A 68,921-nucleotide genomic window follows, 5' to 3' on the forward strand; every position below is an offset into this window, starting at 1 on the left:
ACAAAGTAATATTATAGTTGAGTCAGCAACGCAGCTGGTGTTCAATAGAATTGTAACCATGATTCTCTTTGGTCAAGTATTCACTGAAAGTATTTCCTACCGAGTATTCCACCAACGTCGAACAGTGTGGACATATCTCCTGCTGCTTTGGCATCAAAATGAGCTAAAAAGAAATCAATAAATTCGAATACATTATATTATACAGGCATTCATTGCTATACAGCTTAATCCATTTTTAACCATGTTCCATGAGTTGAAATATCTCTGGGAGAGGTGAGAAGGCATAATATAATTAATGGACAGATGTAATACAAATGTGTTGTATCAGTGTAATCAAGGTTGCATATTCAATTGCACAAATTTGTTTTTCATTACTCACCTACATTTGAGATGTAGAGTGGAAGCCAGTAAAGGAAAGTGTAGCTCACTAACTTTGCAAACAGCAGACAGAGAGAGAACTCCACTACACCCTTTATGGATCACAGTGAAACAAAAGAGATTCAACGTTTTGGAGAAGAGGGATTAGGACAGGTTTTGGATCAGGCTGGTCCTTGACTAAACAAGTAAGCCAGCCGCTGAACACTGGACTGAAGCACAACACACAACAGGACCCACCAGATCATGTTAACCAAAAGGGATAGAGGTAAGACATAGAGATTTCCAATTGCCTCGATTAATTAGGCTTATTAAATGTTTATGACTGATCCAATGGATTTTGGTTCTGATAAGTGAATCCCACCAATCTCACAAATGGTATTATGTATAGCATTTACAAGTCACTCATCAAAATCAGATCACATTACTACAGACGTTTGATTTATCCGAGCATAAATCAAATGCTTGGATAAGAAAAACACCTAATCTATCTGTTGGCTGTAGGCCTGTAACAAGCCTGTCCAAATCCTTTCATTCGGCCCAGAATCAAATGATTGGATGGCTTCCCTTTGTGGCTCCCTAGCTACCTGGCTGACGGGGTGCGCACTGCCCAGTCACTCATTGTGCAGGACCGGAGATATGCGCAATCGCTAGGCAGACCTATTGCTACAGCTAGGAAGCTAGTAAGCTAGGAAGCTAGGGAGCTAGGGAGCTAGGGAGCTAGGAAGCTTGGATGTGTTTTGGGGGAGTGGCTTCAGAGACCTGAGGGGAGGGGTGTTTTTCGGTTGGATACTTCCAAAACCCAGCTTCCTCTGGGTGGTTTCTCCAAACGGACTGTCTTCAAGTAAACCATGGAGCCTCACACAATGACGTCAAAGTCCTTTTCTGAAGGTTTCTTTAGATTCGACATAATTCATGTTCCAAGTGTAAATTCCACTCACAGGGATGCTGAGTGCTCCACAGAAGCTGATGGCCTGCGTGTGATCCTCCTCGGACCGCTCCGTGGCGTGGGAGGAGGTGCTGGAGGTCACCTCAGTTATAGTTGCGCTGTGCAGAAGAGGCTCCCGCTCGGTTCCCTCCTGCCGTCACAAAGCAAGATTACAAGAAGTTAGGGTACTCAGAAAATAGTGACTAAAACACAGGCGTTAACCCAAAGACAAACATTGGGAAAACGGAAATAAATAAGCAGAACATAGTGTCGGATGAGGCTATTCATACTGAGCATGTTCCCTTAATCACTATTAATATGATGGTCAGTCTAGGATCAAGGAGCAGTCATGTTTTCACCTGGAAGGTGGTTTTGTGGCTAAACGTTCACTTGGTGGGGGATCTGAATGCAAAATTCCCCATTCAGAGTAAAGGTGTTAACAAATTCTCTGAGTACAAACTAGTTGTTAATTGTTACACATATCTGTTTTTTAATATAATTTCATTATAATTCAGACATTTCTGTTCAAAAACTGAAAACTAGTTGTCAATGGTAAAAAAAGGTTGTGGATTTCCAAACACTTACGTGGTGCTGAGGAGGTACGCAGTTCACATCTTCAGGTTCTGTTGGACGGATAACGGTTACGCTTAATGGACTTGAACCGCAGTTTGGATTCAGAGGACAGCTTTTTGTCATCAAATTCAAGTGAATACATCAACATTTCTGAAACGTATCTTTTATAAGGTACACAAATTGTTTGTGTTCTACAGCCATTTTGTTTCATGAGTTAAATTGTTAGTCCACAAAAAGCTTTCTCAAAATATGGCATGCAACATGCTTCAATATAATGAGTCGGACTCTTTCTACTGGGTTGTGCTTTTCTGCAAAGTGAAAAAGAGCTTTGATCAAACTGACTCTCGACCAGAAAGAAGAAGCAGAGGACGCCGGTGAACGTGATGATGAGCCCAGGCACGATGAAGGAGAGGCCCCAGGCCGTTGAGACGAAGGCCCCGGCGATCAGCGACCCCAAGATGTTCCCCACCGACGTGTGCGAGTTCCACACCCCCATGATAAACCCTCGTCTGCTCACCAGAACACAAGACAAGAAGAAAACATTGTCTGTTTTTGTTGAACTTACGGCTGGGAGCTGTTTGGACATAGACAAATGGTCAGACGATTTTTCAATTCATGTTTTTTTTTTTTGTTGTTGTTTAAAAAATAACACTATAACAGTAATGTGCCACTCCAGGAATGTGTATATAGCAAATTCTTTGTTTGTGACAGTTTGTCTGTCAGCTGCAAATACTGCAGATAATGTTGAGTCAGCAGCATAGGCAAGCCTTAGACGCGTGAAGCTGTGTTACTCACTTCCCCTTTCCAAACCAGTTTCCAACACAGGTCACGACTGAAGGCCAACCTGTTGTCTGCACCAGTCCATTCATAGCCTAAAGAAACCAATACATGCTGAAATAAGATTCCTGGAAAAACATGCCAGCAGTCAGGTGACTGTAAGATATGTCATGTGATATGAACCAGTGATGCTGAAAGCTTGAATGCTTTTGCCCTTTACCACTTGCATCTATACAATATATACAATTAAATATTTACAACTTGTATGCATTCTTCAAACAATGAAAACAATTAGCCAAATATTTAATCATTCAATATATGGAAATGGAAACTTTGCCCTCAGTTGAATCTATTTCTGAATCCGTCTAGCAATTGTTAAATCACAAGAACATTACTGATCCACGGGTTAAAAACGCTCTGTTAAACATGAACACAAAATGAAAATGATGTGGTTGTCAATGGCTGATTTGTGTTACAGTTGTTACCTGGATGAATGCGTAGTACCATATGGAGTGTATGTTCCAGTAGTAGCCCAGCCCAAACAGGGAGGTGAACAGGCCACTGAGCAGCATGCCACACGACAGGTAATAGCGTAGTGGGAGACGCTCTCCAAAAATCCCACTGAAAACACCACATGATCCGCTGGTTAACGCAAACATACCACGATGTCAATGCCGTGCTGGGTTATTGTTTAATGCACACCCATACCTAAAGAACATGCCAATAGCATACGCCACGAGGAATGAGTTATCCAACATCCCATACAGTGTCTTGTAGTTGTCCTGATCTACAAAAAGAAAACACAAATCACAAAGTTGCACACAAAACTTCCCAACTGAAAGGTTGTAAAGTGTATAGGGGTAACTGATTTTGATATGGATGTCTGAGATTTTAAATTCAAATGGGTTGCGTTATGTGGACTCACCAAAGGGTGCCCAGTCGCACCACGTTTCATTGTCCGTTGTGTTGAGGTCCGCCGGGCGAATAACCATCGAACAATTTCTGTGAAGCTCATTCTAAACACCGGATGAAATAACAGACACCAACGGGATGATCACTCGTTTGTAAAACAACCCTCCACCGCTGCTCACAGAGGCCCACTCTGTAGAACACGTCCTAGTCATACTATAATATAGAATTACTATGCAGTATACAGGCCTAAACAACGGCCTAAACAACGGTTTAAATCACCTTCACGATGCTGATTGGCTTTCGTGACAGGTGGTATGCTGTGTAGGAGAGGAAGGTGAGGAAGAGGGTGAAGCTCCGATACCTGCAACACAGATCCTCCTTCAAGAACAATTCCTTCATACAGTTCTGGTGTCAATTACATACTAGGCCTTTGTGTATGGCTGTTAATCAGCAAATAGGCTTATAGCAACATATTAAATCTAAATAACACTATGGCATTGGCACACACAGGCACACAGGCACACAGGCACACAGGCACACACACACACACACACACACACACACACACACACACACACACACACACACACACACACACACACACACACACACACAGTACAAAGTACATCAACAGTGGACATCTCTGATCATGGGAACTTACCAGCTGTCTCGAGAAAAGGACGAACAGAACCGAACTCCAGGAGCCAGAGGCGACCTCATCTTAAAGGTTGATGTTCACAGAACTCAACTTCAGACACCACGGTTGTTATAACATGACCATAACGTGTTATAACATGGCTGTAACAGAGAACAGGGGCAGCCAGTCGCTCCACCGCGTCTTATTCTCCTCGCGTCTAACTGGCATTCATCAGAGAGTGACGTTAGTGCTGTAGAAGAATAGGGAAACAGGACTCGGACTTCTCAAAGTCGACCTAAAGCCGGCTCTCCTCCGGTAGTCCTAAGACTTCCTAGTTTAGGGAGCGGATCCACACTCACTCCACATTCCTCTTTCAGATCACTTCTTATAAATAGTCCCTCGGCTGTTCCATGAATAGGCCACCCGGACGGCTTTTTCGTCACATGAAAATGAGTTGTGCGGCAAATAAAACGCTACCCCTTGTTGTGTTTTTTCTAATTCGCTTCTCCATGAACGTCGAGGACACGTGACGCGCCACTCAGTGACGTCACGCGTCGGGATCTGACTGGGAGAGTCAAAACAGTCTGGATGAGGGGTTTGATACGAAACATTGAAACAGTTTTAAATTACTTTATTTAAAGTGTTGATGAATAGATTATTATATAATATAACAATATTATTATATAATATTATAATAATCTATTTATCAACACTTCAAATAATGTAATTAAATCCTGGTCTGCAGAGGAAAACCCTGTGCAGAATATATTAATATATCAGGCAAATTATTATAGGACCAAAATATTTTGGATTGCTAATGGAATTGTGCATTAATATTTAAGAGTTGGTTATTATTTAGTTTGCTCCATATAGTCTGGTGTACAAACTTTTTCATTTTTCCCCAAAGCATCGAGGGAGCTCCTTTGTGATTAAATTTGAATTTCAACCAAATTCCCTCCAAACGTGTGCACTGCAGCACCAAGATCAAGATCTCCGTAACATGAAGAAGGCTCCATTACATCCATGAATATTCACCTATGTACTCCCACCGACCTGAGGTAACCCCCCCTCGCCCTGGTACTGCCACCAGGTAACTACCCACCCCACCCCTCTCACACACACACACACACACACACACACACACACACACACACACACGCACACACACACACACGCACACACACACACTCACACACACACACACACACACACACACACACACACACACACACACACACACACACACACACACACACACACACACAAAGACACACACACACACACACACACACACACACACACACACACACACACACACACACACACACACACACACACACACCTACACACACACATTTTTATTTATTTCTCTGCACTTGTTATAACCGTCCTGTACCATCACTGGTGACACACAAATTCCTTCTCTATTTGATCTCGCCGGCTTCGTTCTTCATCAGTGATGAAGACCAGCGTCTGGATCTGTGCTTTGCTGCTTCTCCTTTAGTGACCCTAGGATTGGTTCCATGCCAGTCACAGTCACATGCCAAGACGCTTCTTCAATTTGAGCACGGAAAAATTTGTATGAATATGAGTATCAGCAAGATTAGCAGAAGTTACATTATGACCAGGACCAAACAATCTCCGCTTAATCTGGGAGATAAGTCACAGGGGAACATGGGGACAATAGACTGCTGTTGTCCTGTGCATTGCATACATTTTTTAATACACACTCGCGCAAACTTATTTACAAATTATAAATTAAAACGAAAAAAAAATCCCCTTGCAGATAAACACACTTGAAAAAAGATTGTGGTTGTTGACAAAATGACAAAATGATTGTCATCCTTTGGGAACAAGACATAGCGATTCACTACGTGATAGCCTGTAAAAGGTAAAAGTTATTATAGAGCTAAACTTAATTAAGGTTTATTTTAATATATATCCTAGTTTTAATTACACTTCCATGGGACACTTTTTAAAGAATGACTGCCACATTGTGGCCTGTATTCGTCGCTGTTCACAAATGCTCATCCCTCATAATAATAAACAGATTAAATGATTCCACATTTATAATATGTAGCCTTTGTTTAACTATAGTAATTAGTGTCAATGAACTAAAGATACAATAACGGCTGGTATTTGATTTTGTAATGTCTTTACTTTAATAATAGGGGTAGTGAAAAGTTGAGGAGGAGGAGGAGGAGGAGGAAGAAGAAGAAGAAGAAGAAGAAGAAGAAGAAGAAGAAGAAGAAGAAGAAGAAGAAGAAGAAGAAGAAGAAGAAGAAGAAGAAGAAGAAGAAGAAGAAGAAGAAGAAGAAGAAGAAGAAGAAGAAGAAGAAGAAGAAGAAGAAGAAGAAGAAGAAGAAGAAGAAGAAGAAGAAGAAGAAGAAGAAGACTAGCAGTACCCCTCCAGACCGGTCGTGGCAGTATCTACCCGGTTGTGTTACTTTGCACCAACAATCGAATAGAGGAAGACGAATAAGCAGGAAGTAGGAAGCAGAAGGCAGTATCTGTGCATCATATTATATATATTATTATATATATCAGCCGTAACAAACCAAAGTGGTAAAAGTGACGATGGCCACTTTCTTTGGAGAGGTTCTGTCGGTGAGCTCGCGGGCTGTGGATGAAGATGAGGAAGATGAAAACGACGAAGATGAAGAGATCCTCAAAGAGCTAGACGAAACGAGGTGAGCGTTATTTGACTTGAATCTTGATCAGGCTTTACTATGATAATGCCCAAAGTAATGGATATGAGGATGTTTTGCAACATGAGGCTGAAGCTCGGTTTAAAGTGGTTTCCGTTCTTTAGTCACACACTGGACAGCTATCTTACCCCCCTCGTGGACCCTCCAGTAATCTTTCTTCCAAATCCATCTCATGACATCACCTAGATTTGTGATGGATAGAAAGGAAACATTTGCTATAGTCGTGTGGTAAGGTTGATATACTCATCTATCCAGCATACATCTAGGTGGACATTTTTATTTTTCGTAGGACTCAAGACTAAAACCTTTAAATGCAGTGGCAGTGGCACCCCTTCTTTTGACAAATTGTCGCGGTATTGGCAGTCGTAGTAGCAGTAATAAATCCATTTGTCACGTGCCGTCTGTCATTTTAAAAGATGTGTGTAAACATTTTTTATTGCATTCACTTGCAACATTCACATAATTTCAACTTTTCTCGATTATTTCGATTTGAACTGATTGATGAATTTATAATATAATAGTTGCAGATTATTTTTTTCAAACAGGCAATTTCCCTACCCTGAATGTAACATTATTTTCCCAACTGCATGATACATTTATGCTTCATTCACACATTTTCATCAAAATACTAAACTATGTTTAACCCCCCTTTTCAACAGGGAGGTGCATTTGGAGTGGTATCAGTCAAATAGTAATTTGATGACGGATACAAACTTAATCATAGCAGTTGGCAGGAATGCTGCAAGTAAGTATTTTTGTATTAAGAAACCATTATTTATTTTAAACGGGTGGCAATTCTGAAATCGTAAAATCATTTGTTTGTGAAACAATGTATCCACTATAGTAATTGGAGCACTCAATTAATAATCTTCATTATATAACATGAACATAGGAAATGAAGCGAGCATAAATCACAGGTTATCCCTAATCCTCTGTCTACACTGCCCAGAATAGCCCATTTTGCTGCTACTGCATGTACATTTCATTTATTTTTGATTAAAGGTGTGTATGTGTTTCAATTGTATTTTTGGGTTTAGTTTACCGTCTGGCATCTTCATAGCATTCTGTGCCCATATACAACACTGTTTTATATCGTTTCTGTGACTAGGTTTTCTGTCTGTGTATGTGCTCACCTCGGCAACCTGGGAGGCAGTGGGGCATGCTTCAGTTTCCAATGCGGGGAGTCAAACTATCTGTGGACAAACGAGCACCGAACCAGCATGCGTCTTCTACAGAAAGAAAGACAACCGTGCAGTAAGTCCTGTGTCAGTATTGAATCAGTATAGACGTTGCATGCATTTTTGGATTGTATTATTACCATCCAAATTGTGTTCAATTCATCATGTATGTTATTGAATTGGGTGTCCAGAATTTTAAGAATTATTTGACTAAGCCCCAACCAGTATAATGATAGAATATTCACTCAGTGGTCAGGCGCCAACTACTCGATGCACGCAGACACGGTCGAAAGGTTATGGTTCAGCACAAACATCAGTATGGGACCAAGCGGTGACTGTTGGTGCCAGTGTCCCTGAACCTGCTGATCTCCTGGGACACCCATAAGTCTCCACAGATGACTGGAAACATCCAGTGAGTCTAATTTATGTTGGCTCATGATGCAGTTGGATAATAAGGAAGGGAGTGGCAAGGCGAGACACGCCCCACCTTGAAGTGGATCGTTCACAGCTCCAGAAGACCCCACCGGGTTCAACAGCTGAGATCAGAGACGAAAGAATTTAGATTCATCGGCTTGGTTTTAGTGTAATTTGGTCAATGCCAAAGACATTCATGTGCTGTGAAAAGCTCTCTGAGAGTATTTGTTCTGGCTGACTGCGGCCTCTGTATGAGATGATTTAGATTTAATGCCGCGTCTCATAAATCAGGGCATCTCTACCCTGATTGGTGAGTCGATCACTTCCCAGTGGCAGAGAATGGAGGGAGGGAGGGAGCAGAGACTTTTCAACTCTCAAACCATACCTACATCGCCTTTTTTAATTGTAGGCAATTTAATATAGGATCACACTGAATCTCCCGAAATTTGCAGACTTACTTCAACTGCTTGTGGTCTGTCTGAACTATATTTCTGCTGTGACAAAGTCGGCCAGAACTTTGCAGTCACTAGCTTACATCCTACCTTGTGTTAACAGCGCGGGCTGTTGGCGCCGTGAGGAACCCTTTCTCTGCACGCATTGCGTATCTGCAACCGGCGTCGTGTGCATGTCAGCCAGTACGGCCTCCATAGTCAGCCGATCTCCGTCCAAAAAAGGATCTTCGGTATGTAGTGGGTCGGGTGATTCGCGGCATTGTGCGCTGCAGATCACAAATCTGCAGCACCTTGCATCATGTTGTGTCTACATGGAACAGAATCTCGAAGGGAGCTTTGACTTTCAGAATTCGCTTTATTGCAAGGTTAGTCTAACGCGTATGGAAGTATTTTCTTGGTATTTGCTGCAAAACAATAAAGAAACAAAAAAATAAAAGTAGAAACATTCATTACATGTAAAAAATATACAGCATATATCAAGAATACAATTATATAGATGTTTTTTTTTAATTAAGCTGTCAAATGAAAATAGCCATGGAATGTGCAAATGGTCACAGTAAAAAGTTTAACAGGAGGACCCAGGCCTTGTTGATGAGGCCAAAAGCAGATGGGAAGAAAGTTTTTTTGGTGGCGTGAGGTTTCACTCTGGAGCAAACCAAGAATAATATAAATGTTGGTTGTATCATGCATAGTGGGGTCAAATGGCTAACTCACTGCCCAAGACCAGGGTAGGAGCAGACTGACCTCCCCCGTGTTGTCTCGGACCGTTTGTTTTGGTCTGCACCCAAGGCCAATGGCTGCCTCATCGTTGGCTGAAATGAGTCAAACTAGGGAGCGAAACCCTGCAGGGTCCAGAACAAATGGTTGCAAGTAACCAGGTATGAAAGTGCCTTAGGGAATGTTTCCCATGCCTTGTTGAGCTCATACCACAAACTATCCGGCTGTTTGGGTTGCATCAGTGGAAGTCGCATCATTGGAAGTAATTTACTTATTCTTTCACTGCATGCAACAATGCTGTAATTACGTTGCATTAAAATGTGATTTTACTTTCAAGGTGATCCTATGTCAGATCAGCGGCTACATAGAAGAAGACCAGCAGTTTCAGTGGACTGAAAAGGTAGGGAAATAATGTACAACAGTGGGCTACCCAGCACAAAGTGGTGGAAGTGAACCACCTTCCACCTCTACTCTACCACTACTGACCTGACTTCTTCCTCATAGGTGTTGGGCGGTTTCAAGCAGAAGGGACTGAGCGTGACCGTGCTGTCGGACAGCCCTGTGGCCGAGTACAAAAACATGGACCATGCTAGTAGCAGCTCCTCCCCCTTCCTGCTTTGTCTCCAGACCAAGTCCTCTACAACAAACCCTCAATGTCCTCTTCTTGAGCAGCCGAATATATTCACTGGAATCCAAGCGGCAGGTAAGCCGCTTAAATTTCATTTATTGCATCATATTGACAGTTACTATCCCTGTTTTTCATCTCAGGCCTTTGTAAAAGTTCCAATTAGTGGTGGAATTGTAATTTAACTTAAACAACTTATTTCCGCCAGTGTATGACTTTGCATCACAGCAATAGTATTGGCATTGAAACATTGTGCCTCAGGTAAATGCTCAGCTTTTTTTTATCATTATTATACAATCACCAGCTGCAGTGGTATTTTTGCACTGATATATTTTCATGAAAGCGTATCGTTTATGTTCAATATACCTTGGATCCGGTTAGTCAAAATTTGAATACCTAAAATGCAGATGTTCAAGTCAATCGTCTCAGTTGAGTGAGTTGGATGGGGAGCGGATCACTGTCTATGAACATTTTCAAGTCTCCATTTCTGTTCTCCAGGGGTTGGGTCTGGGCTTTAGCTGGGCCACTCAAGAACTTTCATAGACTTGTCCCAACGACACTCAAGCAGGGTGTCCGCATCCTTAAAAAGTCTTAAATTCATGTTTCTAAATTTAAGGCCTTGAAAAGTCTTAAATTCGTTACAAATGTCATATGCTGGTCTTAAATTTGTCGGGGCAGGACTTTTTATTTTTTTATTTTTCTCGTGGGACTTTCCAGGAAGGACATGTTGAGAGGCTTCTTTCTTGCTAGCTGCATATATAAACGATTATCTGCGTGCTTGCTAGCTAGTCTGCGACAATGGGTTGGTGAATGAGTGACACACATGCTATGCTTGGGTGGGGGGATCCCCCCCACCATCGCGTGTTTTAGGTCTTAAATTTCATTCAAGGTGGTATTAAAAAGGTCTTAAAAAGTCTTAAATTTGACTTGCTGAAACCTGCAGATACCCTGCACTCAAGCCCCTTTTAGACTTTGTCCTTTTTTTGGATCCCAATGCGTGAAAATATAAAGGGTACCACAATCAATTAATTAATTCAATGTTTTATTTGCGTCCTCACATTATTCAATTCAGTAGATTTTTTGCAATACCATACATCACTAGTGTTACCTTCATGCCTCTAATCCAAAATGTAATTGTGATCTTTAGACTCCGTTCGTGCTGGCAACAAGCACTTTATTGCTTCAAACACACGAATGAGAGACACTCAACATAAAGAAAAAGCGTTATTCCAGTTTCTTCATCGATGCAACAAAACTAACTTCTTATTATGTATATTATTATGATTATTATTTGTAAAACTAGGCTACTGAAATAATCTGACATAAGCTATGGTCCAATATTAATTTTCTGACCATAACGTAAGTTGTAACCACTACGAACAATTATTTTGCTACCAGTTCGGTATGAAACAATTGCCTGACATCCTCACATCTGTCAGATTTATTGTATATTCTATGTGAGCATAATTAGGCCCCACAGTGTCTGTGTTTTTATTGTTATAAACGTTATAATTTTGTTATTGATAATGCTCATTCCGTTCTATGTCCTCAGTGCTCAGCCATTGCCAGGTAAACCAAATACCTGCGGTTGCCTACCAGTGCTACAGCGATGCCATCAGCCCTGATTCAATCACCATGGATACCTACAAACTTGCCTTCACTAGTGTTGGGGATATCAAGGTAAGTTTCCCTTTCTTGCAGCATGCATACGGTGCATTCAAACTACTTGTTGGTATACATTTCATTCTATGCAAGATGTTTGTTTGTGCTGTGCGCAATTGAAACACCATGTCAAGTAGTTGGCTAGAAGTGAGAGAACATTTCTCTACAATGCAAAGAATATTAATTAGAAGAATTATAAGTGATTATCAACTATTGGTAAGATTTTTTTATGAAATGATTACAAAACTCAGCTACCAATACGATAGTCCATATTAGATGGTGAATAGTGCAATTTAGCTTAAATAATTTTAAAACGTTGACCATATATATATATATATATATATATATATATATATATATATATATATATATATATATATATATATTTTTTATAAAAAAAATTCTATGAATGTTTTTTTGACATTTAATTGGCTTACGTTTCCTGGCTAGTCAGATCCTCTTATAAATATGAATTTTAAAAGCATTTTATCCTGTCATTTATTCTCCAGGTTGGCCCGCTGCCCAGTGCTGACATATTCAACAAGTTTATCAAAACAAATCATATCCAGAGTAATCTTTACATCTGACTTGGTTTTTGTTTTAATGAAATGGACATGAAAGCAACTGTTGTAACTGACCAAACACAATTACTCAAAGTAAAAACTATTCTTGTTATTTTTACTGAACAGTTTTCTTTAGTTCCATATTCTTTTATTTTTTATGTCATGGCCTCAATTTATAAATAAACATTACAAATAAACTCGTTTTTAATCCTTCATTGAAATACTGTTAATGTGTTCTGGCTCATTAAGCATGGTCATTGGGATGTTTAGCTATTTGATGTAATGTGTAATTGAGATAATTTATGTGTAATTTAGATAAAATGCACTTTATTAATCCAAGACAGTCAATTGGGAGCCCTCAATGATATATTCTTGAGCGGATTAAAAAGCAAGTGGGGAAATACATTGGTGCATTAACCCGTGAAGATATAGTGCCCTCGCCTTGGTTTTGGCAGGAGTTTTATCTTCCATGTTTTTTGCTGTACAGGGGAAACCTGCGTGGAAAAAGGGGACATTCAAACTACATAGAAAGGCACAAATCAAAACCCGTCAACCCATTCATAACAATTTGTGAATAACTTTTCATGGTAATTCCATTAAATCAAACAATACTGGTCAATTAATCAATTCTCATGAGTTTAAAGCCTCATTATGTAGCAATTCAAACTGCTCGTAGCTTGTAATTACCTTGACATATCTGTAGTCAATGCTGAGGGATGGAGATTTTAATCAATATCATCAGGGGTCCGAGCAGCAAAGCTGCGTGGTCCACTATTGTTTCTGTGACGTTTTTTCCCCTGAAATTCTGTAAAAGTCATACTGCAGCCTATACCATAAGTTGAAAACTCTTGAAATGTCCAGGTATGGTTGCCAATAAACCCCACTATGCATAAACCCATTGTGGTACTGTACCCAAAGGCGGCGCTATTGTAAGAAATCATGAATTAGGCTTATTTCTCCTCACCAAATTAACCTGTCGCCACATAAAATCTTTAGACCAAGCCTAACAAAAATCATCTGAACTTGTTTTGAGTTCCATTTAAGAAATATTGGCCAATAAAGTTAGAGCAGTTAGCCCAGTTTTCTTATGTGACCATTTTGTTATTGTATAAAAAGCAAAAGACTATTATTAGGTCGATACTAATACCACCCACTAACCATAAACCCATATTGTGGTACTACACCCAATGGTGGCGCTATTTATAAAATTATGAACTAGCCTTATTTTCCTTACGAGATTGACCTGGACTCAAAATTCTTTCATCATATTAATCTCTAAAATCAGATGCATCTTTACACCCTGGTCTTATGCTCTAAATGTTTTTACTTTTCCTTTGCTCTGCAGCCCAGTCACCTGGAAGCCGAGGCACAGGATGGAATTAAGGGGACCATCAAAATCTTTCCTTCATAATTATATATCATATTTATATATCTTCCATTAGTGTGTTCTTGACGTTGCATTTTGCTCGGACCCCGTTAATCAACGCTTGCGGTTATATTTGTACTTCAAATTGATATGAATCTGTAAAAAGAAAAAGGCATCAATGCTTCCCGTGCTTGCATAGGAAGTGTGCAGGGTTGAATGGGCCTTCCCCATCCACCTTTATCATGAAGGACACGGAAAGAACTGAGGTCAGCACACGTCTGCGTCCAGTTAGTACCAAACGCAAATATTATGTTCAAATGTAAATTGAATGAAGAAGCCTTGAATTGAGAATTTACTTATTTCTGTTCCAGTGGTGAGATACCGGGGGTGAGTGAGTGCCACTTGCACCTGCCCCAATAGCCCGGCTCTCTGCAGTCTAAGAGTCGATCATGAATGACTGTCAGAGAAAGTTTAAAATGTTGTGAAATCAGATGTCTTAAACAAGCCCCAGCCAATGTTTTCCCACAATGGTAATGTGGTTGATTATGATAAAATTAACATGGTGTAGGAAGGCTGTCTCTGTGGTGTAGGGCCACACGCAGGAGCCTTGAACATCATCATGTTGTTGGACTCACTGGGGACTGTGTTGGAACGATGCACAAGGAGTAAGGTGCAGGTCCCTCGGCAACATAGGAGATCAATTGACGGTTCATCTCGCTGTGCTGCAGGACTTAATTGTTTAATGGACCATTGAGCATCAGGCTTTACAACATCTCAGCAAATGGTCTCTCTCTCTCTCTCTCTCTCTCTCTCTCTCTCTCTACTCTACTTGTTTTAACTTTTTTAGTTAAAACATTATTTTATTCTTTAAACATTACTTATGATTATTATAAGTATTGCCACTTATCTATATGTATATCATAAACCCATAGTTACACTGTACGTGTCATTTCTTTTACTTTCTAGGTTTGTTACAACATGTTACTCAAGGCCAGAGAATGATAGTTTTTCAGGGTTTATGGATAAGTGGTTGAAAGGGAATTGATACATTCTTTGTTTGAAAGGGAGCAAGGTATATAATACGCAATACATGTTTATACTTTGAAAGAGTTCAACATCAATAGAAGTATTCTTCTGCATGGTTGAAATATATGCAAAAAATTAAGGGCAGTGGGTTTATATAGATATTGTGAAGAGTGAGCTAGTTTCCCGGTTCCGGTAGACTCTCTTAATACATACATGGAAAAAACCTCACTTAGGCCGAAAGACCACAAGCTATACCTGTCTGGCTACATAAACTGACCGACTCACAGAACTGACCAAAAGTTTGCAACAGTGCAGTCTGAGAATGACACTTTAAAACTAAAGATCCAACAAATCGAGGATCATGGCAGGAGATTTAATATCTGCGTCTTTGGGATTTCTGATGGACTTGAGCAAGGAAACCCCACTTCATTTATGAACTCTCTGCTCAGTGAGGTGACTGCGGTCAAGCCAGCCGTCACTTCCAGAATGGCAGTCAAGCCAGCGGACTCAGTTTTTTCTGTACGTATATATACTAGCCATTTCGGTAATAGCGTCTCAGAACTGGTTTAAAATAAAGCATCAGTCGGGTACATACCAAAAGACAGTCATTAAAAGAAAATACTGTCAAATGAGTGTACAGACTTTGTTGAATGTATTTCCAAAATAAAAGCCCAACTAATTGACAAATATGAGACGTAGCCTATCAAACATGTGTTTGGATAAAATTTAAAAAGTAACTCCCTGTTGTCAGAGAATAATTCCACATCAGGGTATTAGTACACCAACCCATAGTGTGCCCCAGTAAGTTTTAAGACATTCTGTAAAGTTTGAAGTCAAAAGCCCTCTCAATGTAAATATTTCTGATGCACCTCATTTCTGTGAATAATTAAAATTTCTAGTTGTGACATGAAATTATAACTGCTTCTGTTATGTAGGACTTTAAAAGCAATTTTAAAATTCTATGACTGGGTTAAAATCATTACAATTAATTATTCCTGTTTGATTTTCCATATTTCCTTTTGCCCCTATGGGCCAAGCAAGTTGGCTTCATTGCTGTTCACATGATCCTCACATGGTTTAAATATTTTAACAATCAATATTTTGCTTTAAATTGAAAGTTATTATTTTTCTTTTGTAGTGTTATTATACTGATTTTGTAGTGGATCAGTATAATTTGATCTTGCAAGTATGTAAATTCTGATGAGTAACCCTGCGTTCACACCAAAAGATGCATTTGCTGCCCGAACGCGTTGTCGCCGAAGTTTTGCGGCGCACCAAATCAAGTTTTGCTGCGCCGCAAAAGTTTTGCGGCGCAGCAAAGGTTTTGACCCGCAGCAAAGGTTTTGACGCGCAGCAAAAGTTTTGCTGCGCCGCAGTTTTGCAGCGCGGGAAGTTTCGCGGCACGGCAAGTTTTGCCCGCGGTGCTTCTGAAGTCATTCACAACCATGGCCGACATTACGAGCATTGCATGTCTTTACCTGTTGTGGAAGAGGGAGAGACGTCGGAATGCCCGTCGTTTATGGGTTCATGAGACCATTCGCAATCGGAGCCTGGAAGGCTGGTGCTGCCTGGCACCCAACTGGGTTTTGTTTAGGGTTGTTATTCTAGCCCTTTAGCATACTCATAGTTTAGTTTAACTGTAAACACAACTAAACTACAAAATGCTGATTTGTGGGTTTTTTCGAGTTACTAAATAAATGTAACGGTAGTGAACTCGCGTTTGCTGCCGAAAAGTTGAAATATTTCAACTCGAGCAGCATTTGACACGCCGCAAAATACATCAACGCGCCCGCCGGCGTGCTGCGCTGCAAATCAGATTTTGCCGCGCCTCGAATCAAATTTTGCTGCCGGTTTTCTCGGCAGCAAGTGCTGCGGCAGCAAAGCAGAAACGCGTCTCTACATTCACTTTGAATGGGATCGTGCTGCGCGGCACCTTTTTGCATCTTTTGGTGTGAACGCAGGGTAAGACCAAGGTCGGGACTCGGGGTCGTCTGATTACTTTACATGCCAGCCCCATCTTTGCAGAAACCATTTCACCCCAACCGGAGTTCGACCATTGAACCTCTAGGCAGTGGTATAGGGTATAAATAAACAAGGGTGAACGTGTGAAATGCATTGTTTTAAACAAAATTTTATTTTTACTTTAGCGATTTAAATACAGACTTTAAAGATATCAAGTAAGACATTTTTTTGACTACTAGCAACTAAGTTGTACTTTTACGGTATACATTTTACGGAGTAAATCTATGTCAAAGTCTCTTACAATGAACAATATTTTCTCCTGACTTTGGGTCAGTTAAAAATGGTTTCTTAAACAAGTAGTTCAGGATACATTTACTGTGCTGGACTAAGTTCGTCCTTGATTACAATTTTTTTTTTGAGTACATCTAAGTTAAAGTCCCTTACAATGAACAACATCGCAACATTTTCTCCTTTCTTTGGTGTGGATTAAAAATGGGTTCTTAAACAAGTAGTTTAGGACAAATTTACTGTGCTGGACTAAGTTCTTCCTCGATTACCTACCTTTTTTTTAGTACATCTATGTTAAAGTCCCTTACAATGAACCATATTGCATATATCAAATCATGGTATAGTCTGGGTATAAAATAAGTCTCTTCAATCAATCAATCAACTAGTTACAGCACAAATATGACATCCCGTTAACACATTTATTAAGGTTCTTCCATGGTGAAATTAAAACCAAACTCTCTTGATGAACCCTTACCCTCAAAAATTGATACTCTATACTTAAAACTCTGAAACAAAGGTACAAAAAATTATTTCCAAAACATATAAGGTACTTATGTATTGTCCAGCAGCCAATACGGATATAACAAGATAGAGATGGGAAACAGACCTTCAGACTCAAATAGATAATGCAGAATGGTCATATATCTGTAGGAAAATAATTGCTCATAGAACTTAAGACATAAATTAGCTCAATTGAAGATGGTTCATAGGACATGTTACACACCTGTGAAACTCAATAAAATGCATGACTAAATATATTTTCTCTGTTTGCCCTGCAAAAAACAACAAAATTCTGGAACTCTGTTCTAAATACTATGTCTAGGTGCTTACAATCTCATATTCCTCCCTTACCTTGTCTATGCCTCCTCGGTACAATTACAATAAAAAAGTACATTGACTTGGCACGAATAGCAGCCAGAAAATGCATAGCCATATTCTAGAAATCCACAGATCCTCCATCACTGTTAATCAACTCTTACTTACCATTGGATAAAATTCATTACAGTGTCAAATGTAGACCTCAAGATTATGGCAACCTCACAAGGACTTTATGACATCAAGGGCCCTATCTTGCACCCAGTGCAATTTACGTTCCACACCGACGCATGTATCGATTTTGCAATTGCGCCACTGACAGAAAAATCCTGGTTTAAATGCCCTATAGCGCAGTTGGTGTTGCTATTTTGACGTGGCTCGGAACTGTAACATAAGCTTACACACATGTAGGCTATACACAGCACGAACCTGCAAACAATTAGCCTAATTGAAGTATTATGATGTCAAAGATTGTTCATATGTGTGAAACTGCATAGAAATAGCATGTGGATTGTGGAATTATTTTTTCCATAAGGGCTGCATGAATGAATACTGTAGTTTGCTATGCCATGCGTTAAAATAAAAATAATAACTAGAAAATGCATTTCCTGCAGAAAATGCGTTGAGTGCTGTAGTACAAAGTGGGGTTGAAAATATTTTTTAATAAAGCCACATAGATTAAGACAAAGAAAAGTTCATTGGCTTAAATCAAGTGAAGCGATTTGAACAGAGTTCAAAAGTCTAAATGGAGTAAACAATGTACATGCACACCATTTAAAAAATGTAAATGGTTGGAAATAAATAAATTGACAGCTGAATGAAAAGCGCAAAGCATTGCAAAAAATGCAGAAATGCAAAAGGAATTGAACTGAAGAATCTGAAATAGACGAAATTGTATGTAATCGCCTTAGCCTATGCTAATTTTCCCAGCCTTATTAAAAGTTGTCCAATTGGGCGGGAAAATCGCCGAATTTGGCAACGCTGCCTGAACTTTGTAAACAATAGTCCAATTGATCGAGGAAAATTGCCCAATCTGGCAACACTGCCATCTAGCTCTAATGGCTGATTCATACCTCCGGATCCGGACAAAATCCGTCTGTCCGTACCAAACGTCTCCGGGACTAGCCTTCATACCTCCGTCCGGTTTGAGCTTTGTTATAGATGTTACGCAATACATCCTCTAGAGGGCAGTGACTGTCGTGTCACAAATTACCGGCATCGACAATCGCAAACATGGCATCTGTAGAGGAGATGATTTTGCTTTGTGTCATCCGAAATCGTCAAAAAAAGGCGCAAAATGTGTAGGCATGCGCCATTTTTAAATGACCAGTTATGACTCTTTGCCAAAGCAGGTGAACAATAAAATAAAAAGGTCAGGTATATAGTATAATATAAGTATAAAACGTTAAATACAATATATATATACATCTAAGCTATTATACTACTCTCTATTTTCACGAATGGTTGCACTTCTGACTCTATACTGCCGCCTCGATATCCGTTGGTATTGCTCCGTTTCTCCCAGAGCACTCCGGATTCGTAAGCTCAGATGCGACTGACCCACTGACGGACAAAACAACCTCGGGGACCGGATGAAAGGGTTCCTAATCCGTATTTACCGTAGGGTGTGAATGGGCCTTCACACCCCTTGCCCACTGCATCCGTCCGTTGACGGATCTCATTGAATTTGCATGGGGCGATCCCGAAATGCATTGTGGGTCCGTCTGTTCCGTCGGCTTGCGTTCAGAAGTTGAGAACATTTTAACGCCCCGTGCCCACTACATGCGTCCGTTGCGTGATCCCCATTGACTTTAATGGGGACGGACGCGCAATGCATTGTGGATCCGTCCGTTCCGTTGGAGCCTTCGGCTCAGTCAAGAAGTTGAACAATTTTCAACTTTTTCGGCAGCGACGGATCCGTCATCCAATCAGATCGCGTCTGCAAATTTAAGCACTGTGACGCGACTCGGGCTTTGACGATACTGGAAAGCGGGAAAGCGGGTCATCTTGCATCGCAACAAGCAGGAAGTAGCGGGAAGAACCCGGCGAAGCGATTTGATTGGCTGACGGATGCCTCTGCAAAGACTACTCCCCCATCAGTCAGCAACGCCTTCCCACCTCCGTTGACTGAAGGAGGTAGTGGGCACGGGGCGTAACTTTTCAGGCTGCGACGGATCCGTCGGCAAGTACCACTCCCCCATCCGTCAGACACGCCCAGTGGCGGTTCTACGTCCAGTTGCGCCCCGGGCAAGACTATCTTCAAGCGGGGGGGGGGGGGGGGGGGGGGGGGGGGGGCACGGCTCCGTCTACGCACGGCACCTTCTCAACGAGCAGGTGTGCGCCTGCAGCCAGAGGGGGCGCCAAAATACCTATTCCCAACACAATGTTATGTAGTACTTCATTGATAACCGCTACGCAGCACGATTTCATTTTTACTGCTCGTGGCGCCCCCCATGTGACTTGGCGCCCCCCACAAATATGCCGCCCCGGGCGGCTGCCTGGTTCGCCCGTGCCTAAAACCGCCACTGGACACGCCTTCCGTAGTCCGTTGACGGACGGATGCAGTGGGCAAGCTGCTTAACCTCAGCGTAAATCAATGAGACCAACTGAAAATAAGCCGACATGGAACTTAAACTGTGATTTTGAGAAAAGTATAATCGAATGGAGTCTCTAGGTGAAAAATTAAGTTGGTAATAAGTTGTACATTTAAATCAATTCATCTGCAAACACCGTACAGAAAACACATGTCTTGACACAGACATCGTGTACAAGACCATGACTTTTAGGATTGATGAGTATTTGATCGTGAGGAAACATAGTTTTACCGCGAGTGAGTGTAAAATAATGAATGAATGACGCTGATGCTTGGCGCGAGTGTGTCTGTTTAAACACAGGCAAACTAAACACGTAACGTATAATACATCCTCATCATCATCCTCATCGTCATCCGCTTATCCGGGGTCGGGTCGCGGGGGGAGCAGCTCAAGCAAGGGGCCCCAGACTTCCCTTTCCCGGGCCACATTGACCAGCTCTGACGGGGGGATCCCGAGGCGTTCCCAGGCCAGTGTTGAGATATAATCTCTCCACCTAGTCCTGGGTCTTCCCCGAGGTCTCCTCCCCACTGGACGTGCCTGAAACACCTCCCAAGGAAGGCGCCCAGTGGGCATCCTTACCAGATGCCCGAACCACCTCAGCTGACTCCTTTCTAAGTAAAGGAGCAGCGGCTCTAATCCGAGTTCCTCACGGATGGCTGAGCTTCTCACCCTATCCCTAAGGGAGACGCCAGCCACCCTTCTGAGAAAACTCATCTCGGCCGCTTGTACCCGCGATCTCGTCCTTTCGGTCATCACCCAGCCCTCATGACCATAGGTGAGGATAGGAACGAAGATCGACTGGTAGATCGAGAGCTTTGCCTTGCGGCTCAGCTCTCTTTTCGTTACAACGGTGCGGTAAAGCGAACGCAATACCGCCCCCGCTGCTCCGATTCTCCGGCCAATCTCACGCTCCATAGTACCCTCACTCGCGAACAAGACCCCGAGGTACTTGAACTCCTTCACCTGGGCTAAGGACTCATTTCCTACCCGGAGTAAGCAATCCACCGGTTTCCTGCTAAGAGTCATGGCCTCAGATTTAGCGGTGCTGATCCTCTTCCCAGCCGCTTCACACTCGGCCGCCAGCCGATCCAGTGAGTGCTGAAGGTCACAGGCCGATGATCCAATGAGGACCACATCATCTGCAAAAAGCAGTGACGAGATCCTCAGACCACCGAACTGCAACCCCTCCCCACCACGACTACGCCTCGATATCCTGTCCATGTATATCACAAACAGGATTGGTGACAAGGCGCAGCCCTGGCGGAGACCAGCACCCACTGAGAACGAAAATGACTGGCTGCCGAGAACACGAACACAGCTCTCGCTTTGGGAGTACAAAGATTGGATGGCCCTGAGGATAGACCCCCTTACCCCATACTCCCGCAGCACCTCCCACAGTTTCTCCCGGGGGACCCGGTCATACGCCTTCTCCAGATCCACAAAACACATGTAGACCAGATGGGCATACTCCCAGGCCCCCTCCAGGATCCTTGCGAGAGTGAAGAGCTGGTCCGTAGTTCCACGTCCGGGGCGAAAACCGCATTGTTCCTCTTCAATCTGAGGTTCGACGATCGGCCGAACCCTCCTTTCCAGCACCTTGGAGTAGACTTTACCAGGGAGGCTGAGAAGTGTGATACCCCGGTAATTGGCACACACTCTCTGGTCCCCCTTTTTGAACAGGGGAACCACCACCCCAGTTTGCCACTCCTTTGGCACTGTACCCGACTCCCACGCGATGTTGAATAGGCGTGTCAACCATGACAGCCCCTCAACACCCAGAGCCTTTAGCATTTCTGGCTGGATCTCATCAATCCCTGGGGCTTTGCCACTGCGGAGATGTTTGACTACCTCAGTGACCTCCACCAGGGAAATTGACGACGAAACACCATCAACCTCGAGCTCTGCCTCCAACATAGAGGGCGTGTTATTCGGATTCAGGAGTTCCTCAAAGTGTTCCTTCCAACGTCCGACGACCTCCTCAGTTGAGGTCAACAGAGTCCCATCCTTACTGTACACAGCTTGGATGGTTCCCCGTTTCCCCCTCCTGAGGTGCCGGATAGTCTTCCAGAAACACTTTGGTGCCGACCGAAAGTCCTTCTCCATGGCCTCTCCGAACTTCTCCCACACCCGCTGCTTAGCCTCCGACACGGCAGCCGCTGCAGCCCTTCGAGCCTGTCGGTACCCTGCAACCGAGTCAGGAGTCCTCCAGGATATCATATCCCGGAAGGCCTCCTTCTTCAGTCGGACGGCTTCCCTGACCACCGGTGTCCACCACGGTGTCCGAGGGTTACCGCCCCTTGAGGAGCCTAAGACCCTGAGGCCACAGCTAGCCACCGCAGCTTCAGCAATGGAGGCTTTGAACACCGCCCACTCCGGCTCAATGCCCCCAACCTCCACAGGAATGCCAGAAAAGCTCCGCCGGAGGTGTGAGTTGAAGATACCTAGGACGGGGGCCTCCTCCAGACGTTCCCAGTTCACCCGCACTACTCGTTTGGGCTTACCAGGTCTATCCGGAAATTTCCCCCATTCCCTGATCCAACTCACAACCAGATGGTGGTCGGTTGACAGTTCCGCCCCTCTCTTTACCCGAGTGTCCAAAACATGCGGCCTCAGATCAGATGACACGATCACGAAATCGATCATCGATCTTCGGCCTAGGGTACTCTGGTACCAGGTACACTTATGAGCACCCTTATGTTCGAACATGGTGTTTGTTATGGATAATCCATGACTAGCACAGAAGTCCAATAACAAACGACCGCTCGGGTTTAGATCAGGGAGGCCGTTCCTCCCCACCACGCCTCTCCAGGTGTCTCCATCGTTGCCCACGTGGGCGTTGAAGTCTCCCAGCAGAACTACGGAGTCCCCTACTGGAGCCCCATACAGGACTCCATTCAGGGTCTCCAAGAAGGCCGAGTACTCTGAGCTGCTGTTTGGTGCATATGCACAAACAACAGTCAGAGTTTTCCCCCCTACAACCCTTAGGCGCAGGGAGGCGACCCTCTCGTCTACCGGGGTAAACTCCAACACCGCGGCGCTCAGCCGGGGATTTATGAGTATCCCCACACCCGCCCGGCGCCTCACGCCCTCGGCAACTCCGGAGAAGAATAGAGTCCAACCCTTATCCAGGAGTACGGTACCAGAGCTGAGACTGTGCGTGGAGGTAAGCCCCACCAGATCTAACTGATAGCGCTCCACCTCCCTCACAAGCTCCGGTTCCTTTCCCCACAGCGAGGTGACGTTCCACGTCCCCAGAGCCAGCTTCTGCCGCCCGGGTCTGGTCCGTCGAGACCCCTGACCTTCGCTGCCACCCATGTGGCTGCGCACCCGACCCCAACGGGTCTTCCCACAGGTGGTGGGCCCATGGGATGAAGAGAGGGGGGGTGCCACGTAGTTTGTTCGGGCTGTGCCCGACCGGGCTCCGTGGCAAACCCGGCCACCAGGCGCTCGCCATCGAGCCCTCCGTCTGGGCCTGGCTCCAGACGGGGGCCCCGGGCTTCCTCCGGGCCGGGTCACATCTCCTCTTTTTTCGTTCTTCATTGGAGTTTTTTTGAACCATTCTTAGTCTGGCCCCTCACCTGAGACCACTCTGCCATGAGAGACCCTACCAGGAGCACAAGGCTCCCGACAACACAGCTCTCAGGTTCACAGGGACACGCAAACCTCTCCACCACGATAAGGTGACGGTTCCAGGAGAAGACGTATAATACAGTCCATGGAAATGCTTAACAGTGGGACGCATGCATATTATGAACACATGTTGATAACCAAATGTATACAATACCGGTAAGAAACATTGTTTATTAATGTATTGCCGCATATCATTAAATAGACCCACAGTTGCGGCCCCAAGACCGCATATATGGTTCACATTGCAGCATTCTTCAAAGAAAGTAGTCCAATCCGGATCGCTTTTAACTTACTTTATTTGTTAAAGTATTTCGGTATGGTAACTACGGAGCAAAAGGAGGGGAAGTGTGTCTAACACGTGCTGAGCGACTCCCAGCTGATCAAAACTCTAACCCTTAAGTCTGAGCTGCCTGAAGTTTCTGCATTCTCTACTTCTCTGTAGACTGTTATGTTCAAATTCCAAATGTGTGAAGTGGGCGGAGCCGGTGTGACGTATTAGCCTCGGCTTCCTCACTTGTCTGAGGTGCTGCCTTCTGTGGATGGAGCAGCTATTGCAGCCTTTAGTAAGGTCCTGCTCCCCTTGTGGCTATGTATAGTATTTACGGCTTATATGTTTGGTCCTGCTTCCTAGTGGTTATGTGAGGGTAATACAGCTTGTGTGTTTGAATCTGCTTCCTAGAGGCTATGTGGAGGCAGCTTATGTTCTTAAAATATGTAACAACATCATATCTCTCGGACTGAACCAGAGGTGTAGCCATGGTTTCAACATTGGGGGGGACAAATGCCTGGGGGCGGGGTCCGGCCCCCCCAGGCAAAGATTTTGAACATGCATTAATCTGGTGCACTCTGAGAGCAAAATCTCAATACCTAGCACCTAATTTTGAAGACCTTTCTATGGATGGATGTTTAAAACACTTTAATACTGGATGTGACCAAGCAGTCTGGGAGTGTGGAAGACTTGAAATTGGGAAAAGGTTGACACACAAATACTTCCTTTACTTTTTTAATTAAATATAACATTTTGTGCTCCTCAATATTTCAACCAATCCAGTCAGTTCCTTTTTTCCCACATTCAATTCATTGATGTTTTGTCTTTTTTACAAAACACACATAAACAAACACCTGCACCACCACAACAAGGACACAAAATCCAGCCAGTTCTTACTTCCATTACATTTTTTATTGCATAACCATCACATTTGCCAATGTTGAGTAAAACCCACCCAGGTGCATCTATCTCATGGAGCCAAATAGAAGTCACCCCAAAACTTTTGTTACCCCTCAGAAAACATAGATTTTCTGATATTTTCAACCACTTGTTTAATAAGTACATAGATGAGTTTCATGAGAGAGCGCACTGAGCTAATCTCATGGTGAAACCATTAGCCGTAATGAATGATGCACTGTTAAAGAATTGGACATGTCAAGGACATAACCTAAATGTTTTCTGATTAGTTATGGATTAATTTATGAATACATACATTATACAATGTTTTCTAACTTTGAATGAGACTTGACTTAATCATTATTATATTGCTATATTAGCAACTGCAACGCTGCTGTGTAAAGTTGTGTGTCAACTGAAGGATGCGAGAAAAAAAAAAGAGATGAAGATGATGAAGACAGCGGTTTTAGTATCGATACTGTTGCACATAAGTATCTAATCCGTTATTATCTTTTTTAATTTTAATCGATTAGTATCTGACTATACATTTTTTTGACAACCCTACACTATATACATGTGTGTTAACAGGATTCTGCTTCAATGTCATGATTCGGTCTTAACCTTTCATATTTACTCCTCTCTTAGGCGACTCACCTCTATGCCACCACTAGATTGACAAACTCTCCCTGTGCTTTCATCCTCCAAACTTTCTGTCTCTCCCGCTGGCTCACTAGCTCTACTCTGAACACAACAGAGGAAACATGGAAGGAATAATATCACAGATCTCAGCAAACTATTTACCAGCAGACTACTGAAACACACTATAGACATCAGTGCCACTGCCAACAGGATTCTGCTCTAATGTCACAATTCGATTTAAACCATTAATATTTACTCTTTGACAATCATTTTGCAGACGCTTAACCAAAGTAACTTACAAATTGCATTGAACATAGGAAAAGCCAAGGCTCTACTAGTTTCCAGAACTCCTCTCTTAGGCTACTCACCTCTATGTCACTACCAGATTGACACACACTGCTTTCATCCTCCAAACGTTCTTGCTCTCTCTGTGCTTCACTCTCTTTATTCTGAACACACCAAAGTGAACATGCCACAGGGAAGATCCACATCCTCATTGTACCCAGCACTTCTGAAAATGCACTTCCGAATGCATCTCTGTCCCCAGCACATTTAAAACCAAACGGCCCATGCATTTAGATCTAATGGGGAACATTTCGGAACATTGAGACGTCGGCATAATGAGGCGTTGGAATTACGGAATGGGGCCGGGGCCAACGTCATCTAGCTGGCTTATTACATAGGTAACGCATAGCTAATGATGCTGCTCGCTAGAGAAGCGACAACAACCCACGAAATTTGAGAGACACTATCAAAAGCTTCATAACTTACCTGTGTTTTCGATCGTAACATGCCACTCATTTGCTGTTGTTGATGTTTTTGATTCCGTGGTCATGTAAAAAAGACGGTTGATGACCAATGCAATCTAGTGACAAGTCACCGTCACCGAGCCGCACGTGCGGGGACGAATCAAATCATGGATCTATCCCATTGGCTAGCTAGCCCGAACAGCCATATTCTCATTGGCTGTAAGAGCTGTGGATGGAATCGGATTGAGTTATTTAGGGTGTGCGGCGCGCACTGTCCAGAGATACGTTCAGGGAACGGAGTGTACTTCAGGGAAAACCTAAGTGTTCTACCCATAGAAATATTGAATTGCTATATCCCTATTCCCAGCGATTTATTGGGGGGGACATTTTGGGCATATCTGAACATTGGGGGGGACTTGTACCCCCCAATGTATATGGCCGCTACGCCTATGCATTTTAGACATTTTTCTATTTGCTTGTAGGATGGTCATCTGAGATGACCAAGGAGGGAATGTTACGTAATTCACACATTCATACCAACAGGCCACATATGTCCTTGGCGACTAGAGAGGTCTCGTTCCCATCCCAAGGAGGGATCCGGCTCCTAGGGAGGCGTCCGGCCCATACAAGAAGCCATTCATTCACGTATCAATTCTACAGATACGAGCGGCCCAGGTGTTCGGCAAACTCAGAAGTTCAGGGCCACATAAGAAATTGCAATGCCAACACATAGCCACGAGGGGTCAGCACAATACCATAAAGCAAGTTGTAATGCCAACACATAGCCACAAGGGAGCAGCATAGAGACACATACGAGAGGCGGGAGTTCAGCACCATGCTTAGCCAATCAGAGCACATAACTAAGTCCACGCCTGCCCAGTATTAAAGTTACAACCCATAGCCCAGAGGGCTAGAACGCTCCAGGTAAAGCATCCTTTTGAATGCCCTACTAAGTGTATCTCCACGCGTGTTTGTACAATTCTCCTCCTTTTGCTTCATAGTATGCTAGTCCAAACCTTTGCTAAATAAAGTGAGTTAAAGCGATCCTGACTCGGCAGACTTTTTCCAAAAAGAACACGGCAAACAACAAAACCCCAATATATGTGGGCTGGACGTTTGTTTTACAGTCAAGTTTTACTGTGTTGGTGGTTTGGATAAAAAGAAGTGTGTGCTTATTTCTGGAGGTGGTTTTATTTTTTATGTTACCTTAAGATGAATTACTACTTTACTACTTTATTTTGCAATAACATATTCAATGAAGGTAAAGTCAAGTTTATTATCAACCTAATATACGGTTCAGCTACCCATGTTTGCTCAAATACATAGTAGCTGTTCTTCAGACAATGCTGACAGCACACAACTGATGGGGTGAAGGATTGAGGGTGAAACCAACTGCTGGGGTCAGATCCAGCTCCTCCTCCGTCACCCCGGGTGGAGGAGTGAATCTGAAGCGTTGAAGGAGGGAGGTGAAGAAGAGGAAGAGCTCCATCCTGGCCAGACCCTCACCCAGACACGCCCGGCGACCTTGGAGACAATACAAATGCAACACGTTCATTTTTGTTCATTTTTGTATTCATCCAATTCATTTGAAAAGAAGAGTTGTACTGTATTGTGAATATAAATGGGTAAATCCTACCAGCAGAAAAAGGCATGAATGCGTCTCTCTTCACAAATCTCCCCTGCTTGTCTAGGAAGTGTGCAGGGTTGAATGTGCTTGGGGTTTCCCATTCACAGTCATCATGAAGGACAGATGTCAGTAGTGGATACACAGTGGTCCCCTGGCAACACAGAGACAGCCGGTCATGAGGCAGCGCTGGACATCAGCTTAAAGTCTGCGTAGAGTTAGTCCAGACTAGCTTCAAATATAAACTAATTTAAAACGTTTTAAATTGATAAATACCTTTTTATTCAATTTAAGTTGAGTATACAGGATTTATTCTCATATAACAATAACAACTCTGTATTTGTTATTGATGACAACCTCCGGCATTCATTTCTTTGGGCTTCATTTTTCAACCCTGAGCCGAGGAGAAACTACCTGAAAGGGAGTTTCTTTAACTTTCGCTTGATCACGGTCCGTTTGTTTTTGCGTCCAACCAAGTCAAGGAGTAGTCTCTCGTTTTCAGGATATTTCCCTGCTTATATAGCCATATCAAATATCCTTCACCAGAATTTTAGATAACACGGGTTCCAGTAACTTCAATTATATATATATAATTGAATATATATATACTTCAATTTATTTTTGAAGAAGCCACATATTTCTCGTTTTAATAGTTACTCAGGTAAAATAAGCTCTGAATGCATCTTGTGTTAAAGGTTGTATCAGCGATTCTAGGCCGAAACATAAATGATCTCATTCATCTGATCTTTCCTCACGATCCACTAGCTGCCAGCCCCATTAGCAGGGCGTTAAAAAAACGGATCTCTTCCTATGCTCCGAGATCGTACACAAAAACATATGGTACTACCAACCACTCAAAACTACAATAAATAGTGTTCCAACCAATCACAGACAAGGGGTTGGTGTTGTGGGGTTTTGCGCTGCGTTCATGACAGTTCTATTTCATGTAGGCTACGCCGTCTAGGGTTCGCCTTATGGGCTTGTCCCGTGAGCGTGCTCACGCGCACTGAAAAATTCCAACTATACACCAATCAACGTGGGCACCGCCCCCGTTTCCAACGGCACGTGTATATAATGCGGCACAAACCGCCGCCCATCCTCCCTTTTCTTTCAGCGATTTGTACTGATCAACGAAAACGAAGATATGACTTCTAACAATAAGATTACCGGTGGCAGCGGCGTGGGCGGGCCACGGATCAACCAGCTCTTACAGGAGTGCTCTCAGGGCCACTGGAGAGTGCTCCTGTAAGAGCTGGCGGGAAAAGGGCCTCAGTGCGCCTCCTGTCCCGCTTCCCTGGCGCCGGGTGACGGGCACCGGGCGTGTTTCAGGTGCCTCGGCGCTGAACACGCTGCAGCTGCCTTGGCTGCCCCCGCCTCCTGTGCTGCCTGCCGCGCGCTGCCTGAAGAGGGGCTCCTCTCCAAGCACCTCTTTTTCTCCCCGTCGGTGGATCTCGCTGAGGCCATTGACATCTTCGGGGCCGGAGTTCCGGACGCCCAGGACGCCGAGGAGTACTTCGAGGTTGACCTCGTCGCCTCCTTGGACGACGTCTTTCCTGGTTCTGCGTCCGAGTTCTCCCGCTCCGGGGCTTCCACCGAATCCACTATCGTCCCCGAGGGAGAGACCGCACCGGATGGCCAATCTCTTCGGCGAGATCATGGGTGAGGCGGCGGCCATCAAGGGCAGCCCTATTTCAGCCCCGCCACTCGCCCCCATGTCGGATGACATGCAGGGTGAGTGTTTTCGCACCCTGTTTTCCTCCCGGCGGGCTACCCAGTGCCCCCTGTTCCCACCGGGTCAGCACCTTTTCACCGCTGAGGGTGGGGACCCCTCTACTCTGATGGCCCCGGTGAGGGCCTTCACTGACTTCACCAACCTGGAAGAGTGGGCTGATACTCAGGCGAGGTCCCCCTCGCCTGGAGCCTTCCCCGGCAGCGGTTCTCTGTCCGGGCGCCGGATGGCGTCCTAACGAGAAGCCGCTGCCCCCCGACCGCCTCCAGAAGCAGATTGCCGGCCTGACGGACAGGGTGTTCGTCTGTGCCTCGCAGTCTGTGCCTCGCAGTCTGCGGCGGCGGACAACAACATCGCCCTATTCTCCTCTGCCCTGGTCTCCTTATCGGCTGGCAGGGAGGCTTATGGCCCGGAGGAGGCCGCGAGATGGCTGACGGTTTCCCGCTTCTCCAGCGCCATCCTTCAGCTGCCTGAAGGATGGCGCAGCAGCCGCCACCACCAGCCTGGGAGAGCAGCACCGCGGGGCCAGAAGTTCCGCAAACTTGCTCCCACTTTTTCTTATGCAAACAATAAAGAAAAGAAAGACTGTTCGACCGAACGGCAGTACATACTCCCTAAAGGGCAATATTCCTTTAGATTACCTCTTTCCCCCCCTCAGCCAGATGGCTGTAGGGTGGCGGCCGCACGGCGTGTTTACATTACCTCTGGTTCACCTGCTTCTAAGAAGCGGTGTCCCTTTGAGCTTGGAGACTCATTAAACGAGCCCGTGGATACGGACGCTTGTACTAATTTCCTAGTTTCCCACATTATCCCCGCTACCTCCCTTCTAAAGTCTGTGGAAAGTGAGAAGACGGGTCTGCGCACTGTGGTTATAGCCAGCGGACAACGCACGGTCATGAGTGCTACGGCTAGACGGCTTGTTACCTGTTCAGCGGACACGAGCGCGGCGTCTAGACAGCTCGCTGTTTGTACAGCGACTAGTTCTGTGACGTCTACCACGCTCGCTGAGCCTCCTCCCTTTCATGGGATGCCCCCCTTGGTCCACACACTGTGTGGAGGCGGTAGGGGCCGAGCAATACGGGTTATTCCTGGACAGCGTTCCTCAGCTGTCAGCTCGCCCTCTCTCCGACCGCTATGCGTGTTGGCTAGAGTGGAGCGTTCTACCATCGTGGTTGGGCAACCCGTTGAGATGGGGTCATCCCATACAGTTCAAGCGCCGTCCCCCACCCTTTATGGGGTTGGTGGAAACCAGGCTACGGGATCCGGGCTTTCACAGGCCCATGGGACGGTGCACCACCCGCCCGATGTATCGGGACGGTTGTTGGTCTGGCTCCTGAGAGGTTGATCCTGCAGGACAAAGGTTTGCCTGGAGCGGTTATCAACACTATCCAGGGTGCTCGTGCTTGCGTTTCTACAGCACTTATTGGAGAAGGGTTTGGCTTTTTCCACTATCAAGGTCTATGCGGCAGCTGTTTCGGCTGGCCATGCGGGCTGTGATGTTGGACCGATCTTCAGCCATCCACTGGTCAAGAGGTTCTTGCGTGAGGCTAGACGGGTTAGGACTGTTTCGCGCGTGCTTACACCACGCTGGGATCTCCCCACCGTTTTGCGTGGGTTGTCCAGGGACCCGTTCGATCCTCCGTGTCAAGCCCCTTTGGATGCCCTGTCCTTTAAAACTGCGCTATTATTGGCTTTGGTTTCTGCCAAGCGGGCCTGTGAGCTGACCGCTCGGTCTGTCAGCCCGAGCTGCTTGTTGCTTAAAGAGGACAGCTCCTTTGCGCTGCTCAGACCTAATCCTGCGTTCCTCCCTAAGAACATTAATAGTGCTTTCTGGTGGAGAGATATTGTGCTTAAGGCTTTTCCCCCCCGCCTCATTCTAGTGAGGCAGAGGCGAAGTTGCATCTCCTGTGCCCTGTGCGGGCGCTGGCTATGTACGTGAAACGCTCGGCCACGTTCCGATCCACACAACAGTTGTTTGTGTGTTATAGCGACGCTAGCAGGGGCCGCGCTCTCTCTAAACAGCGTTTTTTTTCGCTGGATATTTGAGGGAGTTTGCTTAGCCTACGTTTGGCAAGGCTTAGCGCCACCATTGGGCGTTAAAGCTCACTTGACACGGGGCGTGGCCGCTGGCACTCCCTGTGGCACTCCCGCCGTTTTTTAAATAAGAAACGGACGAGAGAAGCTCCTTATTGGAGAGTCGAACTCCGTAGCTCCGCCCCGGTGGTAGCGGACCTAATGGAAATTGTATTACTCTGGTTTTTTCCCTTCACTTTTCATGGATTGCATGAAGGACGAATTGGAAAAAAGTGAGTCTTTGCAGACTCACTTTTTTCTCGCTTGATCTAGGAGGAATTCGTTTTTTATTAAGCTGTTTTGTTTTGCACATCCTCTGCTTTTTTGAGTCTTATGTGCCCTGGTGACTTAAGTTTTCTTGACTGGGGTCCAGCAGGAGTACATTGATTGGGCTCCGCTCGCAGCTTCACCTTAGCCCATAAGGCGAAGCCTAGACGGCGTAGCCTACATGAAATAGAACGATAGTTATGATATTATAACTCTAGTTCTATGATTGTAGGCGTAGCCGTCTAGTTTGGGGTTGCTGAAAATGCTGAAAGAATAGCGTAGAGGATGGGCGGAGGTTTGCGCCGCTTTATATACACGGTGCCGTGGGAAATGTGGGCGGTGCCCACGTTGATTGGTGCATAGTTGGAATTTTTCAGTGGACGCGATCACACGCATGGGACAAGCCCATAAGGCGAAGCCTAGACGGCTACGCCTACAATCATAGAGCTAGAAGTATGGTATCATAACTATAGTTTTTACTGGATGCACTTAACACGGTAGGGAGGGGCGATCTGGCTCTGTTTGTTTGGGATCTTGCTTCAAATACCAACAGAAGTGACGTCACCCAACATCGCTGATACAACCTTTAAGATTAAGATTAATCTCAGCCTTTTTTCTGTAAAAATAGAATGGTCAAGCCCAATTTATTGAGTTTAGTCTGACCTTTCTGATGAAGAATCCCTGGAAGTTGACATCTTGAGTTGTGACATGAGGAATGGCCACAGGGAGAATGCTAGCCAGTCTCTGGGTCTCATGGATGACGGCATCAGTGTAGGGCAGCTTCTTCCTGTCCTCTACCCTGACCTGACGACTCCCTGTCTCCCTTCTCAGCTCCTCCTGGACCTGAACTAGGGGATGTGCACAAAGGAAACCATACATCATTTTTGTCGCTCAGTCTTCAACAGCTATTAGTTATAACTAATAGTAATAGTAATTAGTATATAGAATGCAACTATGAAAATCTGATTATTGAAAGAGTTTAACTTTTCAACTAATGACTTTTAAACTGAATCTATTCCAGCACACGCACGACCTCCGTAGCAGAGCCGTACCGTATCTGGTGCACATTGACCTTTAAGGTGCTGCCACACCTGAGCTGTTTGGTTCATTTTAATCTAACCCTGGAGCTTTCCCCCTAAAATTATGGCTTGTTTGGGGTGGATGTGAAGGCTCAATCAAATGCTGTTGTGGACCAAACAAAATCTTGTCCACCTTAGCTTCAATTGTGACGATAATGAGTTAACCTTAACATATATTTGACCTGAGAAATAGAATGATGTCATTGAATATAGAGAGATAACCGCTTCACCACATACCCTACGACCAGCTCTGATCTAGACATGAGATAAGGAGCTCCTGTCAGGGGACCAAGGAGATGTAATAAATGACACATGGAATTCCCCTTGGAACAGGGCCCTTATGGTGTGTTTGAGATGCCTCGTACACCACCCGCATGAGTTGCTCTTGTGATGTAATTTCCTGGCTTGTAGCACTTACAGAGTTCCCATTTGTCTTTGTGAGTCATTGGCTAGTCATTGTTAATGATAGTTACTAGCCTCTTTAGCAAACCAGCTCAAAAACAAACAACACAGCTTTACATTGTATTGCACTCACAGCAAGACCGTGCAATGCATAAATTGGTGACCGGATTAAAGCAGCAATGTAATCAAGTGTGTTAAAGCATTTGAAATCAACATAAAAATGACAAACGTGGTACCAATACAATTTCTTTGTCGCACCGTACAGTCACCCTACTGAAACTCGCTAGACTCTCAGAATCCCGAGTGGGACCGACCAAAAGGGGGCGTGCCTCTGTGCAATGCTGCAAGAAAGCTGGGGGATTTCCCACTTTGCTTTGTTGGTTTACGAGGCATGTCCAACATGTGGGCAAAATATTACTCATAAGGCATTTTTACCCTGCCGCGCCTGTACTGTCGCTGCTTGGCACACCCTGCAATTTGACTGTCTTGCCTGTGTCAAACCGAGGGGGTATAATCCACCTTCGTCACAGAACAGGCTTTCTTGGTTCATTGGAGTAGGCAGGGCTACGCACGGAGAGTAGACCTCTTTAGAATAATCTGCATTCTCCAAATGTTTTTTTGTATTTTCTATTCAAGCAGCTCGCATGAAAGAATGAGTGGATGACATCTCAGAATAAGCTACTATTTGAAAGTGCAAAAACACCAACATATTCTTTATTTTGCTGACCACTTGTTTTTTATCCTGACGAAAGCCTCGTTAGGAAAGTTCCTCTGCTGCTTTCTCGTACATGAATTCCATGATGGTGAGCAGCTCGCAGATTTCAACATCTTTCAAGTTTGAAGAACTCGTGGTGATGTTGTCTGTTGTCTTAACGACCAGTTAACCTGCTCTCTCTTAGCTGTCTACTGCTTTTAAACAAAAAACTCCTGTCTGTGGGTCGCACATTATTTCGTCCTCTAACCGAGTCCGGCCCCTGGAACCGGGAACCGTCTATTCACATTTACATGAAAATGAAACCCCCAATATCTGTAGGGTTCGAGAGGGTAAATTGGGGTGCGAAATCAAGCCGGTATATTACCTCGTCAGTGTAAACTGGCGGACCATGCCAGGAAAAGTCAGTGTGAGCGCTAACCAAACCAAAAAACGTTACAAAGTATCAACTGCACTGTGAATGCGCTCTGAGTTAGCCCACAAACTGATTTATTTTTAAATTAAATCATTTTCAATTTTGAAGGGGCGATATCAACGTGCACAGACCTAAATACCGCTGGATGTGATTGGATAGACCTACAAAATCAGAGTAACGCAACATGTGACACATTCTCCCACAGGGCACTCCTCTGTACAGGGATGAATGTCTTTCTTACATTGAATTTGTGGATACTTGGCCATGAGAAGCAGAGCCCATCTCAGGGTGGTTCCTGTGGTATCCGTTCCAGCAGCAAAAAGGTTGCTCACTACTTTTAACAGATTTTCCTCATGGTAGAGAGAGTCTGTTACACAGGAGTCCTGTGTTCAAGTAGAAAACAAACACCTAATGAAACTCTCATGTTTCACATTGTTAATCAAAATAACATAGTGCCCTGTAGCACCCCTGCTGGGGTATAGGCCGTCGACAAGGGACCTCCAGAGTTCACAGTCACTGGCGTTCTTTTCTATCTGCGACCAGGTGCCTCGCAGTCTCTTGGTGTCTGCCTGGAGGTCCCGGCGCCAGGTGTTTTTAGGACGTCCTCTGCTTCTCTTCCCTTGAGGGTTCCAGGTCAGAGCCTGTCTGGTGTTGTTTGACACTGGTTTGCGTAATGTGTGCCCGATCCATCTCCATCTTCTTCGTCCAATTTCGTCTGCTGCTGGGGGTTGTTTTGTTCTTGTCCACAGATCGTTGTTGCTGATCTTGTTCGGCCAGTCGATTTTCAGGATTCTTCTGAGACATTTGTTTATGAAGGTTTGCACTTTATTTATTGTGATCTTATTGATTCTCCATGTCTCTGCCCCATAGAACAGGACGGATTTTACGTTGTAGTTAAAGATTCTGATTTTAGTCATTTCCCGTATCTCTCTAGAGTTCCAGATGTTCTTGAGAAGTAGAAATGATGTCCTTGCCTTACCTATCCTAGCTTTTACATCTGCATCTGTACCCCCCTGACTGCTGTTGATACTCCCCAAGTAGGTGAAGGACTCTACCTCTTCTAACATGGTGTCACCAAGGGTGATCGGTTCCGTAGTAGTTGTATTTATCCTTATGTTTTTTGTTTTTCCCTCATGGATGTTAAGTCCTACTTGTGAGGAAGTCTCTATGAGTGTATTGATCTTGTCTTGCATCTGGTGGTAGCTATGTGACAGTAGTGCCAGGTCATCTGCGAAATCTAAGTCATCCAGTTGTGTCCATAATGTCCATCGGATTCCGTTCTTCCTTTGTTCTGTTGTTGTTTTCATGATCCAGTCAATGGCTAGTAAAAACAGGAATGGGGATAGAAGACAACCCTGTCTGACCCCAGTCTTGATCTGGAACTGTTCTGTGAGCTGTCCATCATGTATCACTCTACAGGTCATTCCAGAATAGCTGTTTTCAATGATGTTCACTAGCATAGTGGGCACTCCATGGTGTCTCAATAACTTCCATGCGGTCTCTCTATGTACACTGTCGAATGCCTTCTCGTAGTCAACAAAGTTGACATAGAGTGGGGAGTTCCACTCTAGTGACTGCTCTATGATAATGCGAAGAGTGGCAATCTGGTCGACGCAGGACCTATTCTTTCTAAATCCTGCTTGCTCGTCCCTCAGTTGGTGGTCAACTGCATCCTTCATTCTGTCCAGGATGACTCTATTTAGCACTTTGCCTGGCACAGAGAGTAGGGTGATCCCTCTATAGTTGTTGCAGTATCCCAGGTCTCTTTTCTTTGGGAGCTTGTTAATAAGGCCCTCTTTCCAGTCAGATGGTATCTCTTCTTATTCCCAGATCCTTTTGAAGAGTGGATGCAGCAGGCTCACCGTGATACCAACGTCTGCCTTTAGGGCTTCTGCCGGGATGTTATCTGGCCCAGTTGCTTTCCCACTCTTCAGCTGCTGTATCGCTTTCCTGATCTCCTCTCTGCTGGGTATGTCACAGCTGATGGGGAAGTCGGTCTGTGCTGGTTGGATATCTGGTGGGTTTACTGGTGGGGGTCTATTTAGCAGTTCCTCAAAGTGTTCTGCCCATCTGTGTAGTTGTCCGTCCTTTGTTTTAATGCTGTTTCCCTCTTTATCCCTGACCGGTCTTTGTGGCCTGCTGTATTTGCCCGACAGCTTTCTGGTGGTGTCATACAACTGTTTCATGTTTTCATTTCTTGCTGCACCCTCTGCTTCTTCGGCTAGGTTGTCGATGTATTTCCGCTTGTCCGCCTTAATTCTATTGATATTAGTATACTCTTCTTGTGCCTTTGCCTTGGATGCTCTTGTACGACTGTTTGTCACTAGTGCTTTCTTCTCTTTTCTTGTTTGGATCCCTTGTTGGGTTTCTGTAGATATCCACTCCTTTTGCTGGAATTTCCTGTAGCCAACCACTTCTTGGCATGTGGATATTAGTGCGTCTTTAATATGTTGCCACTGACTGTCGATGCTGTTTTCGTCTTCAAGTAGGTCCTGGAGAACTTCAAATTTGTTTGATAGTTTCAGTCTGAATTCCCCTTGTTTTTCTGCGTCCCTCAATAGGCTCACGTTGTATTTCTGTCTATTAGCTGTTGTCTCCGTCTTGTTCTTCTTGAGCTTGAGTTTCAGTCTAGCAGTTAACAAATGATGGTCAGATGCTACATCTGCCCCCCTTTTAACTCTCACGTCCTGTAGTGATCTTCTGAACTTCTTGCTTATGCAGATGTGATCTATTTGGTTCTCTGTTGTGTGGTCTGGTGATACCCATGTTGCTTTGTGTATGCTCTTATGTGGGAAGATGCTGCCTCCGATAACAAGCTTGTTCAGCGCGCAGATATCCATGAACTTCTCTCCGTTTTCACTTGCTTCTCCAAGTCCATGTGTTCCCATCACCTCTTCATATCCGATGTTTATTTTTCCTACCTTTGTATTAAAGTCACCCATGAGGATGGTGGTATCTTTCTCTGGATATTTGTCCAGGATGTTCTGAAGCCTGTCGTAGAACTCCTCTTTTTCTTCTTCGTCACTTGTGTTCGTTGGTGCGTAGCATTGGATGACATTCACCTTTATCTTCTCCTTTGTTGTTCTGAACGATGCTGTGATGATCCTTGGTCCATGGGCCTCCCATTCTATCAGTGCTCTCTGTACGGCTCTTGATAGCATGAGAGCTACCCCTTCTGTGTGTGGGGCATAGTCATCTTCATGGCCCGAGTAAATCAGCAGCTCTCCACTCATTAATATTTTCTGGCCTGATTGTGTCAAAATAACATAGGATTGTTTTATTTTTACATGAGCGAGACTTGTATACAAAACCTTTTTTACCTCATCCTTCTGTTTACGGATCTGAAATGAATCGATGAGACATCTGCACATCTCTGCGTTCAAGGAGGTTTTCAGTTGATCGATTAAGTCCCTGAAATGATTGACCTGAACTTCAAGATTGTTCTTGAGGAGTTTAACAGTCTTGATCCATTTTCCCATCCAGGGAAATATGTTGTACAACTGTCAACACAAGTTGGAAAAAAAGAAAAAGAAAATGTTTCACTGACAAAGTGAACAATAAACACATTTAGCACATGAACAACATGCATCAATATTAAACATCACGATCCAAATGGCCAATTTAGTTTTCGTCAGTGAAGTCTTCACTGAATTTCATATTTGTTTGTTCATTATTAAATGCTTACCTGTATTGGTGCGGTTCCAATAATGCGTATATTCTCATTTGCTCTATTCACCATTCCTTTAAACTGTGGGTCACTGTATTCAAATCGGCTGCCATACACAATAAATGCGATTATATTGGAAGCAGCATGGTTCATCGGTTGTGTTGTGTCAAATGGCTGACCTGTAAAGTTAGATTATGAGAATTTAAAGGGACATTGTGAGGTAAAAAGGGCATGATACCTTTAGTTAATAATACCTACCTTTGTGCTTCTCAAACACCTCTATCAAATACTGGCATTCTTCTAGGATTTTCTCCTCTGCGATTTTCTTGCCCATCCCATAATCTCTGAGGTTAGACAGGGCAAAGCGCCTCATCTCTTTCCAATTATCTCCATTTGAAAACAAAATGCCTGTGAAACACAGTGAACAGTCGACTATTCTTTGCATTCAATATTAAAGTTAAGTGCATTTGCTGTTTGCAGGGCCTTTTTTAAATTAAGTTTGACAGTTACAGTGTATTTAAATTACAGTGTTGTGTGTTACCATGTTGTTGGTTTATGTCATCAGCAACACGGGAAACGTATCTGCCTCCAAATTCTTCGGCATGGTCCACCAGAGCCTGTTTGACTGTTTTGTACCCGGCCAGGACAACCGCTTTCTTAGGTCCAAAATAAACTGTGAACACCGATCCATATTTCTTGGAGAACTGTAGTTGTAGTAAATAGAAAGTAAAAATAAAATATAGTAAACAACCCATGAACACAACCATATAATGGAACCTGAACCAAAAGCTGCATGAAAATGTCAGAACTAAAAGATTCAAATCATTCTATAATTTCCTATCTTTTAAACACAGTGACATTGAGTCATTATTATTGTTGGCTAAATAAGCCTCTTTGGCAAACAAGCTTGAAAACAAACCAAAAACTTTACATTGTATTGCACGCACACCAAGACAGTGAAATGCATAAATTAGTGACGGATTAAAGTAACAATGTAATCAAGTGTGTGAGAGCATTTGAAATCGACATTAAAATAAACAACTTGTTACAAATAAAGAGAAAAGACGTCTCATTAAGACATCTCATTATGGGCCAGCCATCTTGGTATATCAAGTCATAATGTCAACCTCACTGAACTTGTTGGATTCTCAGAATCCTGATATATTACGACCAAATGCCTTGGTGAAATGTCGCAAGAAATCCCACTTTCCAACTCGTGCGGGTGGTGTAGGAGGCATCTCGAACATATCATAAGTGCGCCTTATTTTAATAAAAAGAAATTATACATATATATACACTGTAAAAAATAAAAAGTTGGGCAAACTCAAAATTGCAAGGCAACTTACTGCAATCAATTTTTGAGTTTTGAGCCCATCAAAAACGTGATTTTCTTCTTTAGACAAACTTGAAAGTTAGAGTTAAACCAACTAAGATTTTTATATTTTACAAACTCAAAAAAATAAGTCAGGGGTGTTAACTTAATATTTCAAATTAAGGTTAATATTAATTAAAAAAAAAACATTTCAAAGAATGCAAAACGAGTTTTAAGTTCACTTTATTAAAATTAATAATTTGAAACTTCCGTTTTACATTTCTGAATGCCAGACAGCAATAGAACAAGCAACATGTAGCTAGTTCAGCAGCAGAGAATCGCTGTCTAAATGCAGCAAACCAAAGAGCAGAACAAGTTTGACATTATGGTCAATCTTGTTCGGCACGAGACGGCAGCCCAGGTTAAACGGTGACGCAACTCTCGTGCCTCATACACCGCACGATCCCGAGAGCTGCCATTATTTAACACACATCCGCAGTACACACTGCACCGCACACCCAACCAACGGACATGCAAGTCTCGGTAACGGTGGCGCCAACACTACGCACAATAAACAACACACAAACAATAAAGACCCCAAACCCGTTAACCCAACTTAGCCTACTTAATGTTTTATATTCATTTTACTCAGAAATCATAATGAGACCAACAATTTTGAGTTTTGGTTTTTACAGTGTACATATATGTATTGTGGTGATCAGAAAAGTAGAGACATCAATAGTGTTCGGTCACTTAATTGCTTTAAGCACAATAAGAGTCACAATAATTAATCCACACGGAAAATAAAATGTATTAAATTAATTCAAACAAATTTAACCTAGCATTTCCCCCTACTCAAGCCCCCCTCCCTCGTGCACCAAATAATATCAGCAACACTACACTGTAAAAACGAAAACTTAAAATTGTTGGTCTCATTATGATTTCTGAGTAAAATGAATATAAAACATTAAGTATTCATGTCAACTGTGCAATGCAATTTAGTCCAACCAACAATGTTGAGTTTTGGGTCAAGAGTTGGGCTCACTGTAGTCTCTTTGTTAGCAAGACACACGGGTTTAAGTCAGACTCTGTCTGAGGCTGGCCAACTACGGTGCACATGCGCATTTCGATACTACCCCCCGGGGAGTCTGGGTATTCGTGATGCCGGTTGGGAAAAAGGGGTTTATTGCCTTTTGTCAATTTGTTTCTGTTAGGTTAAGTTGGGTTAACGGGTTTGGGGTCTTTATTGTTTGTGTGTTGTTTATTGTGCGTGTTGCCGCCACCGTTACCGAGACTTGCATGTCCGTTGGTTGGGTGTGCGGTGCGCTGTGTGTGTGAGTGAGTGTTAAATAAAGGCAGCACTCGGGATCGTGCGGTGTATGAGGCACGAGAGTTGTGTCACCGTTTAACCTGGGCTCCCGTCTCGTGACGAACAAGTTTGACCATAATGTCAAACTTGTTCTGCACTTTGGTTTGCTGCATTTGGACAGCGATTCTCTGCTGCTGAACTAGCTATGTTGCTTGTTCTATTGCTGTCTGGTATTCAGAAATGTAAAATGGAAGTTTCAAATTATTAATTTTAATAAAGTGAACTTAAAACTCGTTTTGCATTCTTTGAAATGTTTTTGTTTTTTTTAATAATATTAACCTTAATTTGAAATATTAAGTCAACACCCCTGACTTATTTTTTTGAGTTTGTAAAATATGAAATTCCTAGTTGGTATAACTCTAACTTTCAAGTTTGTCTAAAGAAGAAAATGACATTTTTGATGGGCTCAAAACTCAAAAATTGATTGCAGTAAGTTGCCTTGCAATTTTGAGTTTGCTCAACTTTTTATTTTTTTACAGTGTATTGAACTGAACAATTGTTAAAATATGTTTTCTATTTAGAATATTTTTGTTATGGTTGATTTCGGGCATTAACAAGTCCCCTTCTGATAATTTTTTTTTTATATGAAATTATCTGGAACTCTGCAAAGTATAGGCTTACTTATTTGTTGTATTTTTATGCATACTCAACTTATTAGTTATTTTTCTGTTTGATTATCATGTTAAGGAAGACTTCCGATATCTACAGAAAAGTATTAGGGGCACATGACAATATTTTGAGTTCAGAGTCTGAAGTGAGAATTCTGACTTTAATCACAAAACTAAGTATAAAGTCAGAACTCCTAAAAATAATCACTTGTAATTTATTTTATTGTTTAGAGTTTAAAGTCAGAAATCGGATATTAAAGTCAGAATTCTGACATTAAACTCAACACTCTTACTTTAATGTCAGAATTCTTAGGTTAAAGTCAGAACCCCAAAAATAATCACATGGCCCTAATCCTCTTCCATAGATATCAAATATACAATTAGTAGTGTAATACATTGAATGTGTAAATCACTTTTCGTTTGTACAATCTGAGAGCGCATACACCTGGGTGCATTAACGTTTTTTAAAACAAAACCTACACAAAACAAGAAGACTGTCAAGGGGTGACTTTTAAAGCTGATCGGTTCGGTTGCTCGATGGCCGAATGGGCTGGAGGTTAAGCGGCCCATTGTTTCCACGGGGATTATAAAAGTGGCCCCCTATGAAAAGTAATGGCGGATCCCTGTCGATATGATAACAAATCCATAATACAAAAATGTATTATTACTCTTCCTACTGGTTAGTCAATCTCAAAATGTCCACCGCTGTGCGGTCTATAGATGTTTTGAAATTGTTCAGCTAATATAGCAGTTTTCAACACAATAAATGACCAGGGGAGATGACCCACTGTTCCATGCTAGTAGCCTACTGTGTGTGCATCACGCAGCCACCCAATAAGCATGCTCACTTGTGTTGTATAACATGCTATAACATGCCTGCATACATGTTAATCTGCCCAGAGAGCCAGTCCGTGCATTCAGAAACCGTAGCCTCTCAGTTTAAAGGGCTTCCTTGTTTTGTTCAACACCAACAGTACAAACCTCTATCAGGGTGTTGTGTGGCCTGTTCAGATCCAACTGGAGCAGGTTTCCAAGAAGAGGAAGTCCTCTGGGTCCTGGAGGCTCCTTGTGGTGGACATGGAAACCCTGGCTGGAGGAGAGGTAATAGAGGAGTAGCAGCAGTAGAACTGTCCATATGAGGACACAACCAGGAGTCTGGACAAAGACCAGGCCTTCTAAAACAGACATACTGCCTCCAAGCTTGACTGACTGGTTTGAGACAATGGTTCCTGCTTGTGCTCAGATGTTAACAGTAGTCTACAAAGTGGGCTGTCACCTCTATCACCTGACACCCGTCCCTTAAGGCTTAAAATGGTTAGGCTCCGGTTACCACTAAGAGGTGTGGGAACCGGGAGGTGCCTCAAACAAACTTTGATTTGTTTTATGGCTCAGATTTTTTTTCGATGACTTCACAGAATTATTGTCTAGCATCTCCACAGACTTTGATAGGGTGAGAAGCTCAGCCATCCGTGAGGAACTCGGATTAGAGCCGCTGCTCCTTTACTTAGAAAGGAGTCAGTTAAAGAGCCCATGCCATTAAAATCACATTTTTCCTATTGTTTGTTGAATAACATAGGTCTGAATAAGTTTGTGAGCTGTGGTAAGTTTGAAATCTATGCAGTTTGTCTGCTGAATGCAATAGGCAATGAAAGGAAAAAGGCAGAAGAAATGAGCCGATCTGGATAAGGTGACACTGTGACGTAGCGTTGTCAAATTATTATTCATGGCCCTGCCCACTTGGTTGGTTCGTAACCACCCACAAGAATTCTGAAGGAGTCGTGATTGAGCTAGTGCTAAATGCTAATACGTGTACGGTAGTTGCTTAGTTCGTAGTAACAGGCTAGTTACAGAATTTTGAATGCAATGGCAGAACGACATCGAACTACATGAACTGCGACATGCTGCCTGCCGCCGGTTGCCGCGAGGCACCACCGCCGCGAAGCACCACCGCCCGGCAGCGGGCAGCCGGGCGGTGGTGCCTCGCGCCGGCAGCAGGCAGCAGGCAGCGCACGGTTCTGTCTACTACAGATTGATGTGGAAGTGGAAGAACCAGAGACGTCGGAGAACCCAACGAAGTCCTTTGTGATTCATTATATCATCTCGACGTGCACACAGCTTTTGGCCGTGATAATATGTATTATTTGATATAGATATCTATGTATTATATGATATTATTTAGATATAGAGCTCCAGGACTGTAACGCAAGTGTTGTACACTTCCTTGTTATTTGGATAACCGTTCTGCTGTTGGTGTGATGGCGCATCACGTCGGACTCTCGTCTATGGTATTTCTACAACTAGACCCGTAGTGGGGGTTATCTCAGCCATGGTTGAGAATGAATTGGGGGAAAGGAACTTTGGCTTTGACTCCCTGAAGTCATGAACCACGACATGGAGGAGAAAGGGATTGTTGACCGCGGTCGTCTCCCGCCGGAGCCTCGCTGCCGATGGACCACCGCCTCGGCTTCAGGATGCGGTGATTAGCGCTTACCGCTGCCGAGGCGGCGGGAAGCAGGGCTCAAGCGGGATACATTCGCGGCCAACAATCCCTTTCTCCTCCATGTCGTGGTTCATGTAGCCTACTTCAGGGAGTCAAAGCCAAAGTTCCTTTCCCCCAATTCATTCTCAACCATGGCTGAGATAACCCCCACTACGAGTCTCGTTGTAGAAATACCAGAGACGACGAGAGTCTGACGTGTTATGCGCCATCACACCAACAGCAGAACGGTTATCCAAATAACAAGGAAGTGTACAACACTTGCGTTACAGTCCTGGAGCTCTGCTCTATATCTAAATAATATCATATAATACATAGATATCTATATCAAATAATACATATTATCACGGCCAAAAGCTGTGTGCGCGTCCAGACGATATAATGAATCACAAAGGACTTCGTCGGGTTCTCCGACGTCTCTGGTTCTTCCACTTCCACATCAATCTGAAGTAGACGCGGTCGTTTGAGATTCATAATAACCTATCGTCTGGAGGCTCACACAGCTTTTGGCCGTGATAATATATATTATATATTATATGATATAGATATCTATGTATAATATGGGTTTCTAAGAGCCATTGCGATACATCCACCGTAAACAGAGCGCATGGTACCGTGTCTACAAGCTGCTCAGGGCCAGGTGATAATATATATTATATATTATATGATATAGATATCATCGTATAATATGGGTTTCTACGAGCCATTGCGATACATCCACCGTAAACAGAGCGCATGGTACTGTCAGTCATATGCTGTCAGTGGCTACAAGCTGCTCAGGGCCACACCCCCACCCCCCTCTTTGACCTGCCTTGACACGCCCACCTTATACAGAGCGCATGGTAGTGGCTACAAGCTGCTCAGGGCCACACCCCCACCCCCCTCCTTGACCTGCCTTGACACGCCCACCGAAACAGCGCGTTTGGGGGAAGCTCAATGTGCGACTGTTTCGGAGTGACTGTAACTCTGCACCACGGCTGAATTTCGGGGACGTCTTTGAATACTGTGTTTGTGGCCCACTAATACCTATATTAAAGCATCATAAAATAGAATGGCATGGGATCTTTAATTATTTACCGGCCACCCACATACTCTGCAATTTTTTTCGATGACTTCACAGAATTATTGTCTAGCATCTCCACAGACTTTGATAGGGTGAGAAGCTCAGCCATCCGTGAGGAACTCGGATTAGAGCCGCTGCGCCTTTACTTAGAAAGGAGTCAGTTAATTATTTACCGGCCACCCACATACTCTGCAATTTTTTTCGATGACTTCACAGAATTATTGTCTAGCATCTCCACAGACTTTGACTGTCTAGTTATAACTGATGACTTATAACTGACCGGTGGTCAGGGAAGCCGTCCGATTGAAGAAGGAGGCCTTCCGGGATATGATATCCTGGAGGACTCCTGACTCGGTTGCAGGGTACCGACAGGCTCGAAGGGCTGCAGCTGCTGCCGTGTCGGAGGCTAAGCAGCGGGTGTGGGAGAAGTTCGGAGAGGCCATGGAGAAGGACTTTCGGTCGGCACCAAAGTGTTTCTGGAAGACTATCCGGCACCTCAGGAGGGGGAAACGGGGAACCATCCAAGCTGTGTACAGTAAGGATGGGACTCTGTTGACCTCAACTGAGGAGGTCGTCGGACATTGGAAGGAACACTTTGAGGAACTCCTGAATCCGAATAACACTATGTTGGAGGCAGAGCTCGAGGTTGATGGTGTTGCGTCGTCAATTTTCCTGGTGGAGGTCACTGAGGTAGTCAAACATCTCTGCAGTGGCAAAGCCCCAGGGATTGATGAGATCCAGCCAGAAATGCTAAAGGCTCTGGGTGTTGAGGGGCTGTCATGGTTGACACGCCTATTCAACATTGCGTTGGAGTCGGGTACAGTGCCAAAGGAGTGGCAAACCGGGGTGGTGGTTCCCCTTTTCAAAAAGGGGGACCAGAGAGTGTGTGCCAATTACCGGGGTATCACACTTCTCAGCCTCCCTGGTAAAGTCTACTCCAAGGTGCTGGAAAGGAGGGTTCGGCCGATCGTCAAACCTCAGATTGAAGAGGAACAATGCGTTTTTCGCCCCGGACGTGGAACTACGGACCAGCTCTTCACTCTCGCAAGAATCCTGGAGGGGGCCTGGGAGTATGCCCATCTGGTCTATATGTGTTTTGTGGATCTGGAGAAGGCGTATGACCGGGTCCCCCGGGAGAAACTGTGGGAGGTGCTGCGGGAGTATGGGGTAAGGGGGTCTATCCTCAGGGCCATCCAATCTCTGTACTCCCAAAGCGAGAGCTGTGTTCACGTCCTCGGCAGCCAGTCAGTTTCGTTCTCAGTGGGTGCTGGTCTCCGCCAGGGCTGCGCCTTGTCACCAATCCTGTTTGTGATATACATGGACAGGATATCGAGTCGTAGTCGTGGTTGGGAGGGGTTGCAGTTTGGTGGTCTGAGGATCTCGTCGCTGCTTTTTGTCTAGGGGTTAAAATCTAGGGGTTATCATGGATTCTGATTTACATTTCGACAGTCACATCAAATCAGTTACAAAATCTGCATATTATCACCTTAAAAAATTTAGCAAGACTTAGAGGGCTCATGTCCACCGAAGACTTACAAAAACTTGTACATGCCTTTATCACTAGTAAGCTTGATAACTGCAATGGTTTCCTTACATGTCTCCCAAAACAAACTCTAAGGAAGATTCAGCTTGTTCAGAATGCTGCTGCTAGAGTTTTAACAAAGACCAAAAAATTTGAACATATTATACCAATTCTTAAATCGTTACATTGGCTTCCTGTAGGTCCCAGAGAAAAGACCATGTTCCTTAGGTTGTTCTTTTAGGTCGGGTTGGAGTCCCGACGCGGATACCAGAGAGACTGTTGATCTGATCTGAAATACATTGCACTTTCTATTTTACTAATTTCTTTGCATATGTTTTCTTTTACTTATCTATTATTTTATTTTATTGTATGACAATGTTTATATGTGAAGCACTTTGAGTCTGCCTTGTGTATGAAAAGTGCTATATCAATAAAGTTGCCTTGCCTTGCCTTACCATGTTGTTGGTTTATGTCATCAGCAACACGGGAAACGTATCTGCCTCCAAATTCTTCAGCATGGTCCAACAGAGCCCGTTTTACTGTTTTGTACCCGGCCAGGACAACCGCTTTCTTAGGTCCAAAATAAACTGTGAACACGATCCATATTTCTTGGATAACTGTAGTTGTAGTAAATAGAAAGTAAAAATAAAACATAGTAAACAACCCATAAACACAACCATATAATGGAACCTGAACCAAAAGCTGCATGAAAAGGTCAGAACTAAAAGATTCAAATCATTCTATAATTTCCTATCTTTTAAACACAGTGACATTGAGTCATTATTATTATTGTTGGCTACATAAGCCTCTTTGGCAAACAAGCTTGAAAACAAACCAAAAACTTTACATTGTATTGCACGCACAGCAAGAAAGTGAAATGCATAAATTAATGACGGATTAAAGTAGCAATGTAATCAAGTGTGTAAAAGCATTTGAAATCGACATTAAAATGACCAACTTGTTAAGGGCCAGCCGTCTTTGTTTGTAGAGTCATATTGTCAACCTCACTGAACTTGTTGGATTCTCAGAATCCACGACCAAATGCCTTGGTGAAATGCCGCAAGAAAGCTGGGAGATTTCCCACTTTCCAACTCGTCCGGGTGGTGTAGGAGAGACAGGATAAGTGCGGCCACTGTGACTGTAGTTTATTTTGGTTTGACCAGAACGGGCAGAACTCATCGCGATCATCATGTTGCTCCAACGATGCATCATATATTCCGTTGCATCCATAACATCTGAAGCATCGATGAAAGATCGGAGCATGAGTTAGAGACAAATAGAAGAAACGACGAAGAAGAAAGGCGTCGCGAACGACTGTGTTACTTAATTTTCAAATATATTTTGGATTAACAACTATTACAAAGGAAGTCACCTTTAATTTTTAACATAACATGGCGTGTTGCTTGGAGACAACCAAAAGACAAATGGTTTTGTTTGATAATTGTCTTTATCTTTGACCCCTGTCCTGAGTTCATGTAGCAACTATTAGAAATCTCTTACAACTACAGATTTAGTTCTGAGGTGTATAAGGGGGGGGGGGGATTTTAAGTGTTAAGTACAGGGCAATAAAGACATAATTATAATTACAGACATAATTATTAAGCTAAAGGTTTTCTACTCAGTTAGTAAAAAGTATGTGGCCAGCTAATTCTGAATGCACGATTTTGATTGATGGGATTGAGGCTGAGACTTTTGGTTTCGGCAGAAACTGATTAAGAACAGCAGTTCACGCATGTAATTGACAACAAAGAAATGACAAAGGAATCAGGCGAACAGGAACACACAGCACACAATAGACACAAGAAAGGGGAGAGGAAACTAATGCTCTATCATATATATTGTAGAGGGCCAGTGGGTGTGGGGTTTCCAATCCACCAAGATATACAGATAAACCGACACAACACACAAAGCAGTTCGAAGGGGTGATTTATTTATAGGGTAAATAACTTCACCAGGGTTGGGGAAAGGGTGATCCAAAGTCCGTACTCCGTAATCTGTGTCCAGGGGTCGTCACCAGGAGGGTCCTCCAACAAGCGGTCCTCAAACAGCAGGTAATCAGGTAATCAATAAACTTCAAGCTCTCTCTCTTAGGCCGAGCCTCCAGGCAACACACAGATCCTGCCTGTAGCTTGCTAGCCCTAGCTCTGGCTTGTGGTAGCCTGATCTCCCTTTCAACTGCAAGCAATCCAGCTTAATGGCCTTCAGGCCGGCCTCATTAATTGGAGGAAGTCCATATATGGCTAGGGGTGGAGCCAGCAGGTTGCCCAATGTCTCCCTTCAATCCCCACTCCCCTCACTCCTCCCTGGCGTCTGCCACACACCCTCCACCTCAGCTCTGACCGGGAGGGAGGGGCGGTCCAGCTCCCCAGAGCATCCCTCCTGGACAGGGCATCTGCTCTCCCAGGGGCTGCGTAGTCTCTGGTTGCGGCCTCGTCTCCCGCTGCGGCCTCGTCACCTGCGGCTGCGGCTGCGGCTGCAGCCTCGTCTCTTACGGCTCCGGCCTCGTCTCCTGCGGCTGCGGCCTCGTCTCTTGCGGCTGCGGCCTCGTCTCTTGCGGGTGCGGCCTCGTCTCTTGCGGTGGCATCTCTTGTGGCGGCGGCGGCAGCGGGACCAACCTGCTGGGGCCCTGGACGGGAAGCTGCAGCACCTGCAGCCCTGCCAACAATGACCGGCTGTCAACGCTCCCTCCAGCTCCCGATTCGTGGCCAGGATCGCGTCCAACCATTGTCACACCAATGCTTCCATGTTCTTCGTGTGGGCCTATCTATTCAACTTGGGGAAGATAGTTGCCTGCATTCTCCACCATATGTAGCGGGCCAGTGGGTATGGGGCAGGGGTCTGCAACCTTTTGTATCAAAAGAGCCATTTTGGCCCATCTCCCGCAAAAAATTTTTTTTTGGAGCCGCAAACTTTTTAATTCACCCCCTCCCCCCTCCGGAGACGCTAACGCTGCGCACCGCACAGACATTTTTTGTGACACTCTGTAAAAAAATAACATAAATCTTTAGCTGTCATGTGGCATCAGGGAGTAGCCTACAGTACAGTAGACTACAGTAGCCAGTCAGCAGCGTCAACCGTTGACGTTCTACGTGATCGGTCATGGCCAGCAATGTAAACAAGGAATAGATAGCATAGCATAGCGATACAATAGTCAAGTAATGAAAAAACTGTAAGGACCTTTATTATCAAAATATAACGTACTGAAACTTTAATATTCAACACAAGAACTTTAATGCTGTAAACCCTTCTCGCTCAGTATTCGTTCGTGCAATTGGCTGTCAACGGTGGATGCTGCTGATTGGCGGCTCACTGGCATGTCCCGCCTCCTGCCAATGGCAGCATCTAGGCTACTTCCTGATGCCAGATGCCAGTTAAAGATTTAACTCCTACTGGGATTAGCCAACTGCAAATCAACGAAGCTTTGTCATTCACTCCCCCCCTCACGGTAGCGCAATTGCGCATCCATTGCGACCTCTCGTTTAGTTGACGATATATATCAAAATATATATATAATTTTTTTTTTTTTTTAAGAAAACTGCAGGGAGCCACGGCTGAGGGGCTAAAGAGCCGCATGCGGCTCCGGAGCCGCAGGTTGCCGACCCCTGGTATGGGGTTTCCACTCCACCAAGTCCAACAGATAAACCGACACAACACACAAAGCAGAGGGGTATTCTACAAAGCCGGTTTTATCACATAACCGGGTAAGTTAACCCAGGGTTTGCGGTAACCCTTGGTTTTCCGTTCCAAAATGAACACGGTATGTTAGTTATATAGAAACATATGCTCTGAATCAAACCTGGTCGGAGCAGGTTTTGCGCAGGTTAAATTTGGAACATAACCCGGTTTTGGATATTTAAACCCGCGTTCACCGTAGATTTCATGTGTTCACAATGGTATGCCCTTTTGATGAGAGGCCTGTTGATATCGGAGCTCAAATTATTCGTGCAATTCACCGGGAGCGATTAATAAGACCACGGCTCGACATCTTGGCATATCCGGATGACTTTTTGCTGGAGAGATATAGATTCTCGTGCAAATCTTTAATATATTTAAATAGCCTTCTCCAGCCTTACATAGCCAACACTACCAATCGAGGACCTAGCCTCAGTTCACTCCAGACTATTTGTGTGAGCTTTTCTTTCTCCTCTCTCAGTTTGTCCTCATCTGCGATCTCGATATCTCTCTCTCTCTCTCTCTCTCTCTCAAAACTTGACTTTGCGAGCCTTGGCATCAGCAAATCTTGTTATGACATCTTTCATGTCTAATGATTTTCTCATTTCCTGCTCAATCGAAAGAACAGCAAGGGAAGAATATGGGGTCAGAACCAGTTGCGTGGCGTGGGGATTTTTTTTGAGGAAGCCAATTGAGGCCAAACCTTTAGAGAAAATAGTGCGTTGCAGCTTGGATGTATTTAATGCAACTACAAGAGCTATTTGAGTGCCTGGTCATTTACCAGGACTTACACACGCCTGTAATTTGACCGACACGACACGCTCTCTCTCTCTCTCTCTCTCTCTCTCGCTCGCTCTCGCTCTCTCGCTCTCTCGCTCTCTCGCTCTCACACACTCACACACACACACACACCCCCCCAAACACACACACAGTCCTCCTAAACATCTCCTTAAATTACACATTTTATTATAAATGCAAAAATGCATTGATTCGCTGCTGTTGTGGTAGTTTGGTAAAATTAATTTTAAGTAAATAATCTAAATCTCCACCCTCCATAACTGCACTTGCTAAGTAGGCTACTCAAAAATGAGAAGGATTCAAACATGCTAATTTCGCACTATTTGTTTTGTTATTGTTTTTTCGGTGACGTTGATAATGATGCTTTGATTTGATTGGTATGAAGCCAAGGGCCGAGTGGCTTCCCTTGGCAACCTCCTGACACCCTCCCGACCAATCAGAGGAGGGCAGTGTCATGACAGTAGCCTCACCTGATTGGTCAATTCTTTCTTTTTTTTTCACCAAGGGATGCCAGCTCGCTTCCTCGCAGCGTTCAGTGCCGTGTTTCGTTTCGCCGCTATGGCAAGCCATCCCCGCCAGAAAACGGCATCATTTAGACGCGTATCACCTTCATTACGCCGTAAAAAACGCCGTAAAATGTAGAAAAACTGCGTATTTTACGCCGTCATGCGCAAAAAAGCGCCGCTTTTTACGCCGCAATTAAGCCTTTCAAGAACCCGCGTAAAAAGCGCCGTTTTGAACATCATACCGCGCGTAAAATACGGTGCGTTTGTGCACATCACAACGGCGTAAAATACGGCGTTTCTCTAGTATGCTAATAATCTCCGCCCTTCTTTTCTCTCAGCCAATGCATTTGAAGTGTTTGCGCCCAATCGCTGACCAAGGCAAGCAGACCAAATCAGTTCAGTACAGATCTGCTTTGAGGATTTCTCCTCTCATTTGGCGTTAGTTGTAGCGTCATATAGATATATATATTAGTAAATGCCAGCCTGTCCTCCTAGAAAATACGACCGCATAGGTAATTACGACCCAATGGAGCGTATCAAAATGTAGCGCCTCTAGCGGTCATGCAAATAACGACATTCTGAAGTCTCGGGGCCGCTCGTGGACGCTCGTGGTTGCTCGGGACGCGCCTAGCTAACCCTCTCCCGGTATCACGCCAAGGCGTACAATAGATATGTCTGTCCACATCACAAGGCGTGTTCAGGGTGACGCTTTGCCTGACCAAAGCGTCACCCTGAACACGCGTCCTTCTCCATTTGAAATGAATGGGGGAATAGCACCAACAGGGGGCGATACGTTCTCCTAGCATTTGGTGAAATTGTTACGTAGCCATATTAATCGTTATTATCTGAATGGGAAATGCAATATTTTAGGACAGATACATCATTAAACCTGTTTCTAATGACATTTCTAGCGAGAAATGTACATTTTCCTTGCATAATCTTCAGTCAGTGAATGGGTATGATCTTTATTAATCTTTATTATCTGAATGGGAAATGCAATATTTTAGGATCGATTCACCGTTAAACGTGTTTCTAATAACATTTCTAGCGAGAAATATACTTTTCACTTGCATAATCTTCAGTCAGTGATTGTGTCTGATCTTTAGTTTTATAGTTATTAGGAAGATTTAATCGGCTCGCTCGCATGTTTCAACGACGTCAGGTTGCTAGGGACGCTGCTTTCGCTAAACTAGCAGCTCACGTGTTTCCTGCGTTTGTGTTATTAAACCGTTACTTTATGTAACTTTTAATGATATTGTAATAACCACAGGCGAGGTATTGAGCGAAGTAAGCTTGATAGCAGGTTTATTGGATTCCACAATCGGACAGGCAGGCACAGCTCCACTGGAAAACTACAACAACCAAAACTCCCGCCCGGAAGGAAACCCCCGGAACCCCCTCTCAGAAGGCCCGCCCCTTCCTCCCAAACCCTGTGACGCTACAATATCATCGGCCGTTTCTCAATTCCTAGCACGCGTACTACGGACTCGATGACTTGCAAGCACGTACTTGGCAAGTCCGTACTTCAAGCACAGGCTTGCGAGCACGCGAGTACGTACCGGCAATTGGAACAGCAGCGGACTTGATGACATCACCACCTCTGCTCGTCCGTTAAGTGTGCTACGGCCTCATTTAGGCATATACTACTGAACAATATAAACAAATGATATAAAACAAAATCCCAGCCTCTTTCATTTTCAAATAGTATGTAAATATTCCGAATGAATAAAAATTGAAAAGATATGCGTGTCCTGTCATGTGTATAAGCTATACACACACGACTTTATATATATATATTTATATATTATCTTATATTATTATTATTATCATTATATTATATATTATATAAATATATATATAAGTTAAGAGTAACTTAAGCTACAGTTGTGCGTCTTCTCCATATAGTCCGCCATCGTACTGCTGCGAGTGCGAAATGCATCCTGGGATTTATAGCGGTTGCAAGTACACACGAGCCACCTCCGATGCATGCTCGGTGAAACGGCGAGATCGAGCACGCATCAAGAACACTTCCGGGTTTTACGACAGTACTCGCTTGATGCGTACTTCGAATTGGAACAGTGCTCGGGCAACGACTGATGACGTTTCACGAGTCCACGAGCACACGAGCACGCACAAGTACGCGAATTGAGAAACGGCTATCTTGTTAGAAACACGTTTATCTGAGAGCCAACCCAGTCGCCAAAAGCATACGTTGACAGTGTACGTTTTCGTGAACACTGGATTACGTCGCATTTCAACATAAAATAGCGTGCTAAGCACACATACACACACACGCACGCACGCTAACACACGCACACACACACACACACACACACACACACACACACACACACACACACACACACACACACACACACACACACACACACACACACACACACACACACACACACACACACAATGCATTTCACTGCTAAAACAACAACTTGGGCTTCTTCTAGGACATTTTGGGTGGATTTTGAACGGTATGTGGGCAGGACGTGTTTTGCAGGCAGGACCTGGCAACCCTGCGCTGTTTCCCGAGGTGCAGAAATGCTCCGGAACAGATCTGGATCCACCATGGCCAAAATAATTGTCATGAATAGCATGAATAGATTCATGCATTATCATTCAACTTGAACATGTGTTTTTACAGTATAAAGTGGTGGAGGGATGACGTATGTTGGCCAACCCGGAAGTGAGCGTCGACCTGGGTTTCCCTTGACAAAAAGCCAACGGGTTTTTCCATTGGATTTTGGATTATTGCAGAAAAATATGCATCTTTGAAGCACCTCCACAAAAACTGAAAATAAATAAATAAAAATAACTGTGCTCCAAAGAACGAAATGTAAACCAATGCATTCTGAATGGGAGTGTTTCTCAGATTTTTCCATGCTACACAGAACGAAATGTAAACCCATGCAAATAAAGACTTCATGGTCATAATCATTTAAATATCATTATTCTCCTCAGTGTGTAGGGTGGTATTCTATTTTTTTCAACGGGGTTGCATCCAGTCACTAGACCGTCATGGTTGCTATGGTGGTTGCTATCGACCAGCCCCTCTAATCCTTTCATGGCTCTAAAAACCACGCGGCAAAGGAGCTGCCGTCCATTGTGTTGTTTTTGTCGTAAACTAGGGTCCGATGGTTAAAAGATAGACAGATATTCCAAGGTATCCTTAAAAGGCAGCTTGGATGTTTTTATTTTCTGCAGTTTAGACTTCTTCTATAACCTATTTTTGAAAGCAAAACACCAAGCTCAATGATTTAACGAGGCAGGGTTATTTGAAACAATTTATTAAATATATATTTGTGAGAGGTCATTCCTTCTCCTGAGTTTGCTTCCTATTTATGTCTAGTGTACAACCCTACTGTCCACAAGCATCACCCCCCCCTCCCCATATGGATTTGGAGAATTGTTGCCACGTCCCAGTGGTGGAGGTATCATATATATGAAAGAGGGCATTCAATTATACTACAATGATCAATTAGGAGGCCGAAGCCCTAAAGGAAGTGATGCAATAGGTGACTGCAGGTCGACAACATTTAAGTAAGTTGTACTTTGAGGTCTCTTATATATCAAAGGGGGTCTCAAAGGACGCATACGCTTCAACCTGTGGCTCCAGCCCTACAGGAAATGACTCAGCAAGTGCTCCATCTCGGTGCACCTGCACCCAGCGGCTCGCTTGCAAGATTTTGGCCTGAAGTTCTTCCCAGACCTACACCGTAGCCATCCAACCTGCATATCTGAGAATCAGGCCTCTCTTTAATAATGACAAAAAGTTATGAGAGAAATACACATTAACTTTTGTCTCATAAGCGGCGTGGTGCCGTCTCCTTTTGACCCCAGACTTCTGGGGGAATAGCTTAATCATTTCATTAGTCAATCAGAAGCATGTAACTATCTTCCCGGTGGCGTAAGAGGGCGAACAAGGTGTCCAAACGTATCTATTTTATGCCTTGGCGTGATACCGGGTATGTAATGTAAGTATAATAAAGTGTATGGGCGTTGTCCTTATACCGGGTTGTATCCTTATATCCTTATAGCCTACTCATCAAATGAATAGATTTAGCAAAAAATTTGAGTTATTTTTTCCAACCGTTGATTTGGGTTTTGATCTTAAATAATTTACACCTGAATAAAATGGCTAAAACCCTAAATGCACAGAGCAAAAACATATATGTGGCATACATACTTCCCGCGACCTGTAGAGGCGCTCGTTTTTGATACGCTCCAGTGGGTCGTAATCCGTGGCAGTACAAACGACCTATACGGTCGTAAAATTTTGCGTACTTGTTGGTAAATGCAGCTGCAACAGTGTGGTTGCCGTGGCCCAATCGATAGAGACGCTTTATCTGTAGGCAGGAGGTTGTTGGTTCGAATCCATTTATTTTCAGATTTCTGCTTTTGTCAGATGGCTTTTATGATCGCAATGCTTTTTAGTCAGCCAGCCAGATGATCTCGGTGTCTTGTAACACGCTTCATAAGTTAATTATATTTAAATTATGCACGGCATTTTTTACGCGGCATTTTATTTTCACGGCATTTTGCCTGACAGACAGACACACACTTTATTTACCCCAAACTAACTTTCATAATCCAGCAGGTTACACAATACAAATAACTCTTACAAAAATACAGACAGCCTATACAGTAGGCTAATACAGCGACCACCTCAGCAAAATGTAAAATGTAAAAAGAAGATAAAAGCTAAATTTAAAATACAGATGCTGTAGCCTACATAAAAATACAGATGCCACATGAAATATGAAAATAAATATGCAAAACTAGGATATAACTAGGCTATAATGAGAATACTTGGTTACAGCTGTGCAATGACTATCCTAAATTAAATTAGTTATATGGAAAGATTTTTGTCTATGGAATGATCCTGTCACTAGGGGAATCCGTGTATGGTTCGTTCTTTGAATATTCCGATTTAAAACTAAATCAGAAAAAACAATTAACAGGATTGTTTTTTGGTTTTTCTGATTTGGTTTTGAAACTGAAAAATGGGCAAAAGGAATAAACAAATAAACGGCATTTGTGTTTGAGTGTTGGTTTTTTATACCCGAAACAGAAAAACAAAAATAGATACATGTAGCCTATAGTTATAAGCTACACCAGAAGGCAGAAAGCAGCGAAGAAAAAAGAGCCAACCACCTAAACCAGCAATAGACTGTCTAATTATATTTAGCCTTGGTTATGGCCGCACTTGAACCTTATGGTGATTTTATTCGTGAACTATTTGACACTGGAAAGACACACGACGCGATCAGTACCAGCAATCTGGTGCCCCGAAGTACTCCGTTATGACGGTGAGGAGGTTTTGTGTGGAGCACAACCTTCATAGAAGAATTCTAGTTTCCGATTTAGTTTCAGATCGTCCACTCGCAGACTTAGTAGTAGTCGCCGGCTCCCATGGGAAACAATAAACCTGGCCATTGTAGAATGCGAGAGACTCGATGGAACGTTTGAAACGTCTTCATATGTATTTTTATTTATTTTTTAAAACAACCTCTTGCCTACAGAGCAAGCGTCTCTATCGATTGGGCCACGGCCACGGTGACCACACTGTTGTAACTGGATTTACTAATATATATATATGACGCTACAACTAACAACAAATGAGACGAGAACTCCTCAAAGCAGATCTGTGCTGGCTGAACTGATTTGGTCTACTTGTCTTGTTCAACGATTGGGCGCAAACACTTCAAATGCATTGGCTGAGAGAAAAGAAGGGCGGAGATCATTAGCATACTAGAGAAACGCAGTATTTTACGCCGTTGTGATGTGCACAAACGCGGCGTATTTTACACGCGGTTTGATGTTCAAAACTGCGCTTTTTACGCACGCTCTTGAAAGGCTTAATTGCGGCGTAAAAAGCGACACTTTTTTGCGTCTTGACCTTTCTTTATAGGTCCACTTGACTGGTAAGAGTTCGGCCTCAACATGGCGTCCGGGAATGGCAATCACGATTCAAGTGGGAGTGAAACTTTATTAATTAAGCTAGTTACTCTCGTCTTAAGTCGTGAAATGATCTTGGACCTACAATTAATGCTCTTGCTAAGTTTTAACGTTAGGTCGGGAGTTAGTTCGAGAATGACTTGAAACTTTCTTAATGTAGCCTGTTTGCTCATGCTCAATGTGCTCTTCCGCTACTACATCTTGATATGAAATTAACATGAGTGAAAATAACGTGGCTGTGTGACAGGGTCTATCGCCTAAAGCCGAGGTAGCAGCACGGGCTTTTGTGCAACAATTGTTAGCCAGGGAGCTGTCCGAGCCTGCTGCTTTGACCTCGTCGCACATAGGCAGAGTAAACCAACCACCAGTCAGGGCTGGAGACAGTGCCCAACCTGTGACCAATAATGATATGGTGAGGCAGGCCATGCAAAGGTGAAGAAATTAATTTACTATATCTATATTTCACAGTTCAGTAGTTCATGGTTTGTATCCTGTTGATGTTTGTGCTTCTGTTATTTGAGCTCGCCCACCATTTTACAAATTTACTGTTATTATCAATATCATGGCTGGTTTCAGACATTTTCCATCTGGATTTCTCAATGTACTCGTATGCTGCTAGTCAAATTACAATTCATGTAAACCTGTGATGTTCCTTACAGTCGCCGGCCTTGTGGGGATCCAAGACACTATTTATTATAATATATGACAATAAAATGTATGCATAGTAATGCTTCACGAAAGATCAGTCCAACCACGACGATGGTATTAAGTTAATCTGTGATGTATTGGTCTATTGGTCTCTTGAATATCGTCAACCCGGGGACTATAAAGTTACCGAACAGAATCAGTGTATTTTATGCTCTTATTTAGCTATTAATTAATCCCAATTATTGAAAACATGGCATATAAAACCATAAACTAAAGCCATACGTTTTAATTATGGACCAATCTTGCTCTAGATTTATTCTGGATTTCATCACCAACAGTTTTGTTATTTTCCACAACAGGCAATTTCTGAGTATGTTTGGTGAGCAGCCAAGGGGGAAAAAAAGATTCACTTCTCCTGCCCCTGCCCCCTGCATTGTTAAAAGGACAGATTTTAATATGCATGTCCTTTCAGGGCCCAGCCAGTTCAGTCCAAAGGGTTCTGAAGAGCTAGAACATGCATATGCTGGCCTGGGAAAGAGGATGCTCAGTATACCAGACACCCTCACACAGCGAGGTAATCATATATACAATATTGTAGATTGCTCAATGATTAAAAATGTAAATAACTTTCTATATTGTGAATCATATTTCACTTTGTTTTAAAGATTGTGGCTCTACTTGAGGGGGGATTTCCCAATCTTAAAACCTTGAAAGAGGCTGGATGTTCTCATCTCAATATCCAATGATGGGAAAATTATAGCCTTTATTGTTTTTCACATTCAAAGCCCCAGAGATGTGTTATGTGGCATCCTACTTTGAAATACCATTAATATTATTCCAAGTGGTAAACAACATTTTCAAGTTTGCCTGAAATGAATATGCAGGTTAACAAGGTTTTAAAGGACATTTGTGTTGTTCCTCTTTACATTTCAAAATAGGTGGTAGCGGACGTCATAAGTTGAGCATAATTTCAAGTACGAGGGGTACTCCTCAAGGTACTCCTCTCAACTGAATCCCTCCCCAATGACGGCTGAGTTTGCATGATGCCTCAGTCAAGCTGCCTCACATGTGGCAGTCAAATGCCTTTGCAGCTTTTGCCACTACATGTGGAAGGATGCAATGGCACATTGATTGTAAGCCGTTATTCAAATGTTTCTCTTACTTTATAAATGAACATGTAATACTTTAGTGTGTGCAAATGACTATTTCAAAGTCTATAGCACTAGCTCTTTTTCTTTTAAGGAGAGTGAATATGAGACACCTCTTGATGATTCTCCTATTATTATTGAGCAGCCGGTCTCACCTACCACATGGAAGGAATCCTCAGGTAATTTATGTTTTATTTTCATATAACTTTGCAAATCAATAATATAGCCTTATTCTTTTTTCACCATGGGAAGCAAGGTAGCAGATGTTTTGGGACATAATGACATGATGCTTACAGGTGTGTGAAGCTGTAGGGTATAATATATCTCACCGAACTTACCTTTTGTACAGGGACACTCATTTATGCACTCATTATTGAGCATAGGAATATATCTCCTGTATCTAGCAAATATCACATGTCTGAAAGAAGTTCATTGACCATGATGCTTTTTCTCATAAAATATTTGATCTGTTTTAAAAACATGGATTTTCTTTTTTTGTAGGTTTGCCCAATTTGTCTTGCATCGTTCCCAATTTGTGTCCTCCCATCTCATGCAAGCACATGTGGTAACGGGTAAGAGTAGTTCAAGTTCATGTTCTGAGTAAGGTTAGGCACATTTAAAGTGTGGCTGCATCAGAGCATGTGCTGCACATTTGTAATCGCAGTAGAACAAATAGCAGAGCTAGATACTTTTTAGGGTTCCAATTTGATATGACTATGTATTATGGTGAAGCCTATATGCAGAAAGAAATATGTGAAAAATAATAACTAGTCATGATTTGTCTCTGTTTGCCAATCTTGCGAGTAACATTTTTTTGTCTGTCTGATAAGAATGGACATTGCTCTTCACAGTGGAGCAGCTGGTCCAACGAGAGAGGAACTACCAGGACCTTCAGTGCCACGCCCACGATTAGCGCCATCTTCTTTAGAAGGTTGTTTCTTCATAACTATCACTGCTGTGGTGTAATATGAAACTAGAAAAACGTTTTCAGCCGTAAATTAGAAAACTTGCTACAGAATGCTTGATCCAATGCATTGATATCAAGTTTCTGCAGTTAATATATTGCTTTAAAATGCTGAGCTTCCAAAATGTCACTGAAATGTATAACATTTTTGAAGTTCCTTTGCACCAACCAGTGAGGGCCACTGAAGTAGACCCTCAGAAAGCTTGTCAGTTGTTCAGAGAAAATCTCCTGGACCGTAACTCTGATTGTCCACGCCTCCTCCTCTCTCTCTCATGTTTGATGATGAAGAACAGGACAGTTCATTTATTTCATTCTATAAAAGGAATGATGTTAACTGGGCAAGTCATTCAGGTGCAGGCTGAGAGGTATAAACAAACAGCATAACTTATTTACTTTCATTAGAGGCATTATCCACTGAATTTGGCTTAAAAATCAAAATTGCATAATGAGGTTTTGGTGCACGTTACTTTATCCATGGAAGACAGAACTTGTTGCGTTTGTTGTAGTTGAATCTCAAGTGTGTAGCACAATAGCCAAGTTTTTCTTGTATATTGTATATAATGTGGTTGCTTGTACTCATCTGTATTAATCTTTCATCTTCAGGAGATGCAGCAGTCGGCGATGGTGTCAACTGACATGTTTTGTCAATGGCCATTGTGGCAATCTGGTCCCAATAATGTCTCTGCGTTCCCACAATTACCACACTGTCATCCGTTTCAGACCGAGAAATTAGGCTTTTATTCACAATACATGCTACTTCACGAGGATCCGTGTCCTACGTGGAAAAGAAAACCGATGACTCCGAGAGTCACGGTACTGTCTCGGTTCAGGGTCCCGTTAGCTGGGCTGGTCTTGCCTCGGGTATAGGGGGGAGTCCTATGTGTAGTCTCTGGCTCTCCATCGTTACTGGTTCGGCCGCGTTCTCTCGGGGCGTTAATGGTGCCATGACATGCTATTTTATGGATGCTTTAATATAGGTATTAGTGGGCCACTAACACAGTATTCAAAGACGTTACCGAAATCCAGCCGTGGTGCAGAGCTACAGCCACTCCGAGCCAGTCGGACATTGTGCTTCCCCCAAATGCGCTGTTTTGGTGTCTGTAGCTTTAATGCAAATGAGGAGGAGCGAGGCGGGTCAAGGATGAGGGTGGGGGTGTGGCCCTGAGCAGCTTGCAGCCACGGTACCATTCGCTCAGTGGATGTATCGCAATAGGCTACTTGCACAAGCACTTCCTGATTCGCCGTAATACAGCTCATCAGCTTCCGGTTCCAAGATGGCAACGTTCTACACCCGGTGATTTACAAGAGCTGCCGACAATAAATATCACAGATGTGCATCGTTTATGTCGGGAAACAAAAACTCTGACAAGCAAATTGGAGAAGGGGTTTAGGCTGTATGCTTCGACCTACATTCACAGCTACGAAGGTAAGAAAACGACGTCTAACAGACGCTAGCTACTGTCAAAGTCTAATCTGTCAGTTAACTGTCACTGTCGAACGTGTATTACGATGCAGGAACAGCAAACGCCAACAAGATTTCTTAACGAGTGTTTTATATCAGCCTTGATGTTTGCCTGTTGTGTTGAGTAATAATTAGAGCTGTCAGTTAAACGCGTTATTAACGGCGTTAACGCAAACCAAATTTAACGGCGTTAAATTTTTTATCGCGCGATTAACGCAATTATTTAATATAAAAAAAAAAAAAAAAATTCCTTTGGCTCAAAACAAAGAAGCAGTAGCCTGACTGCTATGTTCAAATGACATTTGTTCAAAGCAGTCGTTTAATTGCACTATAGGCTCTTTTTTTGTATCGTCCTGTTTTGATCAGTGTATATGCCAATGTTGTTATCAATAAAAAATCATTTGCACAAGGCAAGCCGATGCACTTCACCATGTTGATAAGAAAATTAAAATTAGAAGAATTATGGGACAAAAAAATCAAGGGATATTTAGCATAGAAAAATAATTTGCGATTAATCACGATTAATTAGAGTTAACTATGACATGAATGCAATTAATCACGATTAAATATTTTAATCGCTTGACAGCTCTAGTAATAATAGTTTAAGTACAGCCACGGTTTTGTGTATATAAAAGTAACATTACTTAGCTACCTAACGTTTCTTTCCATGTAGCAACATGTTATAGATGTGATGATGCGAGTAACCCAGTACAATTGAAGCTTAATGAATTTGTATGTGTTATTTCATTCAGTGTCCAATAAAGACAAGCTGACAGTGCAGGTCAGCGTGAGAGCCTTGTGCTACAGGTCGATGGGGAAGAGCGAGGCACCACAGTTTTAGAGTCTAGGCAGGAAGCTGTGTTCATCCCTGTTCAGTGGTGTTTGTTCGGTTAAGCAGTAGCTAAGTGTAGTCCTCAAGGGCCACCAACTTGAATGTTTTTCATGTCTCCCTGTTTTTCACACACAATTTAATATAGTCAAGGTAATGAGTACAAGGCTACAACTTTTCAATAAACAAGATATTTATTGTCGTTTGCACAGCAGAAGTACAGGTACATTGGAATAATTGTGATTCTTGGAGTCCGCTTTAAAAAAAACCACATCTTTATTTTAAGAGGGAGAGAATATAACAGTAAGCATTCAGGGTGGTAGGCTTTTTCTAGCACAGTTGAAGTACTTACCTTCATAAGAAACAAGTTGTTTTTTACACCCATGATGCTGAGGTTATATTTCTAATGATCTCTTAGATCAAGCTTTGTGATTCATCAGCCAAGGGATGAAAAAATAAAGAGTTAATCTATGGGCTGGAGCAGCTGTCTCTGAGAGGAAAAGAAAAAAAGTATAGCTCAAAAACAACAAATACAAATGCAATGGCATCACGTATAATTACATCTGGAACTACTTATAAAGTACTGTTGATGCACGTGCAGGTGCGACCACTTCTTTTTTCTGGGCAGCTGATTTGGCTCTGGAAACACGGACCATCTTGTAGAGAAGGCTCAATCAAAGACCAAAAAGCTATCAGATGGTTGTAGCTGGCAAATCTATTCACAAAAGACATCGCATAAAAATGTTCAATTAGAAGTGTACATCAAAAGTATACATTGTTACCAAAATAATGTCAACAGTAATAAGATTAAGATGTTATCGTATATATAATATATATATATATATATATATATATATATATATATATATATATATATATATATATATATATATATATATATATATATATTATGTAGCAGGGTGACCTGTATTTCTCCCATATATCTGTTTCAGCCAAGGTCACCTCCCTTTTACCTGTATTGTGACTTGTGCAACTACGCAACGGTTGCTCTACCGGATGGCGTCGTAACTAATCCCTGGCACTCAGCTGACAGGTTTGTTTAGTTTCCTCTTTGTGTGCAGTTCAATAACTGCACCAACTTCCTGTAAGACAACCTGATGTGTGTGGATATCCAATGCCCTAATGTGTTCTCTGTGCTCTCTTTTTAGAGTAGTGTTCTTGTCCGGGCCGTATCTTTGGGAGGCGAGGTTTGGTGGTTTGCCGTGTACTTGCATGTAGATAAGTAGGGTGTTACCTGCTCAATTCATACATTTTTACAATTGTTTATTAATAGTATTTTGTTCTAGGACCAGCATTGGTGGAGTTGGAGACGGTCACATTCTGGCGCTGGCGCTGGCGCTTCAGTGCTCCTATTTTCATCTCATAGAATAATAACATGACTTTTTTCAACCATTTAAAAATAAACTTTTGTAGACTTGAACTGGAAACACGTCTCTGTAAGTCTTTACACAAATCTGTATTATAAATGTTGTTAGTTTTTGTACTATTGGTGTGGACACATTCATATATATAAATTCTGATAAGACATGGACATCCCCAACTCCAATTACACCATCTCTCAACATGCCACTACTTGTGTCCTATTAATCATTCACAGACCTATTAAGAAATAATTTTGTACAGTACTATAAATTAATCTGTAACGTAAAGCAATTTTCTAACCAACAATGTCCCTGACTGACACATATCCCCGTCACGTAGGGACTAGGCTAATAACAGACTAATACAAAAAATGTGACTGTGAAAAAGTGACTTCCCTTGTGTAAATTCGGATGTCAGCGTCGGAGCCAGCAAACCGCTGCAGTCCAAACTCTCGCTGGAGACGTAACTCCTGTAGCTCCTTTCTCAGCTCCTGTACTTCATTTGAGACGCTTTCAGCAGCGGTTGCGGACATATCCATGGCAGTCGGTTCAGAGACAGAGCAGTAGTCTTGATCGTTGAATAGGAGATCAACTTCATCTTCCGGAGGGGCAGTTTCGACGAACCGATCAACTCTCTCCCACACGCCGCGCCTTGGGGTTTCGACTGTATACTGGTTCCACTCAAAAAGGGTCGCTACGGCACCTTTTGCAAGTCTCCTTCGACCCTGAGGAGTAGTTGGCTCAATCAACTTGTCGGGACTAAAGTGTCTGCTACAGACCTTGGAGTGAGTGGTGATGACATATGCATCCCGGTGTATGTTCGACTCCTCACGTCAGTTTGGCTCGGAAAGCCATGAAAACTTAATACCCCGTTTAATTTTGCTGACGCTGTACAGTGGGGGACACAGCAGTGCTCTGCGTAGGTTGTCACCTGCCTCTGAAAAGGTCCAGTTTATAGATGTTTGCGGTCTTGATCCATGTTTACAGTATCAAAGTCAGCAGGCTAGCGCGATAAACACACAGACCGGAAGCAACCGAGCTGTATTATTTGAAACAGGAAGTACGTCACACAGCTTAGTGCATACACCCTATTGCTCAGCCACACATTTTTCAGAGATCTTAGACATGACGGGTAAAATACTAATTGGCCTATAGTTATTCATATCAGTTGTATCTCCTGTTTTATAGACTGGCCCAACAATGGCTGACTTCCAGTCGTTTGGGAATTTTCCCTCCTTAAAAGAGGTGTTTATGATTTTAGTAACAGGCCCCGTGAAGGAGGCTTCATGTTTCTTTAAAAACATGGAATCCAATCCAAATATGTCTTTTGATTTGGAGTTCTTAATAGAAGTAATTATAGACTGTACCTTGGGTTCAGAAATTTCAGTCAGAGAGAAGACTGGCTGTGATACATCAATTGGTGAGGAGTGTAGTGGACCACTTATGGGACTATGCACAGTCAATCTCACAGAATTGCAAAATGGCTATTAAAAATAGTCACTATTTCAGCTGGTTCCTTATATAGGGTGCCATTGTCTTTGATCTCCAGCTGCTTTGTTGCTTTATTATGTCCTTTCCCTGTTAGTTTATGCAGACAATCCCAGATTTGTTTATGATTACCCTTAGCATCCCGTATGAGGTCAACAAAGAAGTTAGATTTAGCTGCCCTAATTTCCTTTATTACTCTATTTCTAAAGGACACATATATATGCCTGTCAGTCAATGAGTTGGACTTGAGAGAGTGTTTTAAAGCATTATCTCTCTACTTCATTAATCTCCTTATGTCACTAGAGATCCAGGGGAGAGTATATCTACTATTCCCTTTAGAATTGCTTTTCTTGAGGAATCGCTTTGTTATGTTTTGGATTGTGGACATGAGGAGACTGAATTTGTGTCAGTATCCACATCTCCACCAGCTATGATTTGGTCCCAGTTAATATTTTTGATTTCCCAGTCAAATTCATCAACATCACACTTGGGTATTCTTAACTGGCTAGATTTGGTGTTAGGTTTTAAATGAAAGCGGGATTTAGTGAGCTTTCTGGCTATAAGAGTGAGGTTATGGTCAGACAGACCAGTGACCATATTAAAGGATTTTGTCACCCTTTCAGGTTTGTTGGTAAATATCAAGTCAATTTGAGTTTGTGAGGACGATGTTATTCTAGTGGGCCCTTTAATTAGTTGTGTGAAATCAAATTGATTTGAGACCCGTTGTAGTGCTTTACTGGTGCCTTTGTCCTCCCAATTAACATTCAAGTCCCCCATTACTAGTATTTCCTGCCCTGAGCCGCATTCCTTTAGAACAGTTTCTAATTTGTCAAAGAAAATAGCTTTTGCAGATGGAGGTCTATACACTCCAATGAGAGAGAAGGACATTTGTGGTGAAAGGCTAATGTTAAGGCAAATATGCTCAAGCTCATTGTCAACTGAGCATTGAACCTCTTTACATATATGTTCTTCGATGTATAATAGTAACCCCCCACCTTTGCTAACCTTTCTATCTTTCCTAAAAGCATTATAGCAAGGAATATGTAGCGCTGCGGATGGGGAGTTTTTATTCAGCCAAATTTCCGTTAAGTGACATCTCTTTGGATAGGCAGTTAGTGGGGAAGTTCTAATTCTATTTGCATCCCAGTAATCAAAACTGTTTTGTCATGGCTTCTGTCAGTAGTTTTGTTTTAATGTTTTTTTAATGCGCACCTGGGTTGCAAGGCCAGGTAGTGGGAAATTGAAAACCAGTGAGGATTGGAATACAGTCCACCAGATTGTGTTACCGGTGGTCTGTAGGTGTCATGTGTTGGAGTTAGCGCATGAGCAAGCGCTGTTGGTGCTGGTGCGGTGTTGCTACAGGGGGGTGAGGGCGTTGTGCGTTGTGAGGGCGTTGTGCAGCATCCAGTGTGTTACTTCTCAGTTAAGTTTAAAAACCACCAGCTTAACTACTCTACCATCGAGAAGGAAACCCTGGCTATGCTCCTCGCCCTCCAGCACTTCGAGGTGTATGTGAGATCCAGTGCCTCTCCTGTTGTTTTTTGGCCCAAATGTACAACAGCAACCAACGGTTGATGCGATGGGCTCTTCTGTTACAAGGCTACAACATTGTGATTCGTCACAAGAAGGGCGTGGACAATGTTGTGGCCGATGCCTTATCCAGAGGATAGTTTGTTTGGGGTATATCAAGCTGATGTTTATGTTTTGTATGTAATAATGTGTGCTAACCCCCTGGGTTCTCTTTTATGGGGGGAGGTGTTACGTAGGTGGGTTGGCTCATCATTATTAACGTATTCCGTTCAATGTAAACATCAGGTTGGTATAGGTAGTTATTTTGTATGAGGATTTGAATCCCTTTTCTTTTCCCCCCTCTGCTCAGGTACCCCCGCCCCTCCCTGTAGAATATCCTCCAGGCCCAGTGATGACAACAGCTGAGGGCAATTACACTCAAAAGGGGCGGGTGGATAAAGCCTGTGCTCTCCCACACCACTTGGCTCTATGCCACGGTTGATACTGGTTGTATCGTGTTTGGGTGCTATGCCATTGATGTGGACACTACCCGTCTCATTTGTAGGCTTTCATGCCATTGTTTGTAGGCTCTTTAGCCATCATTTTGTTGTCTTGCTGGTCTCACCAGGCAAGTTACATTTCCCTGGCGATAGTTGTCGTTTGCTTGTGTTGTATAAGTTTGTCTTACCCAGCTGAGTGGTTTATTGCTTAGTGTTTGTTTGTCGTACTGTTGTTCCTGTTTTGTCCTCCCCTTCCCTTATCCCTTTCTAGTCAATAAATATTATTATTTACTTTAGAAAACGTGCTTGCTTTGGATCCTTTCTCCTACCGGGACCTGTGCTTCGGCATGCTGTACGGGCTGAGGTCACGCCAGCCCTACTCAGTGTATGCTGTGTACATTTATAGTTTAGTTAAACACCTTTCAATGTGCCAAGATGAATTTTGAGCCTATGCAACTTGCGGAGACTGACTTTCTCCAATGGAACAGGGTCATCCTCGTCCTCGTCACTGTCACATTTGGGTTGTGGCCAGTGGATGTTTTGGATGACAGCCTACAGTGGATCAAATCCTAGCGTGTTTCATCATGACTAAAACTCTTGTTAAATGCTGCAGAACAATCTTAATAGTAAAGCATTGTTTTTACACTGACTAACAATTTCCATTACAGGAATACTTATAGCTTCATATAAATCAAATTAAGACACGAAGGCAGCAAACCTGTGGGTTAAGCTCCTCATTCGACTCCCTTGGAAAGATTATTGGTCCGACATCTAGTCTACTTGAAAGAAGCGGCCAGATTCCTGTCTCTTTAAGGCCTTTGCGGATCTGCTTGATAGGCAGCCTAACACGGTTAATTACCTGCAAACAGAATTGATAGGACAGACGGCAACATTTAAAGATGCGGCATGGCAAACCGATGACCTCCTAATTGGTTAGACTAATGTTACCA

General features: G+C 43.3%; 3 protein-coding genes across 3 annotated transcripts in view; 1 reads left to right on the forward strand and 2 right to left on the reverse strand.

The window, feature by feature from the left end:
- Positions 1 to 4,740, reverse strand: part of slc37a2 (solute carrier family 37 member 2) — a 10,832-nt gene extending 6,092 nt beyond the window's left edge. Inside the window, exons 1-11 of the mRNA XM_030360517.1 lie at positions 4,227 to 4,740; positions 3,845 to 3,926; positions 3,579 to 3,669; positions 3,362 to 3,440; positions 3,139 to 3,274; positions 2,672 to 2,748; positions 2,219 to 2,385; positions 1,889 to 1,926; positions 1,317 to 1,454; positions 380 to 470; positions 101 to 163 (exon numbers count right to left, since the gene is read on the reverse strand). Coding sequence (XP_030216377.1) covers positions 101 to 163; positions 380 to 470; positions 1,317 to 1,454; positions 1,889 to 1,926; positions 2,219 to 2,385; positions 2,672 to 2,748; positions 3,139 to 3,274; positions 3,362 to 3,440; positions 3,579 to 3,669; positions 3,845 to 3,926; positions 4,227 to 4,285 — 1,021 coding nt within the window. The 5' untranslated portion in view covers positions 4,286 to 4,740. The remainder of the gene's footprint in view (positions 1 to 100; positions 164 to 379; positions 471 to 1,316; positions 1,455 to 1,888; positions 1,927 to 2,218; positions 2,386 to 2,671; positions 2,749 to 3,138; positions 3,275 to 3,361; positions 3,441 to 3,578; positions 3,670 to 3,844; positions 3,927 to 4,226) is intronic.
- A 1,873-nt stretch (positions 4,741 to 6,613) lies between these two features.
- psmg1 (proteasome (prosome, macropain) assembly chaperone 1) lies at positions 6,614 to 12,734 on the forward strand. Its single transcript, XM_030360533.1, has 7 exons — positions 6,614 to 6,892; positions 7,570 to 7,655; positions 8,019 to 8,164; positions 10,009 to 10,071; positions 10,176 to 10,374; positions 11,849 to 11,976; positions 12,468 to 12,734. Exons 1-7 carry the CDS (start codon positions 6,780 to 6,782, stop codon positions 12,543 to 12,545), a joined length of 813 nt encoding a protein of 270 aa, XP_030216393.1. The 5' UTR covers positions 6,614 to 6,779; the 3' UTR covers positions 12,546 to 12,734.
- Positions 12,735 to 28,012: 15,278 nt separating this feature from the next.
- Positions 28,013 to 43,414, reverse strand: LOC115546763 (cytochrome P450 2K1-like). Its single transcript, XM_030360515.1, has 9 exons — positions 42,995 to 43,414; positions 39,266 to 39,428; positions 38,983 to 39,132; positions 38,743 to 38,903; positions 38,378 to 38,557; positions 35,299 to 35,440; positions 33,113 to 33,297; positions 28,393 to 28,534; positions 28,013 to 28,280 (listed from the first exon to the last, which is right to left on the reverse strand). The coding sequence occupies exons 1-9, from the start codon at positions 43,199 to 43,201 to the stop codon at positions 28,093 to 28,095; spliced, it is 1,518 nt and encodes a 505-aa protein (XP_030216375.1). The 5' UTR covers positions 43,202 to 43,414; the 3' UTR covers positions 28,013 to 28,092.
- Between the last annotated feature and the right edge of the window lie 25,507 nt (positions 43,415 to 68,921).

This window comes from Gadus morhua, chromosome 7, assembly GCF_902167405.1.
Source record: "Gadus morhua chromosome 7, gadMor3.0, whole genome shotgun sequence".
NCBI lineage: Eukaryota > Metazoa > Chordata > Actinopteri > Gadiformes > Gadidae > Gadus > Gadus morhua.

Bases quoted from the DNA above. Each gene is read 5' to 3' on its own strand.
- psmg1 (XM_030360533.1), top strand. From the start codon at position 6,780: ATGGCCACTTTCTTTGGAGAGGTTCTGTCGGTGAGCTCGCGGGCTGTG. The intron at 7,656-8,018 runs GTAAGTATTTTT...TTCTGTGACTAG, and splicing joins AGTTGGCAGGAATGCTGCAA to GTTTTCTGTCTGTGTATGTG. The intron at 10,375-11,848 runs GTAAGCCGCTTA...CTATGTCCTCAG, and splicing joins CACTGGAATCCAAGCGGCAG to TGCTCAGCCATTGCCAGGTA.
- LOC115546763 (XM_030360515.1), bottom strand. From the start codon at position 43,201: ATGTCTGTTTTAGAAGGCCTGGTCTTTGTCCAGACTCCTGGTTGTGTC. The intron at 38,558-38,742 runs GTAAGCATTTAA...TTGTGTTGACAG, and splicing joins TTGGAACCGCACCAATACAG to TTGTACAACATATTTCCCTG. The intron at 33,298-35,298 runs GTAAGAAAGACA...CACATCCCCTAG, and splicing joins CAAGTATCCACAAATTCAAT to TTCAGGTCCAGGAGGAGCTG.